Source organism: Aphis gossypii, chromosome 2, assembly GCF_020184175.1.
Source record: "Aphis gossypii isolate Hap1 chromosome 2, ASM2018417v2, whole genome shotgun sequence".
In the NCBI taxonomy this organism is placed as follows: domain Eukaryota; kingdom Metazoa; phylum Arthropoda; class Insecta; order Hemiptera; family Aphididae; genus Aphis; species Aphis gossypii.
Window position 1 is genome coordinate 39,599,612 of NC_065531.1, and position 72,089 is coordinate 39,671,700.

General features: G+C 30.7%; 2 protein-coding genes and 1 long non-coding RNA gene across 3 annotated transcripts; 2 read left to right on the top strand and 1 right to left on the bottom strand.

Annotated features, from left to right (window-relative positions):
- Window positions 1–690: 690 nt before the first annotated feature.
- LOC114131120 (innexin inx1) lies at window positions 691–9,105 on the bottom strand. The gene is made up of 3 exons (XM_027996264.2): window positions 8,253–9,105; window positions 3,672–4,024; window positions 691–1,875 (listed from the first exon to the last, which is right to left on the bottom strand). Exons 1-3 carry the CDS (start codon window positions 8,757–8,759, stop codon window positions 1,668–1,670), a joined length of 1,068 nt encoding a protein of 355 aa, XP_027852065.1. The 5' UTR covers window positions 8,760–9,105; the 3' UTR covers window positions 691–1,667.
- Window positions 9,106–14,237: 5,132 nt separating this feature from the next.
- On the top strand, window positions 14,238–19,405 carry LOC114131121 (uncharacterized). Its single transcript, XR_003592965.2, has 5 exons — window positions 14,238–14,698; window positions 15,227–15,520; window positions 16,926–17,071; window positions 18,125–18,280; window positions 18,358–19,405. It is a non-coding gene; the product is annotated as an uncharacterized LOC114131121 (long non-coding RNA).
- Window positions 19,406–34,439: 15,034 nt separating this feature from the next.
- LOC114122747 (innexin inx7) lies at window positions 34,440–36,648 on the top strand. Its single transcript, XM_027985503.2, has one exon. It carries the CDS (start codon window positions 34,609–34,611, stop codon window positions 35,779–35,781), a length of 1,173 nt encoding a protein of 390 aa, XP_027841304.1. The 5' UTR covers window positions 34,440–34,608; the 3' UTR covers window positions 35,782–36,648.
- The last annotated feature ends 35,441 nt before the right edge of the window (window positions 36,649–72,089 follow it).

Here is a 72,089-nt window from a genome sequence, read left to right on the forward strand (position 1 = left end):
GCACTGATTGAGCTTACGGTCATTATTTTTACTGTACTAAAACAGCTTCGAATTCGATTGACTTTATGTTTTGAAGTATGTACGTATTCGATTCGATTTAATTCAGGATTCACGTGGTTTGTATATGTTATTATAATAGTAGTATTAAAAAATCATCCGACGCGTTAGAACAAAACTATACTATTTTTTTTTAAAAACAAGAAACCGTTTGGTAAATAAATTACCGGACTTATTCGTGGCCCGCGGCTAGGACTAGGATTAGACGTATACATAGGTATTTACAATGTTTTATAATATACGATATGGTTCAACGTCCAACTGAAATAATAATAACGTACATACCCGTAGGCGTAGTAAACACACCATTGCTCGTATAAAAAAATCTAATTTTACGACCGCGGAACAACATCTGAAAACACAATTACCTATACACTAAAATCATCAAGTATTTGGATGCATTCCTTTACAAAAGGCAATTTATATTCTTAAAAATAAAACTGACTTAGGTGTATATCGTGACATTAAATTATACATTTGAAATCGACTCACCTAAAATACATAGGTAATAATATTATCATGATAGTACTAAAATTTTGTATGTACGTTCAACATTTTTTCTTAATCAGATGGAAAACACCTTTGTTGGTGTTAATATATTATTAATTCTAATAAAAAAATCCCACATCAAAATTTGAAGTACGAAATTCCTGAAGTTTATTACACGTGAGTATAAATGTATAATTAATATACAATGTACCCAAAGGTGATAGTATATATAAGTATATCTATCCGCCTATTTTACATAGGTAGGTATTACATTATATTAAAATATGATTATATTATTTTATTATTATAGAATATAAAATAAATAGTGAACTTTATTAAACGTACAAAAATATAAATAAAAATTGTAAAACTAACAAAAATGAAAAAAAAATACAAATTTATTATTTATATTTTATATAATAATAATATATATTATATTATACTATACGTAGGTAGTTGTCATACTTTAGTATTTTATGATAATTTTGATCTTTCTGTGGTATTATTTTGCTGGTTCACGCTTAGATACATTATGTCGTCCGAATAAGCAAAAAAAAAAAAAAATATCACAAAAAAGTGTTGAATAGGAATAGGATACAGTTATATAATAATAAATAATAGTATACAGTCGTGTAAAAGTATAGAAAAAATCTAAACAAAACGTTTTACATTGTAATAAATAATTTATGTTTTTACGTATTATTGTAATATTATAATAGTCTTGTCCCCGTGTTGTTAGTATACAACTTTTTGTACTTCAATACCGTTTGTCATTATAATGTATATACGAGTGTTTGGGGGATACCCGATTTTATTTAATGAACGATGAAAAAATTCTTAATAATAAATTAAAATTAAAACCACCTAATACGTAGGTACGCGTAATGAAAAAAAAAATATTAAAGTGAAAATAGTTTCGGATTTCAACCGAAACTAGCTAGATTTTAAAACGAAAAAATAAATAAATAAGTCGTCCCGACAATGTAATATTATAATAATACGAAAATATTATAAAGACATAATATAAATTTGAACACCGATCGCGAAAGTACCTATAATGACGATTATGACGATATGTACCGGATCGTTCGGTAATATCGAATCGGCAGACGTCTCGTCCGTCATATTTTGTCGGCTTTTTTCGCGATTTCGCGCACCACTTCCCTGTAAATGATCGGATCGAGGTTCTTGCCCAGCATGTACAGCACCCACCAGTCACCCAACGATATTTTGTTCGTCACGGCTTTGGCGACGTCGTCGGTTATCAACCTGTAGTGACGGTACCGCAACAAGTTCTTCCTTGCGGTCGCGTTGTACATGATCATCACCCTGTGTAGAGAAGAAAAAAAAACAAGAACGAACCAATAAATAAATTATACGTATAACCATCGGCCGATCGTTGTTTATTGACTGCAGGTCGGGTTGTCGCGGGTATAGGCGTATATTATATGCATCGTATATTATACGATTTTATATACTCTATTATATAGGTATAAAGACCGCGACGTCTGAGGTGTTTTCTACATTATCCTCACTCCGTTTCGGCCGTCGAACCCCGCGGGACGGGTTTTAACACTCGTGTGTGAGAAGAAACCGTCGAGTCTAAACGAAAAAAAATATTCCGAAGCGCTCATACGAACCGCTTTTATATACATCGTGATATTATATTATTATCATTATTATTATTATATAGTCTTAGCGCGTCGACCGAGCTGGTTATTCTCTATATTCCATTATGCGCGGCGGTAATCGATCGCGTACCAATTTAATATATAATATTATGATTATTATTACGCGATGTGTAATGTACAGTATACCGCGATCCTTATGCACCAATATCCGAGCTGGTTTAGAAATCGAATTGTGAATATCGAAAAGAAGATTTAAAATGGATTTCGTAAGAGTTGTGCACTGAATATGACTTTTTTTTTAAAAAAATTATAGAAATAGGAAAGACCATAAACAAATTTCAAAATGGTTAAAGTATACGGTTCATACGTACAATAACGTTGTAGGTATACTTATATAGTTTAATTACGTAAATTACGACTACAGCAGTCCGTATTGTTGGTATTTTTTATTTGTTTACGGATAGTGACTAGTGTTAATACATTAGACGCATATTAAAAGATATCGTTACTTTATGATAAGTTAAAAAACCATTATAAGAAATGGATGGTGTTTTAAAGTTATTACTCATGATAATGTATGTAATTATAATATTAATATAATACATATTTTATTCTCGAGCAGATTAGAAACAATCGCATAATACGCAATGCCAATATTGGTATTTTTAAATAATAATTTTTAAACAACCTAACTTGGTACCATCGATTAAAAATGTAAACAATTATTGTATATACATTTTATGTACAATTATTGTACATAAAAGTAAATACTATTAAATATTAAAACGTTACAATGTAATGGTGTTAAACTAACTTCAGAAGTACAGCTCATATCTGCGTAACGTTATCGAGTACACTTGCGAACTAAGAAGTGTGAAAAATAAATAAATATAATAACAACGTATATTAATTTTACAATACTTAAATAGGTATACTACCAGTCAAATTCACTACAACAATTTATCTGGTATTACCATTTATAGTCATGTCAACGATACGATACTTAAGCATATCGAAGTTCATATTGCTGTTATATGTACAGTTAATAACGTTAAGCTGGTACATTTTATTAATTCTCAAGTCAAATAACCTTATTTTTTCTTTAACTTTGTAACAAACCTTTTATATCAAATCAATGAACAATGGTATGATCATATACGATTGATATTTATACTATTAATAAGGAGATTTGAATGTTTTGACTTACTTGAAGTACTTTATTGTTTATAAAAACTACGTTTAAGAAAAATAAAAAACTTTTTTTATCTCTTTATAGTTATACCTACTACACAATAAATATATACCTACTTAAGAAAGAAATGTAGAATATTCAAAATATTTTAACGTTGCTTAGCTGATTTTTATGAGTTATTTCAAATTACACCATTACATTATAAATATTATGATATTATAATATCGGTATGAATTTCAATTCGATATTTATTTAATCGCGATACGCACTAAATAATAATATAAGATTATGACTGTAGGTACCTGTGACAGATCATTAGGATCAACGCTCCCAACAACAGTAGATACCAAAACCATATGAATATGTAAGTCTTTTCGTTTACGATGTTCAGTGGTAACACGCATAGCGAATCATGCTTTTGCACGGTTCCCGAGGGTCCAAACTTGTGAAACGTGCACTTGGTCACCCGAGGAAAAATGAAAACCATCGGGTCCACCCGTTTTTCCTGATGTTCGGTGGACATGCCAATGACGCGCAACCCGTACGTATAGAACTCTCCACCAAAAAATCTATTCATCCAGTATATCTGCAGCACAATGTTGGCCAGGCACATGAACTCGCACATCCAATACTTGGCTGCATACCAGGTGTGTTTCTGAAAAAATATACATATTCGTACATTTTCCAATTTTTTTAAAACATATAATTTTTATTTAAATTTCTTTATTTGTTATCTGAACAGATTTTATTATGAAATATACTAGGTAGATACTAAATTACATTAATATTTTAATACTATTTGTATATTTTCGTTCTGTAATTAAATCGAAATTTATGTGAAAAGCGGATATTATTTTTTACTCATAATTATGAATTGGATAAACAATGTTTTATGGTCGTACTGAAAATGCACAGTTATTAATTTCTTGTTAATTTATGCACAATGTCAATAATGTCATAATAATACTTAATTAAAAAAATATAATATGTGCAATATATTATAATACATATGTTTCAGTAGAGCCACATACCAACGACTTAAATGAACAGACATAACAGTGACGACCTAAATGCAATTTAATACCAGTAAGTAGTTATTGAATATTACTTGTTATCCGTTAAGTCATACATATTATAATTTAAAGTCATCTATCTTCTGTAGTTGAAATATAATATGTATACACTATACATGTGATTAATAGCATAATAATTATTATTACCTAATATTATCTACGTCGTATAAATTAGTCATTTACAAGGCTATATCTATAAATTTTTTGCTTGAGTGGGAGTCCAAAATGAGTATTTTAGTCAATGTTGAAAATTTTGAAATTTCGTTATTATGAAGAAAAAATATTTGTTATGACTGAAAATATTTACGAGTATAATATTTATGTAGGTAGTAAATGTTAAAAACTATTTTAAACATTTGCAGGATGCTTAGAAATGTTGAGGAGTCTGAACTCCATTTAGCATCAGATAAGCGTTGGTCATATCATTATATTGTTAGGTATACAGTGAATTTTTAGTGAATTAGAATTCGCATTGCATTTGTTAAGTGTTATTTCTTAATAATAATAATTACCTATTTTTTAGTTGTATGTAGAATTTTGTTTATTTGAACACGGTATTGGTGTACTCTAAAAAGTTAATTTATCAACTTTATCATCATTTTCTTAAAGTCCAAGAAAACCCCACAGAAAATATATTGCCGAAGAGATTAAAACAATTTCTACGTGGAATTGTATGTCAAAAACGATGTTAAATGCAACATAGTTTATGATTTTTTCAAAAATATTATTGGGACATTGTTCTGTATCAACACAAGCCACCACACAAAAATGAATCGAGTATGTACTTAATATAATATTGAAATTTGAAACCAAAACCGTGTTATAGTGTCCAAAGGTTGTAAAGGAAACATTCGTACAGTAGTTACTGAACGCTGAAAACAAAAGAGTTACGTCATGCACTGTTGTCTTTCAATCGTACAGCGTCGACCGTTCGAGAAACAACGATAACAACCTAGTATTAGTATTATTTCGTACAAAAAAATCAAAGCTAATTGTTTTAAACGTTTTTATGTCAAAATGGTAAAGCTAAAATATATACACACACGTCCAACCATTTTAACTTATAATGACTACATACAGTTTAAATTTTTTTGAAACGTGTAATATTATATTTATTATATTAACAGTGCTCGCAGAATGTAAATTCGCGCAGAAAATGAACAATTGGTCGATAAATAGCAATGTCGAAAATTCCACACGTTAACCGACCGAACAATGTGTACGAAAATTATAATTTTTTCTCATAATTCACTGTTACGAATAAACCTCCTAATATACAAATGTATGTGACTTGTCCGGTATGTATATTATATTGTTTTATAGGCTCTCTCGACGCGTCATCGTATATATTATTTACATCTCCCATTTTATACGCCGTGTAATATGCTCGAGACTAGGACGAGATACATATTTTTTTATGATAGCCTCTTAAATTTCAACATGAATACCTGCTACAATGCCTATAGGGGATCATATTATTAGTGAGTGAAATTATAGTGCTTAGAAACTTGAATACGCGACACACTGTTGTACATAAGCTCTTATCAACGTCTAAACCATACTTATGGGCATATATTATAAACACAATATGTAATATGTGTCGTACGCGTTTGTGATTTCTGTATAATTATCGTGTTGATGTACTGTTGCCAGTAATTGCTAGTACATAGGTATACCACGTTATGTATCATAATTATTATGTTAAACGTTACGTAGGCGCTCATACAAAATACATATTATCACTACATATAGGCACCTATATTATACAATGTTTCTTTACAGTTTCGTCGGTTTGAATATTTGAATAACTTCTATGCAACAGTTCATATAATATTATAATATGTACGGAAATGTATTTGTTTTCTTACGCTCAGTATTACTATAATACGACGTATAGTATACCAAACAAAGAAAGTAATAAATCGACGGTGCGGTGTATGTTTTTATAATGTTCTACAAATTAAGATGATTATTGAATTGGTAATATAACATTGGAGAGGTTAAAGTTCGGGTATATCACCTCTTTATTAATTAAACATTAATAATGGAATATTCAAACGATAACAATAAACTAGGAGCATGTTATTATTATTTTTCATAATAACCTGCTGGTCTTATATGTTTGAAGAATACAATATTAGTATCAATGGTAAATGGTAATAATGATATACATTTCTTATGACGCATACATTAAATTTAAAGCACTTAGAAAAAGTAATTTCGATGTCACATAATATGAACGTTAAAAATCAATTTCTTATATAAATGCTTGTACATGTATTATAATGTTTCGATGAAAAATCTAATTGACGTAATTAAAAAAAACAAATCCCTAATACTGCCAAATGAAAACGACAAACGATGTGGTCTACGTGCATACAGCTACTTATCGCGTTAAATCGAATGAGTCACTGCATATAATATGATAATAATTTTGTTTACACAATATGTATAGTACATTAATTATATATTAGATATCATTATCGAAGTCTTTTTTACCATATTTTTGGACGTAAAAATGCATACTATAGCTGTTTTTTTGTGTCTTTTATTATATAAAAAAAAATATAATTTCGTGATTTATACTAATTCACAGAACATTTGAATATGATACTTATATTTATTTATTTTTATTACTTTTTAAATTTATTAGTTTTTATATTTTTTTGATAATCTACAATAAAAAGTTTATGTTTCGTAGTCTTAAAAATTTTATTTTTTTGTGAAGATTATTTTTTTATTTTTAGTTCATGTATCTAAATATTAAAATTTCATAGTTACCAATTCTAAATAGACAATTCTTTCTTTTTAATATTTTAAAAATTATTTGTAGTTATTATTGTTTATTTAATTGAACCACATATTGAAAAGATACATTGCGGAATTGTTGAATATAAATTTTTAGTGTTGTGCACATGCAAATTACATACAATTATATTTTAAGATTAAAATTAAAAATGAATTAAGACGAACTATTCGGGCCACAATTATTTACAACACATCAGAGTTATAGTATATCGATTTCTTCTGATTGAAAAATATAAAAATAATAATTTTGACCGAGGTGAATTATATGAAATTTCTATACAACGAAACAGTTTCCTTTCGTTGTTAATGTTTGCCAACCGCCAACCGCACAAATATATATAGTCTATATATATTATGTAATATATATATATATACTCGTATTTAGGTGTAATTTTTTGTATCGTTTTTCGACCGGACGAGAAACGTCTTGACCCGTGACGTTTTCCAAAATTACTGCAGCGCAGCTTGTCGAATCATCTGTAAAACATTTACTACTACGATGATTCGGAAAAATACACCGTTACCTTTATAATTATATATCTTATAATATATTGTGTACAATTGACACAATACGCTCTATTATTCTGATAAAACAAATATATTTTATATTTTGTTGGAAGACAAACATCGTAAATAAACACGATAAGTCTGTTATACTAGCGTGGCAGTACGTATTTATAGTTTATGCAACAATATTTATTATAAAACTTAGGCAATAATTTAGCATTTAATAATTTTGTAACAATTTGTACTATATTCTTTTTCGTAGATTTTACAAATGTTACAATCGCCGACACAACTCTTTTCGACACACAGAAAACGGTCACAACTATGCAATATATATATACACAGAAAATCCATCCGTCTGACCGCCGCCAATAAAAAAAACGGTCTCGGGGGTGGTAAAATGTGTACGTACGGTGACGTCCGCAAAGGTCGGCCTAAAACGGAGCTGCCACGTGTAGCTATACACGCATGCGCGTTCAAATGGCGGGTACTCACTCTGATGTGGGTGAGCATGTAGTTGACGAGTATCTTCTTCTGCTTTTCGCGCTCCTTCTCGGCGCCCAGCCCGATCTGCAGGCCCATGACCAGCGTGGACATCAACGAGCCCTCCTGCATGTCCCACACCCACTTGGGGAAGTAGCACAACATGGCCTGGAAGAACAGGGCGAAGCACACCCACTGGTAGTACGTGTAATACTTGGGTGGTTCACCGTTTTCGGGCCCGACGCCCGGGTGCGCGGCGCCCACGCCCTGTTCCCTGAGGAACGCGTCCGGCATGGTGAACGTGGACGTGATCCAGCAGTACGTGTTTACCGGCCTGGTGGGCAGCCCGTCCACGATGCACTGGATCGGATTGCCCACGTACTGCGTGGCCGTCACCATTATGGAGCACGCGAGTAACACGACGGTGGTGAACGTGACGTGTACCCGGAAAACCGTACCGTCGATGGTCACCGGCTGACGTTTGACGAACTCCCTGAGTCCGCCCAACAGCTTCAACATGTTGCGGACGGTTGCGAATACTATACGACGAAGACTATACAAACGGAAACGAAACGCGACTGCAGTTACGGTGGTGGCGGTGCACCGGCCGCTGTTGTCATGGCACGTCGAGAGGACGCACCGCGAGCGGACTTCCGGCGGTAAACGATGGAGACGACGGAAACAAACAATTATTAATGTACGACGACGTTAACGATAACACGACCGGTGCGACGGCGGGCGAACGATTTTCAAAATATTTTACGGCGCGAGTGATGTAAACGCGAAGGAAACGACACCGACTGCACGACGCGAACACCACAGCTGTCTGCTACTATAATACTGCTACTACTACTGCCGCCGCCGTCGCCTCCAACTACCGTACGCGTAGCCATCCTCCCCCTTTCGCGGTCGCAGGACGCGACAGGGCCACCGTGTTATACGCGCGCACGTCCAGTACTACCAACAACAACAACAACAACAACAACAATCACAACAATCACTTCGGCGGCGTTACGCGCAATTACTATTTTCAAACGGTCAATTTTTCCTTCCGGTCAATATATATACATTTTTCGACGGTCTTATTCAATATGTTTTTTGTGTACGTGAATGGGGGGGAGCTAAATGGATGTGATTCGATTCCTTAAAATTCGTCTTTAGTTTTCGTGATGACGACTTAGCTTCCTTAGGTGTTTATTGCCTACCTCAGATATATGGTGGTTTAATCTCTCTACCAAAAAAAAAGGCATTCAAAGATCGCCCCCTTCCCCATAATTTAAATGATGATTATTTTTTTTTAATGTTAATTCATATTTTAATAATAATAATTGATCGCCTCGTTTTGTGTCAAGAGATCTCATCATTCCCGCCAATGATCCAATATCTGTTCTCCATACATAATATCAGTCGCGAATAAAATATTCATCGAGTATATCGCTGTAGATCTTTTTTATCCGCGTACGCGATGTCGACGTGCGCGTTTACGCACCACGTCTGCGATGAGAACCCCTGGTCCGGCGTCAGCGTTAAACTAAAAGGGGTCGGTCCCGCCGTCGCGACGGGAAACGCGCGCGCCAGTCCTACCGACCCTAAACAAAGTGGTGCCGAACGGGTCGGTTATGTACGCCCACACGTATAAAATAACATGCCCACTACCTAGGTATAGGTATGAGTAATATATTTATTAATTTATTATACAACTATTCTACGCGATCGGCCGTATACGTGAAAATCGTTGGTCTCGATTTCGTTTCCTAACCCACATTCAGCTATTGCGGTAGGAAAACCTCACGACATTCGACGCCCGTGTACCAATAATGTAGGTACAACGTAAAATAGTACAGTGACTTTCACTCGATCACCGCCGCCGACGACGCAGAGACGGAAAAATAGTTACTTAATGATGATGATAATAATAATAACACGTATTTGTACACAAACGTTGCGCCCAAAATGTGGCGGTATTAGAAGCGAATAGTTTCTACGGGCTGGCCGTACGATATAATTATTATATACAATAGTATTATATTATACGAGTATAATATTGTAGGCCGAGAGACGACCCCGAATGATATATTTAATCATAGGTTTTGTCAGACGGCGGCGGGAGAACGTAGAGAACGTTATACGCTACACGCACACACCCACACCCACGCGCTCACACACACACGCATATATATATTATCATTTCGTCAGTATTTTTTGTTTTTACTTTTTTGGTAGATATACAGTGATTTTTTTTAGTCGCATTTGCAGGTATACTGGAGTAACTCGCCGTCATGTATAAATTTGATATTATATTTTAGCTGGGCTTCCTGCGTGATGTCAAAGCTGTTATACCTAATTTACCTATTACATATTATTACATCATTATTTTCACAGTCCCTGCGAGAAATTCACGATGTGAACGACGAAGTCAATTATTCCCTATGAAAAGCGATATCTACAGAAATTCAATCGATTTTGATTACGATACAATATCATGTACGAGTCGTCGCACGTATTTAAACACGGGCTACCTAAATGTAAAACGTTCACTTGAAATTTTCAAATAGAATTAATAACGATGATCTGAATCGATACCCTTTTAAGTAATTGGTCAAGTACGGATCACGGGCATCATCGAATAGAAAGCACATCAAGATCACAACGCGACATGCCACTACAATTAATACACACATACAGCTGCATAGCCAGGGAGGTTATTAATTGTCAATTGTCATAACCTTCCCCCTCTTCAAATGTCTACGACTATTTTCGTCATTTAGTGACTTTTCTTTATAACCTTCTATCTTTTAAAGTTTTTCAAACTATTAAAATCAATTTTTTTTTAATTATTATTATCAAACTTTAACACATTTTTATAACTCTATCTGTTATCGTCACTGTCTCAAAAGATCATTATTTTTTATTTTTATTATGTCCGCTAAAAACATACTTCAGAAACTTCACTGGACGTAATAATATCATTAATGGTTCGTCATCATGACATTATACATCGTGACCTTTGTTATTAAAATTGACGATGTATTAAACAAGCTTTCTAAGTGTCCGTGAAGTTTAGAAATACATTTTAAAATACGCGTATGACGCCAATAAAAAAATATTGTATATAGGTACCTATAGGTATTTAATTAAATTTTTTTAAAGATGTTGTTTGTTTAACAAATAAAAATACTATCTTATACTATAAAGAATCTAAAATTCAACCCCCTCCTCGACCGAAATACTTTCCTGATGGTTACGCCACTAAGACACACACATAATATTTATGCTCTTGGTACGCTGTGTAGATAATATTATCCAGGAGACGCGTTAACACAATATATCTACCCTGGCGCGCGACGATGGATGTATTTACCCGCATATTATCATCGTAATCATCATCGTTGGTGTGGCGATGAGTAGTTTACATTAAATATATTATATTGAACACGACCCGCGGTCACACGTGATAGGTGTGTTGTTTTTATTATTATTATTCTTTTTAAATTTTATTTCACTACGGTTTTTTTTTTATTTAATTTTTATTAGCCCGTCATTATACCTACATATATCATATGTGCGCGTGTGTGTGCATGTGTGCGGGTGTACAGTACGCGTACACGAATATAGTGTCAGTAGTGTGCACACTTATATATATAAATATACGTCTAATGTAGAATGTGCCTATATCTGGTATATACGTCTGTCCGATGCCGCGTGCGTGGTTACGACCGTGAACTCGGGACCGCGTGCTTTTTGTTCCGTGTGGTCGTCGAATACACTTTGGACGGATTCTCGTTAAGTGCTCCCCCTCACGTATACGCGTACGAACCCCTTCCACCCCGAAAACCGGTTTTCCGGCAATCATATCGTTCCGTGTGCGTCGTGTAAACGCATATTGCGTCGTCTATATATATTATTATTATATTAACTATTAATGTGCACCAGAAATTCGAATTATTCGGTTTGTATATGTTTGTATTCAGGCCAGTCACACGCGATACATAGGTATATGTACACACAGACAGCGGAATCCGAATTAAAATATAAGACACAGTCCGAGGTCCAGATGTACGTATTGAAATGTCCTTCGGAACGATCATCTCCTTCGTCCTAGTGCGTAGAGTGGTATCACGAGGTCGAGGTCTGCCGCAATCGTGCGCTTAGAATTATCGGCGATGTATCACAATAATGTCTATCCGTTTGATATATTAATATTATGACGATCGCGTGTTTGGACTAGACCGTTTCATTATCCCTTAACGTCAGGAAAACTTTTTTTTATACTCACAGCACAAATAATTGTATACCTTTTCACACAAAAATAAAAAAAACAACACTATATTGACACGGGCTTCACAGCCGAATTGGTTTTTATGTTTGGCGATTCGAACAATAAAGTTTCTTAAGGTCGAACGATGGACGTATTTTAGATGAGGTGGTGTGCGTACGTTATTGTCACGCGCTGTCCTAAGAATAATATGATGGCGTTCGACTTTGAGAAAGCGACCTTTATAGAAGAGTTGACGAATTGTGTTCTAAAGATCTAGTTTTTTATCGGTTTTTATTATCAACAAAAATGAGGTTAAACATTATATTGTGTACAGGAGTTATACTAATGTTTGACGTCCGGAACGAAACTTCCTGTAAAAATAAACACCGTGTCGTTGATAATATGCGGTAATATAATATATTATAATAAAATATAATTTAACAAAGTATAAAAAAAAATCTATATTCGTCTTTCTATAGCAGATACGTATGTCGTCAAAACAAATTTTTAAAAATCCAATTCACATAAAAATATAGTTAATCATAAGCAAATCAAAAAGTAAACGACGAGTACATTATTGAATAAAAGGGTATCTACCTAAAACGAATGTTTGTTATCGTTGAACCAGTAATGCATGGCGACTGGCGGGAAGTACACTTTATAAGTAGTATAAGATATAAACAAATATAAGTCGTAACAGTAAATCTTTTTATCCCATCTGAAGTGTATTTGGGAATTTATTGAAGGTTCTTTCATTAATGACTTGACATTTTCGAGTAGGTAAACGAAGAACGCGGTTATAAATATATGGGTAGAAATGAAAACGAAAAACCAACAGGAATTCGGTCTAATCTTGAGACAACATCAAGAACACATTTTTAATTTTATAGACATGTCACATTTTATACGTATATAAGTGCTTGCGGTGTTGCAACTGAGTTTTCTACATCAGACACGGTTTATAACAATAATAACTAACTATGCCGTGGCTATTGTGTTATTTTTGTTTTTTTTTTTTATTATACATATATCAGTCGGTTTTTACAGTTTTTCCACTGTCATTTGGCTTCCTTCTAATGATAATTATTCTGCTCCACAGCTGACTCCTTCCTACGTATTGATAATGAACGTTTCGTATAATGATACAAAGTAAATTATTGAATTTAAGGCTCACAACAAGTTTAACCGAGATTAAACTATGTGATTTGGATTTATAACGAAATTGGAATAATAATAATAATTAATACTCAAACGCTTCAAACCGATATTGTAGTTTGTGATCTATTTTAACCGTTGAATTGACAACGAGATTTTCACAAGTATTTCGACAACTAGTTTTTATTACCCTTAGATAACTGCGTCCGGTTTAAATTTAATTTACGAATATGTTCACGGCGTGTTTGTTGAACACCATGTCAAACCTATTGTCAAAGATTTTTATTGAAACGTCCTGAATATTTATTAGCATAATAATAATCATTAATGATCCTACAAATAGTCTCATCAGTCATCATAGTTGACACGGACGCAAGATTTCATTGGAAGGAGAACTGACACGGATTTGTTACACAATATTTAAATGTTTAAAAGTATTTATTTTGGAATAAATTAAAATACTTGCGACGTTTTTATAAGTACAATATTTTACTTTTATTTTTTTAAATAGATTGTAAAATAACATTTTAAATTATCATCAATGGTAATAATCATCTGATTATATCTATTGAAATAAATCTTAATAGATACTAGATTATCGTTTATAAGATATTTTTTTAGTACGGATTTTGATTATTAAAATTTTCAAATTTCTTTAAATCATTTTCAACATATTTAGTCCTTATATTATAAAAGAGGAGGTAATGTGAAAGCGGTCACCTCCCGGTCGTCAGTTCAAAAACGAAAAAAAGTCCTTACGTTAACCTAATATTTTGAAAACTTATAAATATTTTAGAACATTAACATAAGTAAATTTTTGTTGTTTATAAGTTTTAACTATTTAAATACAAAATTTAAAACTTTTAAATTTCTTAATAATTAAAAAAAAATGGAGGGTTTAGGGGTTCATCCCCCCACCCCTGAAATATTTTACAACTAATAAATTTAATTTATATAAGTAACTTAATTATAATAATTCACCATGTGGCCATTTGGGCACCTAATAATATAAAGACTATGTTTGATGGCGATTTCTTTAATACAGGTAATATAATATTATTATATTATACATAGATAAGTCATAGTCGTACAAGATTAAAGACGTTTTGTCAATCGTATTGTTGATAATTCGTATTACACAGTGTAGGTGTAAAAACATAATTTGTTTATGAGACACTCTATAATATATAAATAATAAAAAAAACTCCCTTTGTTGCGTTCCAAGAAATGGAGTGAAAACTTTAGAAATTATCATATACTTTCAGTGTTCAACCTTACAACTTCGTGAGAGTGAATATTTAAAATCGCAATAGAACAAATTATATTAATTTAGTCATTTGGAGTGTCATATGCAAATAAATGTACCTATCTACCTATAAGCTACGACTTACCAATATGAAAACGGGAACGTCAGAAGATATGAAATATCAAAGTCAATCGGTATTATATAAGACTAACCTCTGACTTTTATATAACAGTGCTGTATCTGAAGTGTCTCGTATACTAAACTTTGAGCACCCGGAGAATACGTTTTTTTTGTTTGTCAATCGTTAAATTTGGTTTTCTTTTCCAGATGCTGTGAATTTTTATTTTCACTCTCACTGTTTCTTTTACGGCCACTCATATTTAATCTCGATTTCTATCATTTGCAACTATGTAACTATGTACATAATAACAACATCGTAACAACTGATTGCTAAAAACAATCACTATACTCTATATTGACATTTTCCCTCTGAAATGAAAATTCCTCTCAAAATGTCTGATTCACATTCATCATTGAACTGGAAATATTTTACAATAAGTGTTCCAGTTATTGCGGTGTGCTTAGGACTAACGTACTATTTTTTTCCTAAAAAAAGTTTGGGTAAGTATGTTATAAAATTTTAAGCATATTGTCGTAGATGACTTAAAAGTTAAAACTAAATTTTAGGTTTATTTTGTTTGTAAGATATACTTGCTATTTTTAAGAGATAATTATTTATGACTATTCTTGTTTCTTCTTTCAATATTAAATAATCATAATCAATTGTATCCGTGTTGCAGCAAACGTAAGTGACTTATTAAAAACCAATATAGTGTACTCTTAATTATCCTTAATCTTTCGCGGAATCATCTATACACAATTGTATACAAAAATAAAATTATGAAAAAATGTATTAAATTTTAAATATTTTTGTAATATTATATGAATGTTCAAATAACAATAAAACATGCTCTAATAAAATTTTCCTAAAATACTATTTTAAATTACATAATTTAATTTTTTTTAATAATACATACAAGCATAATATGTAATTATTACCTTTTTTGTTTGAATTTTAATTTTGCAAATTATCCGTAGATGCCAATCCCACTATTCCGAGGATAATCGAGAGAACCTAAACTGTACTTAATTTTTATTCAAATAGTTAACCAAAAATAAATTCTATTTTTTGATGTTTACACAATATTAACAATGCTTTTGTGTTAGTTCATCAAACAAAAAAACATGTTGTAATGGCTATATAGACTCAGAATAAAATCACATTAATACTTATCATATAAGATAAATCAATTACAAACTTAAGAATTATTGTTTATACATCTTATCTTAATTATTGAAGCAAATTATAAAGCCATTATTTTCTCCTAATAATTTAATTAAGAAATTAATCCCTAAATGAGCTTGGAAATTAATGGTTAGATAGGCGAGGCGAGTGTATTTGTAGAACAAAACCAGAGTTGCAGCTAAATATGTCGTTAGTGACTCCACATGTGGCTATGTACACCACAATATCTGAGTAATCTATAAACGCGAATATCGTGAACATGTTTGCTTTAATTTTATCGTTAAATTAATAAAAATGATATCAAGTATTTTAATAATAAAAAGTCTTATGTTAATTAAAATTATTTGTTTTTAAATGATACACCAATAATTGTTGTTAGTATGAAATTGCTTTGCGATATGTGAAGTCACCAACTATACATGTTTGTTTGGCTGCTGCAATTATAGCCACCACTGCTATAATCTAAGACTCTTAGATTTAATACTCAAATCTATAGGGTTGATTATAGTGTGATAAGATAATTGTGTATTTACAGTTGAGTAAAATAATTCAATATTTTAAAAATCATTTAATACGCTTTATTTTATTTTTAAATTTTTAATGTATAATTTGCTATTTGCACACAAATTTGTAAATATACTTGTTGTATGTCAGACAATTATCATGATTTTATCTAATTTTAATACTTAGTAATAAACTATTATTTATTTTATTTTAAAGGTAGCAATAGTGATTGTAACCAGAATAATATCGGAAAATTTGAAACTTTCAAACTACAACCTCGGCCCACACAACCACTACTACCACCACCACAGCTACAATAGAAGCTAACACTGCCTCTTGTGGCAAATTGCGTAAAAACTCCAGTAAGCTTATTATTTTTTAAATTATTTTCAATTGTATCGTAAATATTTGTTACTTAATATTTAGTATATATACTTATTGATTTAGATACATATATTATAAAACATTAGTCTTGTTAATATGTACTATTTTAAATTTAAATACGTCTGCTTTTAATTATCTAATTTTGTTTTTAAATAAGTTAATTGTCAAATATTAAATGTATGGCGGGGGTTATTGTTTATACTGACATATTGCTGGTATTTTATAAATTCATTGAGTGATTTTTTTGCAATTTCATAAAAAATGGTTACTACAGTAAGTTTGAATCTCTAAAGCCGTGAGTACCAATTACTTGAAAAATATAACTAGTTAATAATATATTTACCTTTTAAATAGATATAGGTATATAAAAAAAAAAAATGCACAAATCACTAATTGTAGTAATTATTGAAATAAATATAGGATCAGTAATTAAACCCAATGAAGAATATTCATATCAGTAAACCAAATTTTACTCTCTAATAGAAATGTTATAATATAATTCTAAACTTAAAGTACATCTATTTCAAAGCGGTTTCAGTCATAGTGCAGATTTGATCAATCCATATCATTTTCGGATTAAAGATTGCAAATATAACAGCTAAACCTAAAATTTGTTTTCTATAGCAAAGATTAGTGATATACGTGATATACGCGTATATACACGCTACTGATTTCCCAGAATCTTAGCCGTAGTTTATCTTTAATTACCCAATCCGCTGCTAATGATGTGTACATATTGCCTATAACAATATTGTTAAAAAAAAATGTAAATTTTGCCACGTCTTAAATTATTATTTATGTAAACCTTAAATTTTGTGGGTATTAAAAAAAACCTTTAACATCATTTTTAATGACGAAAATTTAATAACAAATATGCAGTATCTATATATTGTAATCTTATACTCTTTATTATCCTTTTAAATAAAAATTTTAATATAAATTAAATATCATGTTTTGTTACCTGTGATTTTTAAATTCATACAGGCAACACATTACATTATAATTTTTTAACCTAATCTCTTTTATTTTAGACTGGTGAAAAAACTAACAATATAGCAAAGAACGCTTGAATGAGCAGTTTAGTTTGTCCCAAAAGCTCTTTGGTGGTATTTTATGAGTTGTTCAATGATGTATCAATTCACTTACAAGAGCATCGACTTCATAATGTTAGGAATTATACTCTCGAAGTAAGATATAATTTTATTTTATGCTTTGTGAAATAATATACCTAATGATTAATAATTATTCTTTAAAAAAAATATAGATTGATGGTCAAATCTATTTTGGAAATCATATTTCCAAGATTCAAGCAAAACAGAAAGCATGTGAAAACTTCTTGCGCAGTATGTTGGACTAATATTGCATATATGTACCCAAATCAATAAGTATACATACTTCATATTACGTAACAAATATTTACGATACAATTGAAAATAATTTAAAAAATAATAAGCTTACTAGAGTTTTTACACAATTATCTACAAGAGGCAGTGTTAGCTTCAGTTGTAGCTGTGGTGGTGGTAGTGGTGATTGTGGGGGCGGAGGTTGTTGTTTGAAAGTTTCAAATTTTTCGATATTATTCAGGTTACAATCACTATTGCTACCTTTAAAATAAAATAATTAATAATAGTTTATTACTAAGTATCAAAATAAGATTAAATCATCATTATTGTCTGGAATATAACAAGTATATTTACCAATTTGTGTGCAAATTATACATTAAAAATTTAAAAATAAAATAAAGTGTATTAAACGATTTTTAAAATTTTGAATTATTTTACTCAACTGTAAATACACAGTTATTACACTATAATCAACCCTATAGATTTGAGTATTAGATCTTAGAGTCTTAGACTATAGCAGTGGTGGCTATAATTGCAGCCAAACAAACATGTATAGTTAGTGACTTCACATATCGCAAAGCGATTTCACACTAACAACAGTTATTGGTGTATCATTTAAAAACAAATAATTTTACTTGACATAAGACATTTTATTATTAAAATACTTATCATTTTTAGTAATTTAACGATAAAATTAAAGCAAACATGTTCACGCTATTTGCGTTTATTGATTACTAAGATATTTTGGTGTATATATTAGCCACATACGGAGTCACTAACGACATGTTTAGCTGCAACTTTGGTTTTTTTCTACAAATACACTCGCCTTGCCTATCTAACCATTAATTTCCAAGCTCATTTAGGGATCAATTTCTTAATTAAATTATTAGGAGAAAATAATCGCTTCATAATTTGCATTTACACCTATAGAAACCTATTTGTATAATAATTCACCTGGGCTCACGCCCGTTTACTCAATAAATAAATAAATAAATAAATAAATAAATTCTTGGTCAAGTAAGTGTCGATCAAGTTTTAGTCGATTAAAACAAAGATCGATTTCAAGCATGTGTTGCATAATAAAATTATGGCACAATATTTTAGCTTAAAACCCCTCCCGAAATTAATTTCCAGTTACGGCCTTGATTAAATCTATAGGTATATTATTTTAAAACAATAACTAAAATATACAATTTTTTATTTATTTATCGTTTGATATATTTTATTAACAAAATCATTACAAACACATGCTTGAAATCGATTTTTATTTTAATCCACTAAAACTTAATCGACACTTACTTTACCAAGAATTATTATATAAATAGGTTTCTATAGGTGTATAGGTGTAATATTAATACAAATCACCCAACTGGTAAATGAAAAATATGCGTCTACATTTTTGATGGTATATTACTTAGACATCGATCATATTATTTAATATATTGTCACATATTTAAGTGTTAAATGAATGTGTATGTGTTCAAGTACCAGGCCTACGGTATTATAGGACTAACCAAATACAATAATCGTATCCATTATTCATAGCGTTGTTGAACCGGATATCCGAATAAAACCATATACTTGTCTTGTTCACCTATCGTATATTCGTATTGAACACTTGTTATTGTTATAAATGTTATAATACTGACGCATTCGTTGAACGTGATTCTGCATTCGAATAGGAGATTATTGTATTGTTGAACAAATTTTACAGGCTATAAGAATAAATTCAGAAATAATATAACTATATAAGAACCGTCTTTTATAAAGATGACGACACGTACACATATGGCTTCAAGATTATAATCTAGGAAGGGTTCAATATAGTTTTGTACGATTTTCGAACATTGCAGTTTATACTACGAAAATGTCTTATACTTACTATGTTTGCTATAAATATTAAAACTTTTGAGTTGTATAATACTAAAATACTTAACTTAACTTTGAACACTAAAATATGTATAACCGTTTAACACAACAAAAATAAAACAATATTTGTTCTAGTGATGTCTTATCTTACGTCTCGGTTCGGTCTACTCATATCAAAATAATTTACCACTCTGCTCCAAAAGGTAATGTTAATGTACGTCAATCGTATTAATTTAAGATGATCGTTTAGAAATATTTTTACAATTATACGTGTTCACCGTGTTTTTAGAAAAAAAAAGTATTATCCAACTCTAAGTCTCTAAATGCTACAATAAAGTCTTGCGTGTACAAATAAATAATAAAATTTAAAATAAATAATATATTTTAAATTACGATGTTTTATTCAATAAAATAACCATTTAAATACTATCATATTATTATACATGAATTATTTCATGTTTTAACATATTCGTGGGCAATTCATGAGCGAGCTAGTTATTTAACGGAATTCTACACTTTAACTGTGACATATAATATACCTATCTATTTATGTCGTAGGCATATAGTTAAAGAATTTACTTTGTATGCAATTTAACTAAATTCCTTTTTCAAGTCAGGAAAATAATAAAAATGAAATATGTTGTATTATTTTAAAAATGTAACTATATTTTCTATTAATTATTTATTTCTATTTTATATATATGTATATATAAAAAAAAAATTGTATTATTTATATTACGTTTTATTCGATATACGTGAGAACAATAATAAAGCAATATGTTAAAAACAGAATTTTATTTGATCTCCGATGAACTAAAATTTACATCACCATAATTTTATAAATTCTCTATTTTTATACGTTTTATTAATGTGAAATTTAACTATCATTACACGGCGTATTGCTTAGGCAATTTAGGTTCATTACTGTTGGGAGGAAGCAATGCGAAAGCGGTCCCCTCCCGGTCGTCGATTTAACCAAAAAAAAAAAGGTTCATTACTGTTGTGGATATTATAATATTATAATTTATTATTATGTGTCAATAATTCATTTTTCTTATACGTTTTATTAGTTATTAGAATAATAATTTAAATTTAAATTTGTGATAAATTGTCGATAAAATAATGCAATTTTTAACTTTGAAGGTGGTTTTGGATTGCAAATTAGATCAAATTTGTATTTTATAGAAGTCATTAGGTTATATTTATCTTAATATAACAATATAACTAATTAAAATTACTAATGTTGCTTGGTTACAACCAAATACGAGACTATAACCACATACCAGGTTATAACCCAATATATGGTGTCAACCACATACTTGGTAAAAAAAGTCGGTAACAACCAGACACCAGGTTACAAACAAACAGTATGTATCAACTATGGTTATATACTTGGTATAACCAACTTGATTATAAAATATAACTAGTAACAATCACAAAGTAGAAATCAACCACATACCAGGTTAAAACCAAATAAATAGTATGTATAAAACTACATACTCGGTATAAAAACTTGGTTACAACCGGATACCAGATTACAAAAATATATCAGGTAACAAACACAAATTAGGTATCAACCACATACTTGGTGTAAATAACTTGGTCACAACCAATTACATGGATATAACCAAATACCAGGTTTGATCAAATAAATAGTATAAAATCACATACTAGGTTATAACAAAAAAAATGGTATCAACTACATACCAGGTTATAACCAAATAAATGGTACCAAACCATATACTTTTTATAAATATGTAAAGGCGGGTTTCCACTACATAAGTGTACGTGTACGTGCATAAAAAATTCTTTTCTGTGATTGGTTGGTACATGGTAAGCTTTTGGTATACCAGAAAGTTTATACATCCCAACCAATCACAGAAAAGTATTTTTATGCAGATACACGTACACGTATGTTGTGAAAACCCCCCTTAAAGATACCCGAGTACAAGAATATACCTGGTAACAACCACACATACTTGGTATGCTAGGTAACGAGAACTCTGCCTTTTTAGTGCTTCTTGATTTTATGATAATGATTTTTTATGTTCTTTTTTTAATTATTTATTTTCTTTTTTTACTTTTATGTAATTGTCTGTTTAAATTTGTAAAATTTAAACTTCTTCGTATGTAGGTATAGTTTTATTCATTTTATTTTATACTACTATTTATTATCATAATCACTTATAGGTAATTATACCAAACTACAACTCATAAAAAGTTAGATACTTAAACTTTGAACTACAACAATAATTAATAAATATGAATTAAAAATTTAGTTAAAATCACTTTTTTTTTCATTAATTAAGTGGGCGGTAGTAAACTCTCCCGATTTTATGGTAAACTATCCCGATTTTTAAAAATAGTAAACTCTCCCGAATGTAAACTCTCCCGGGTCAAAATTATGCGGTGATATTGAATTGAGTCCGTGGTACTTTTATGTGTTTGAATTGAGTCCCGCTTATTATCTTAATATCTTTGAATTGAGTCCGTGTAGATAAAATGTTATAACTACCTACCAATGGCGACCTTGAACTTTGCACATCATATTATAGCGGAGTATCGGATATGCAACAATAACGGATATTCGTCAATCAGTCGTGTCGAATAATTCGTGAACGCACAATATTTACTTTTAAATCAATAACTTAATAGTTTAAAATAATTTAACGTTAAATTATTACGAAAAATGGAGTGTATGCTTAGTGAAAAACAAAAGGAAATAAGGATTATTGAAGGTTTTAAGTTTCGTTTTCATAAAATGTTGCAAGGCGAGGTTCAACGGTGGACATGTTGTAAAAACTCGTGTAAGTGTTTTTTTAAATTAACCTCTAATAATGTTATGTCAGATATCTACAATGAACATAATCATGATAAATGTGACGAACAAGTAATTACTAGACAGAAAGTCAGTAATGCTGTTAAAAGAAAAGCTGTAGAAGATATTTCTGCCCGGCCATCTAAAATTTTACATAATGAGTTTAAAAATGGTGACATTTTATGGTGCATTTTATGGTTTTATGGTGCAAATTATGTTTACCTGAAGTAAATGTGTAAACTCTCCTGGGTCAACTTTATAGTTACCTGTAGGAAGTATGTAAGCTCTCCCGAGTTGTTTTAAATGTTATTGCTACACTACGAGTTGGAAATTTTTAAGTATATTTTGTATTTGTAACTTATATTATTATTATTGAATATTTTTAAAAGAAACTTAAATGTATATTGGATTTTTTGAAATTTTATTTTTTATTGTATTTTGACTATAATATCATGTTCATAGCAGCTAAAGACATTAATTTATATTGTAATTATTATTATATATGATTGACTATTTTTAAACGCAACTTAAATATATATTAAATTTATTTTATGAATTTTACTAGACCCGGGAGAGTTTACATATTTCCGTTAGGTAGTACTGGAGTAGACCCGGGAGAGTGTACCATCGGGAGAGTTTACCATCGGGAGAGTTTACAATCGCCCAATTAAGTAACAAATCACTTTCAGGTTACAGTTACAAACCAAACCACTAACATAACCTTTGTATTGAAAAATTTTCAATTTGAGTGCAGAATGGGAAAGGCTAAACTCTGGGCTTATACATATTTACACTGATATGCTTAAATTATTGAAAAATATGGTTAGGTAATAATAATAATCTAGCTGCGTGACGCAGAATTGTAGAAGAAAAATATAATAAATTGATTATTACCCAAATGATGATTCGAGAATTTTTTCTGCTCAATTTTAATCTGAAAAGTATATTTCCAAATAATTAAAACTCATACATAGGTATTAGGTATTTAATTAGGTAATATTCTGGAATATAAACATGTTTAAATTCCTATATTCCACGTGTGTTAGACAAAAACAGAAATCACATTTTCCAATCCTTTTAAACACTTCTGGTCCATCTGTCAAAATATGTTATTCATTGTTCTACGACTGTTGTTAAGAATTTATGTCCCTTATGCTTATATTTTGTTGATTTTTAAAACCTAATAATTATAGCGTTGGTCATAGGTATATAGCATAATGATTTTATATATTAAATGGGGGGGGGGTTGATATACTATATAATGATTCAGGTACACAAGTGATTGCACACGGACGTATAAAATAATACATTTTTACACAGAGAAGCTGATCAGAATTTCGAGGGGGATATAGCTCCCTTAGCTCCCTCCCCAACCATAAATCTTTGACATTGGTATAAAATAGTCGCTGTATCTAGAGGTCATATCTATATTTGCTGGTTCCGTGTTACAAACATATATAACATAAATTCAATGTACTGTTCAACTGTTGTACATTTGTAAGACAAAGTTCTACTTTACCAACAGATGTGTTCGTGCGCGTGTTTCTTGAAAGCTAAGTCCGAAAGTTAAACACAGAGGAATGTTGTAAGTTTGGCAAAATCGGGTTATTAGAATAATTGTTTAGATAAATTGTTCGCCTTTGTATAATTTTTAAATACGTCACATGTATACTAATAATTACATTCATATTGATGAAACTACTAAAAATAAAATTCATTTAGTTTCTAATACCAAGCAAATCTGTTAAAATATTTCTTCAAAATATTATTTTTGCATTTGAGATAATTGTTATTTGTTCTTATGTATTGATCTATGTTTAAAATTTAAATAACTTCAAAACATGTTCAATGAAAACATGTAAATTTGTGTAATTATACAATATAAACTAAAAAATATGATACCTATGTAAATATCAGAAAAATAGATTTGTTTCATTAACATAAATATGATAATAATAGTATTATAATTAAAAGCAATAAATTTATTAGTTACTATATTATAATCGTTTTTACCATCTACTTGACGTTATCTCAACTTATTTGGAACAACATAATTATATATTATACTATCTACATTCTACAAGGTAGTAATAAATATAATATTATGAATCCTTAACGTAGCATAATATTATATAACAAATAGAAAATATGATAAAATATTTATGTGAACTGCGGTAGTTCAGTATAATTTACCATGATGAAAACTATTGATAAATTTTCAACATAAACAATTTTTACATTGAGTTATACAAATACATACAAACTAATATTAGCTTATTAAAAGAACATAGAGGTAACAGGATTATTTCTAAATTTGTTAGTAATTAAGCCCAAAAACAAATTTGTTTTATTTATAATTACAAAATAGTTTGAACCCACTTTTAAAATTATAAGAAAATTAAATCAAAATTAATATGAGTTTAGATGTAAATATAGAAGTACCAATATAGATGTTATTTAAGTAATACAGTAGATTATAAATATTAAGAAGTTTAATTTTTAGTTTTTACTGTCATAGAACGTCTCTGATAGCTATTTTTAATCATTATTTTTTTTTCATTTATAAAGAATTATATATATTAGGTACGTTCTCTAGCGAACTCTTTAATCCTGGTCCTTGAGTTTATTTGAACTCGTATAGATGGCTCTGTATATTCATTCTTGCCTGACGATTGCTTATGGTCATTTATAAAATCTTGATCATTCAAAATTTAAATATTCAAGAGAATACAAAGAATTCTTAAAACTTAATTTTTTTATTAAATTATATATTAAGTATTTTTTTCTATCAGAGAAATACATTTTTGATGACAGTTATTTTAAATAGGTAATATAAGTTCATGATTTTTAAAACGAATTATTTGCTTTGTAAAGATTTCACAACTCAAGAGGCTATGTTCACTAAGAAAAGTCTATGGTTTCAAATCTTCCTAAATGAAATATTATTCTCAAATAAATATTGACAGTATTATTGTATGTATAATATTATAGTTCTAATTTTTGAAATGTCTTTTTTACATTGATTGTTAGGTAGGTAGTGTATGTTAAATTATAGTTTATATGTTTGTAAAAATTTAAAATTGTCTACAAATTGTAAACTTTGTATGAATATGATTTGATTGATATAGGGTGATGGAAAATAGATAGTGTGGCGAAACAGCTAATATCCAATCAAAAGCTATTAAAATATTTTTGTCTTTTATGAAAAAACGTTCGTGAAAAATAAAACAATTAAAATTTAGAAATGTAAAATTTGTAGCCGAAAAGTTATGATTAAACTAACAAAGTTTATTAAAATCACGATATTTAAAAATAAATAAAGAATATTAATATTATATAGACCACAGCTTTTATAGAAAAAAAATCATTTTTCCTTATTTTAAACAATACTAATAACTAGTAACTGGCTAGTTACTAGCTTCATAATGATCAAATATTTCATGGTTTTTAATGTTTGAAATATTTTATCCATAGGAACATCGTGAAATTAAGTGTTTTTCCATATGCTGTTGTAATAAATTCGAAATCCTAAATTAATAATTTTTGGAATTTTACCACTTTTAATTCGGATTTATCTACCACCTTTAGTCCCTTCCGTTGTATTGTTGAAAATTGCAGCTGCCCCTATGTGAGTGTTATGCTTAATAGGCAGGAATAGTCATTAAATAGAGTAAAGTTAAGGTTTTAGAATTACAATTGTATTCATTCGTTTCCCGTAAAATTAAATACATGTAATATAATAAAATAATATTATGTTTTATAATTTAAAATTTTACGAAAAATATCTAATATTCTAAAATATTTATCATTCATATTATCAAGTCGGACTATATTTGACTGACGTTTATCAGTTATACCTATATACACATTACACAATACCTTCAATAATCGATTTACATAGTATTATATTTATATAGAATGAATGGCTATATTCTACATGTATGTATGTGGGATTTCCTAAACCAATAAACAATAACAATTACCTATAATAAGAATATTATTTTGTAAACTTTTTGAATTTAAATCATGGCTATTTTATTATTAATACTCAAGGCATTGTTAGATGTATTTTAATAGAATTTGTATAGTCAGCCGTTTAAGATACAAGTATGAGTGCGTATTAGCTTAAATTCATAAGTCATAACTCATAACAGTCATAAACCTTTAAAAATAATATATTATAGAGTGGTAAGTGGTATCATATTTAATACTGTAAACGTACAATTCATTTTTGACAATCTTACATACGTCATACACCAAACACTTTAAAGATATACAATTACAAAATTATTATGATTTACATTCAAACAAAAGACGATTATAGTTAAGTTCAAATTGTTAACCCACGTTTAATACTTATAACTCATATAAGTATAAGTTGTATAACAATAAAAAGTAGCCATTTACTTCACATTCGGAGAATGATCTATTTTGATTTTTCGTAGGTAGGTATGTACAAAAAAAAAAAATTATTATATTATATTATTATTAATAATAATGATAAAATATCCGTTAGTTATATATTACTTATATGCGAACGACTCAAAACTTGAAATTACCAACAAGTCAATAATAATAATATGTTAATACGTTTTATTTCTTAGACGTATAAATGTATAATTTATATTCACCTACTTAATGCTATCTTTGAACGTTTGAAAAATACAAAAATACTGTCACATATTATACAGCCACGTGATCAAATTTGCTTTGAAAATTAGAATACTATACATATTTAGTAGGAAAATATAGCATTTTATGTGTACATATACTAAATAGGTGTTTAAACTTATTTCCCAACCAAATGTTTTAATCAAACAACTGCAAGTATTGAACTATAATAGCACAATTGAACGTGCTGGTTATTTTATGTACACATATATATGACTATTACATTATACCACGGGCACCAATGTTACGTGTTAAAGTTTAAAAAAATATTACTGCAAAAATTACTCAAAACTTGTTTTTAGTTAATTATCTATCTATTTACTTGTATAATAGAATTAGGTATCTATATAAAATTATAGTAAATAAAGCAAAACGACTTATAATTAAATCTTATATTTATAATATTATTTGTTATTAAATAATTGTAGATTTTCGAAATGACTATACCTATTCAATAACTTATGCATTCATAAATTCATAATACAATTTATATTCTTAATTTAATAATAACAGTTGAATAACAAAATAGGTTTTTGTATAATAATTTATTGTATATCATAAATTTAAACGTACGAGTATAGCATTTTAATCCAATATTATTTCCAGGATACATTATATAATACATAATTTACATACTTAAATGTAAAAATATGAAGTTAAATTTAAATTGTATTTATACTTATGGATAATTAAAAAATAATTTTATAAGTTATAATATAATTATTTTTGTATTGGTATTTCATTGAACATTTATAAAAAGAATGATTCTGAATGTGTATAATTATATATCATAACATTCATAACAGTATTAGATAATAGAAATATATGAAAATTATGAAAATTATTACTGACTATCAAGTTCATTTACAATATTTAGTAAAATGAATCATGATAGTTGGTAGTGAATCAAAAACAGGCAATCACTTTCGCCTATCGTTATATAATATATTAGTACATTACCTATCTATAAAAGTATAATAAACCAAAATAGAACATAAAACACGAAATTTAGTTTCAGTAGATTTTAAATTTGTTAAAAGTATTTTTATTTAAAAACTTCAAATTTCTCTCGATAAATCTTTTATTCCATAAATTACTCAAGCATTTCATTAAAACGCCCGGACAATAAGAATAAAAGAATTTTAAATAATTATTCATACAATTGTACTGCCCAAAAATGTCTAGGCAGCGTGTAGAATTCCCAGATTTTTCACACTGACCAAAACGTATGCAGCAAAAATAACAAAATTCAAACATGACGTTCATTAAATCACGAACTCTCATCACACTCCAAACATATGGTGGTGCTGCTAGACCATATAAGTACACCATATGTTTTTTTGCCCATCCATGTGCACGAGAGCTGTGACTTCGTTCATTTCAATTATCGGTCGTCTAACGTCTACATTATTGTATATCATTTATTATAGTATACATGTATAATGTTTATTTTTTCAAGCACTTCACTTCTTTTAGACACAGAACTCGAATCGTTTGGTTTATATAAATCAGTACACACAATCAAAATGATACGTGTAAAATTATGACAAAAAAAAAAATAAATATTAAGTATAGTCAATCGGGCAAAAATCAAAATCGAGCAAAATACTGAAAGTTTAAAACATATTATATCCATCATACATTCTAACAAAATATGTAATATTTATATGTGATTGAAAAATCAATTTTCATGTAATCACTAAAATATGTTTTTATTTTTGTACGATTTATTTATTGATTAATTTACCCATAACTCATATAAGGACTGCCAAGAAAGAAATTACCTGAAACGTTTTTACTTTGTACACACTTATTACATTTCATTACTAAACGTCACACAACAATGGGACAACCGAGTCAGTACAATTTAAAAAAAAATCGTTTAGCTTCCAAAGTCGTTATTGAATTTTATGCTCGGTCGAGTACGTTTACGACTGGCGTCAAGCAAAACGCACGGAGCGACGAATGCTATTTTCGCTAAATGAACGAGGTAAAAATATATATTATTATATTATTATAATCAACACAATTTGTTTTTGAAAAACCACCTTATTGCAAGTCGGTGAAATTGGTCAAGTCCGGATTTAACGACGTGCTGTTAAACATGTACGCCGCAAATTATGGTACGTATGTTATAGGTACTATGTGCACGCAATCTCATAGTCAGAAATTTTTTTCTTACACCGTTTGTAATAATAATAAAGATCACTTGTCGCTCACTCAGTCACTCGCTCATCTGTGGCAAAGGAGTGGTCGTAAAAAGTCGTGTGAACGAAATCGTAAAAACAATTTTTCTTCCGTTATAAAAAAAAAATTATATAAGATTCGATTAAACTGTATATGAGATTCAACCGTTTCAACCGTTGTAATTATATACCCGAGACCATAATATCATATTATTTTACAGATGTATCCGGCGCGGTTTAATAAGATCGCTAGGTACTTTCACGACGATTGCAGATAATTAACTGCAACGATATTATTGTGTGGCTTACAAAAAATGTAAAATATTAACTCGCCCGTCGATCAAACCTTTTTCAATTCAAAGATGTAAAATTTGAACTGACGAAGTGTCAACAGGACAATCAAAAATAAAAATTCTATGCGAATAACATAGATAATATACTTATATACATCTACTATAATCTATGGCAAATAAACCTTCTTTTTTCCCCGACCACATCGTCACTAAATTATAGTACCTATAATTTATTATAAATTTATAAAACTGATTAAATTTTTGTCAAAATAACAATTTCATATTATCACTGAAAAAATGTATGACTTAATCATTATAAGTTAAAAATATTTCCGGGAGGAAGTAATGCGAAAGCGGTCCTCTCGCGGTTGTCGGTTCCAATCTGAAAAAAAAAAGTTAAAAATATTAATATATAACCCGTTGTACTTAAATTATTGATGGTAATTCGTAATAATATTGTTGCATTATTTGACCACTTAATTGACTGAGCAAAACATCATCGATCGGATGATACGATCATTATTAGTTATTACAAACGATTCGATAATAATATAACATCGGAATTAAGATTAGACTAAATTTTTAATTTAGATAGGTACCCAATATAATAATACTGCCGAACTATTATCAATTTTATCGTAGTGATATTAATAATAGGCATGTGCTGATGTCCTTTTGTGTGGACACAATTTGGCCAAATGGCATATTGTTAGATATAATAATATTATAACCGTGATAATAATATTATTATGTGCTTATTGACTATTGTCCGTAATAATTTCGTTCTGTTGGCCTGGTTCGTTTGATTAGGAATAATATCGTTCACGCTGTCCAAAAACCGTTTATAATTTCAAAGGTCACTACAGTTAAAGGTCAAATGGTTTTGTCGCGTACGAAATTAATGGCGATAAGATTTATTTCTTGCGCAGTCTGCATAATATAATCTTTGTATGTATGTAGTCATGACGAACGGCCATTATCAATTTCATATTTTAAATCCAATTTCTACAACCGTGCCACTGTCGCGTTGTGCAGACATTATAATATTATTATTGTTGTGTGCTCGAACGCGCTATAATGCTACGACTGACGGATTACAGGAATAAAAAATAATATGATTGTCCCGACACGCGTCTGCGTTCGGAATACAAAAGTTAATAACAATTATTATCGAGAGAGAGAGAGATAGAGAAAAATAAAAAGGGTAGACCGGTTTAAACACGAAGTGAGGGGATGTCGTGATACTGCACCTGGCCTTATAACACATAACCTAGCTATATATATGTATTTTATAATATATTCATCGTACGTAATATTTTGTATCGGAGCGGAGTTTGTGTGAGGGGAAACACAGCTGAGGACGGTAGTGCGTATCTCTATTGTGAACGCACCGAACGAAACTCTGCCGTACCTACGTACGTTTCATAAGTCGTAAGTAAGTAGGTAGGTAGACGAAGTAAAAAATGTAATGTAAAACGTTTAAAAAATATTCCAAACCGAAATCGAACAGTGTTAGGCCGCGCGCGACATTCCGAAGACGCGTTATAATTGATAATCGATAACGACTCCTAAGTCTTACGCACACGAGTAGACGGAGATCAAGTCAAGTCGCGTCTCCGTCATATAATACTTCGTGGCTGGTACGTCCCGTCGTATATAAGTAGGTACACAGAAACTGTATAGGTGCATTGCGCCTGTTTACTGAAATGGTGAAACGATACTTGAAAAAACGTCTCTGACGTGAGGGAAGATAAAAATTAACGAACCTTAATACTGTTAAAATTGTTTTTTTTTTTTTTGTAAGAAGCCTGTATAATATTTTAACATATTATATTAACACTATGATACGTATACTTAATTGTTTTTTAATTTTTTGTATTTCACCTATAGTGGCTATTGCCTAATAAATATTATGTTTAGAAAATATTTCGTATGGGGAAGAGAGTGCGTATATACAACTTTAGTCCTCGGCCAAGCCTGTGGACACTAATCGTTTCTAAACGAAAAACCAAATAGTATACTGTAGTAACACTATCACTATGGTATATAAGACGCGGTTATTCCTGACGATTCGGAATGCACTACGAAGTTCTGTTATTTACGAACGTATTATGTTGTTTTTAATAATATATAATAGTATTATGTGTAGCTGCTGAATGCAACGATTCAAATTAAATAGTTTAATTATACCACAAACCGGTTTATCGAGTAAGTTTATTAGTTATTATACCGTTGTTTACGATTAAACAATTTATTATAATTTCTAGATTCTGTAAAGGTGCCATTTTTTTCTTTCGTTTTCTATTAAATATTACATTTTTTATATCGTTTAATAAGTTGTACTACAAGTATGGCAATAGCCAAATTTAGTTTAACAATTGAGTTTATACGTTGTACAGTTAAGCACAAGTACAGTACAAACTACACACCCGTGGCCTTCGACGAATTAACGTACGACTAAAACGATATTGACCAAAATTAATAACGGTTTGAAACGATATTAAATGCTTACAATTAGGTGGTTTGTTGAAATAAAACATTACGGTGTCTATGGTCAAAGTATTTGCTTTAAAAACTTTCGACGAGTAATCGAATAGAAGTTTGACTTCGGCATCAGAAAGCGCCCGTTCAATGATGAATACGTCACGTATGGTGTAATGTTTTTTTAAAAACAATTTTATCGACGAAGAATTTTGATAAGTTATCATAATAAAGACATGATTACGTAGTTCTCTGTTCGTCCGACCACCGCTATCTCGGTCAAGTATTATCGACACTCGACGAGTGAACCAAATGCGATACAGTTGAATTTTATAAGAATCCCCTTAACAAATATTAAATATTACCACGTTTTTTGATGATATTATTACAAGTACCTATAGATAGTGATAGTGTGTATATATAGACAAGCCGGGTGGCTCGTTGCATTACTGCAGGTAAAACGTAACACGAAAACCTGCAAAGCGTCGTCGGCGCGACAGGCCTACACCGTCGACAAAAATAATGGCTCGTCTTAATATTTTTATTTATCTATATATCGACGACGACGACGATTATTACGAGTCGACGAACCGCACACGTGTAATGGGTTCTTTTATTATAATATTCTTAACACTTTGTGTTCGCGTACACACTCATCGTATGTCAGCTATATCCCACGCGAGTTATTCAATATATAACAACAACACCACAACAACAACCACAACACTATAACTAAATTATATCGCGACACATTGCAAACGATGCGTATCGTAATTCGCTCGGCGCTCGCAAATATCCGGCGGGGGAGGTCCGGCGACTTACTGTGTTTTAATAACGACGACGATGATAATGATATTATAACGTGATTATTACTCGACAATGCGACGTCGTCTCTCATCATTGGCGGGCGGTCGTCCAGAGTGAAACGAAATAAAGAACACGAAATAATACGATAATTTGTTACGGCCAACGTATGCGTGCCGACAAACCGACGGCCCCGACACCCCATCGTCACGGTGTACGGGACACCCCCTAAAAACGACGACCCACAGAGGGTTAGATCGAGGGGACGCGCTTATTTACACGTAGTTTTCCCGATTCGACGATATCCCTCCACAACGTTCGTCCCCCCAAACACGCGCGCCGTACACATGTATGATATTATATAGTAATAACATAATATATACAGTCTTATTAAAACGATAGAATATTGTCAGATAATACGTTTTACGAATGAAAAAACAAAGTATTTACATAAACGCGGATGAATTAATACATAATAATACGTTTTATCGAGAGTAGAACGAATAGTGTCTTGAGAGGGGGGTAAATGAGCACAATATCCATTCTGTAACGAGATGCAAAATCACGTTTCCACACGAGTGCAGCATTTTCGGTAAATAATATTATTTTAAATATTAAAAGACGCGTCGTGGACCACCGAATCACGACGCAACCACCAGCTGCCGCCCGCAACCACCACCACCACCGCCGCCGTCGCCGCCGAAGGGCGGGCGGACCACGTGCGCCACACGACCGGACGAGACGAGTGGTGCGCGCGGCCGCTCGAAAAACGGATCGCCGCCGCAGCCACAGCCGCGCCGCCATCCTCGCCGGGGCTGAGCGCGGTGGGGGTCGCCGCCGCCGTTGCAACCGGTGCGGTGTGCGTCGTCGGTTCGCGCGCGCCAGTCGTAGTGTTACGCGCGCGACAGCGTCTACGCGTGTTTTGTGCATTGTCGTTGTTTTTTGTTTTGTTTTTCTCGCGGCGGTGCGTTTCGTGTCGAACGTTTCACGTTTGTTCGCGTTCTCTGTACTCGGCGGGCGGACGGTACCAGTTCGTAGCCCAATCTCGCCATGATCGGCGTGTTCAGCACGGTCGTCAGCCAGTCCCGGCTCACCCGGATCCGGCTGGTGACCATCGACAACCCGGCTTTCCGCGTCCACTACAGGCTGACGTTCGCCATACTGTTGGCTTGCACCACGCTGGTGTGCAGCCGTCAGTACATCGGAGAGCACATCCGGTGCATCGCCACCGGCGTGCCCAACAACGTCGTCAACACGTTCTGCTTCTTCACCGCCACGTACACCGTGCCGGACACCAACCACTCGGCGCACCCGGGCGTCGGCCCCGTGCACTGGGACTCGCGCACCGTCCGCCACTCGTACTACCAGTGGGTGCCGTTCGTGCTGTTCGGCCAGGCCCTGTTGTTCTACCTTCCCCATCTCATGTGGCGTTCGTACGAGGCGGGCACCATCAAGCTGCTCGTCAACGGGCTGCAGCGACTGTACCTGAAGGTGGACGGCGACCAGGACGTGACCGTGCCCGGCGTCAGGAGCATACCGTCCGAGGCGACCAGGTGGGCCAAACTGCGGGAGGTCATGAACCACTTGGACACGGTCAACCGGTTCCGGTTGAACCGCAACTGGGCGGCGGTGCTCATCGGGTGCGAGGTGCTCAACCTGGTCAACGTCGTGTTCCAGATGAAGCTCATGGACAAGTTCCTGGGCGGCCAGTTCTACGGGTACGGTCTGCACGCGTTCGACGACGACAACGGCGACAGGATGTTCGACCAGGTGTTCCCCAAGATGACCAAGTGCGACTTCCACAAGTTCGGTCCTTCCGGCACCATGCAGACGCACGACGCCATGTGCGTGATGGCGCTCAACATCATCAACGAGAAGATCTACGCGGTCCTGTGGTTCTGGTTCGTGCTCGTCCTGCTGCCCGTCAGCGTGGCCGCTCTCGTGTGGCGCGGCGTCCAGTACGTCCTCCACTCGCGCGAGTCGTTCAACCGGCTGCTGCTGCGCGAGGCGTCTCCTGGCGCCCGTCTCGACCCCGTCGACCTGGCCATCATCGCCAGGCAGACGACGTACTCCGACTGGCTGTTCATGTACTACTTGTCCGGCAACATGGACGGCGCCGTCTTCCGGGACCTGTTGCACAGCTACGCCACCGGACTCCGGAAGGAACCGGGTTCGCAGGACAGCGACGACGACGACACGGCGCCGCTGGGCAAGGCCATCTGATCGCGGACGCCACTGCCATATATAATATCGACGCCGCGCCCCTCCGCCACGCGCACCACGACCATATTTCATAATTTAATTCAACACTATTTATATATTATTTTACATATTTTATTAAAATACACTAAGACGTAGACCTGCAAAGGTCGAGTCGAGTTTAGTGTTTGTAGGGTTGTTGGGTCAAATCCCTCATCTCTTTTTCTCAAAAAAACGATCGTGTGCGCGTGCGCGGCCCCGCGTACGTTTTTTCCTTTCCACCCCATCCCCCTCATCACCACCATCCGTGGTTGCCTATATTTTTCACCGTCATTCTGCGCCCACAACCCCAAAACCCATCCCCCCGCCCCCAACAACTCTTGATGTAATCTTTTGGGGACAAATTTTATTACGTACTTAATAGAATATATTACTACTATTATTTTTATTTGTAATGTCACGATGTTCGCCTGACGATCGTTCTGACCCGCCAATTTTTGATATTTTTTTTTTTTGTACGTTTGTAACTTCTTCCGAATACGTGCGTTCGAGTCCAAAATTAAACCGATAAAAATTCAATGTCGCGTGCGCATGTGTACGATACAACAATAGTCGGAGAAAAAATATAATAAAATAATAATGGCAATTAAATTTTATCATTCGTGTACTAAATTTATGTAATAGACGACCGATTGGAGGTACCAGGTACACGCTTCGAAGGTCGTCGTTACACATATTATAATATATTTATAGTTTATTAAATATACGCGTGTAGTTTATGCATAAATATTATTATTATTATTATATTTGTACGATTATAATATAAAATGGACTTTATACTCATGATGATGACTTGTATATAATATATGTAAAACTCTGTACGTCTCACTATTATTATTATTTTTTTTTCTAATATTTTTAAGTACATAAAATTTATTATAATATATTTTAGTTAAACAAAATTAAAGAAAAATTATATCATTAAAAAAAAAATATGACAATTTTTAAATTTTTAACGAAATATATTATACATTATTACATTATATTATGTATATTATATGCGTCATACACTTTTTAATGATAATTAATATAATAATATAAATCAGTTTTGTTCTCTATATAAATATGATGTATATTATATATATATATATAAATTATAATAATTGCTGACATGGTTACACACATCACGTTTCGTGATAAGCCATTCTAATGATTATTGTTTCGATATCGTTGTTGTACAGACTTGCACAATATTTTAATAATATCAATATATACGCAGTATTTTTGAGTACACATGGCGTATACACAACTGCGTATAATATTCACGTATTGGAAAGACTGGGATACAATTCGAGTGGTAATAAATATATTAGAACACTGTTCGTGTATACGCGTAATAATTATAATACATTAATATCTGTATTTTGTATACGATATTATTGTAATTAGTGATATTTTATAAGTCACTATACTAAAACCACGTGGACGAATAATTATTATCTCCTACATTTTCAACTCGTAATAATAATCGCGTAACGTTATCGTACGATGTTTATTATAATGATGACGATCGAATACAAATATTGAGTCAATTGTTCCATGTGTGTTTTATTTTATCAAGGCACGACCGTACAGAAACTATAGCATCCCCTAAAGTTCAAACTCAAGAGTATTTTAATAGCATATTTTGGACTATAAACGTTATTCTACAATCAGCTGTGGTGTTGACTTGTCGTTTTGAGATTTTGAACACGGATAGCTTCTTACTGTTTAACAATATCATTTTTATGTCGTGTTTGGAATGTATCTTCATAATGTCTCGGCGTATATCAAAATGTATTGACCACGAAATTTGGCTCTAACTGCGCCTACGTCGAGCGGGCTCGATTTAAATCTAGTTTTAAATAATAAAAATATTATCTACAAATGTGTCTGCCACGCGGATGATGATTATTGGGTACGACTATCGCCGAGCTGCAGCAGTAATGTAAACAAACACGCACGCCACCATGAATGTTGCAACGATCGCATTTTAATAAATATTATTATAATATAATATTATTATATTTTTTGTGTCTAGTCACGACGATCGTTTCTTATAAACGAAATTGCTGGTATTATAATATATACAGTACGATATTATATTGTATTAGTGGGCTATATTATTATACGGGTACGTCAACCGATTCCGTCACAACTTAACGACGATAATAATTGTACTCCGGAGGAGAACCGCACGACGATGACATTTGAAAACCCACAAAAGTAGTTGACTAATGGTCCGGACTTCGATGTGACATGTTTCAGTCGTATTATTTTTTTCTATGCTCAATTCCTCCTTCGAAAACAAAATAAACGTCGTTTTTGGTGGACGGATATTAATAAGAATGGAGGTCTACTTCTAAATATAGAATGTTTAGGTTTTTCGATGAGATACGTGATGGTTCTATTTATGTAACTATCTATGATTTTGCTATAACATAACATGTATGATGTGCATTGTGCATAATATTATAATTAATAATACGATCGTACAGTAAGTAGTAGACTAAATAGGAGCTTAAACTTAAATTTAATCAAGTTCGAGAGTAAGTACAAGAAGAATGTACGCCCTATTCAATTTAAAAAATAACATACAAGGTATAATTATTACGTATTAAATTTTGGTGAGTATGATAAATCAAATTTTTCAAATTTTTGTCTACCCACTGCAAATATAATTTTACAAGCAAATCAAATATGTTTTTCATTTTTCCCTAGTATCACTTGAAATTTAATATTATACTATTACTACAACGTTTAAATACGAAACATGAAAAAATATTTGTTTACTTTTTACTTTATAAAATAAGGTCGTCGATCCGAAATGTATATGTAAGTGGATCGTCGGTGCGCATTATATCGAATAATAGGTATCATCATAATACTATTATTATAATATACCTATTAACATTATTATATAATATACTGCACATAACAAGTATTTAGTATATTCGCTGTATAGCGACTACCGTAAAAAGTAAATTGATTCGCGGTGAACGGTGCAGGCAATTAAGACGTAATTATAATATTATTATTTTATAATTTACTCGACCGACGTAAAAAGCTGCAGTGTATTTAAATATATAATAATAATATACTGCTTATAATAGTAATATAGTATAATTTATAGTCTATAGACTATAGTATATTCACACATTACTATAGAATCCTTATTGAATATTGTAATTACAATAAACCTTAAGGTTCTGACTGCGTGAGATCCGAAGATGAAATTAAGATATTCGATTTTGACAACCTAACCTATTTTTTATTATAATAATATAATGTTATTAATATACCATTCGTTTTCTACTTTTCTTTCTTCATGGCACACATCGATACTACTATAGTAATATATTTTTAAAGATTTACCGTCGTCATCACTATTTCCTTCCATTTTTCTTGGTCTACATAAGTACATAACAATATATTCATACTATCTTTCCCCGAATGACATCCGGTGCCATAGTCGCAATTTGATCAGGGGTTTTACTCGGGAGTCTTTAGCGTTTAGCATCCTCATTTTTTTTAATATTTTTATTAAATTAATATAGTATAAATCCATTATTATGTATATAATTTGTTGTGAGTTTTGGGATAGTGGAAGAGATAGCGAACTTATTCATTGTGTAATCCATAATTAAAGACTAACTATAGAGGTAGCTTCATTTTTTTTTTTACTAAAATTGTGTTCGTGTACAATGCACATATTGTCACTGTATGTGCTTATGTAATATGTGATGCTTATGGTCACAAAATATACACGATAACTTACTATACGGCGCAGGATCGTGTGGCGTAAACAGTTTTCACAACATATACAACGACTAGTATAAATAATTATATATTGCAGTCAAAACAAAATTCTGATACAGTTTTGTTTTTTATTTTTTTTTTTGCTTATTCGGAGCATGGAAAATATGCAAATTCGACATTGTATTATAATATGTATACACGTTACAGCTACGATACTGTGTACAAATTATTATCTATATATCATAATAGCATTACTTATATTATTATAATATTTTTAAAATGGGTGCCATAGCCGTGAAAAACGTTACCTAATAATTTTTAGATAGAATGAAATAACATTATAACATATTAACTCGAGTGCTCGGCAGTTTTCGGAATACGGTGTAATAATAATTAAGAATTGATACTTCAACAATAATATACAATTAAAAAGAACAGCATAGGTATTTTTATATGCAGTGTGCTCAGAATTACACCCGCAAGCGTCCTTCTGGTGTTGTTCGTCCTACGACCCGTGATGAGGTCAATAATATTGAAGCTAGCAGATAGACGGACAAAGGATTTAAGGGAAAATAATGTTCAAACATACCCATATAATATAAAATGTTTACTATATATATACATACCTATACCCATCATTATTATGTGTATACCATATAAGTTTCGACTGCGCTATACTGTTGTTTTGTGTAATTTCGTGCTGACACTTCATTCATCTCCGGAGCTATATACATCGAAACGGGGAAAAATAACTATTCATAACGATATAAGCCTTGTTAATGAAAAAAAAAAAAATTCCCGCCATGTGTTCTAGTCTCGAATAGCACATTCTTTTATAAAAACAATACGATACACATAACATCTTTTTTATTAGTATTATTATTTTATTTTTTTTATTTGATTCGACCGGTTCGTTACTCGTAAATTCACGTGTCCGAGTCTAGTATATAATAATGTAGATATTAACTGTACCATTAAAGCATTATATTATAACACGTAATATAGTAAAACATCGTGTTTCTAACCTAGTTGGTATAACATACGAACATCAACATGATAAGACAATGTCAGATTATTATAAGTATTCGAATATAATATTATACCTACTGTACAAAAATATTTAAATACTTTCTGAAGCGCAAAAACAAAATACGCAATGTCACTTAAGTAAATAACGCTGAGCTCGATAACGTACGTATTATTATCACGGACGACTGAGAAAGTCACTAGTGTGTTTAGTATTATATACTACTCAGTATTTTCGTCCAACACCTGGAAACGCCATACGAAGGATTCCGGCATAGTCGTTTCCGGTTGTGAAAGCCTTAAAGTCTTAGGTGGACAGTGTCGGTATAGATATATCATATGCACGTAGTATTATAATATAATATCAGTGAGTTTTAAAAAAAGGTTTCGTCAAAACATTAAGGTTTTCAGTATGATTTTCAAAATAGTTCTAAATTTGGTGTAAAAACATATAACACTATAAAACGAACATTTTGTGATTTTATGATAATAAAGGATTAAGGTTGACTTTATTATAGCATTTACCAAAAAAGTTTTGAATCGTAAACTGAAGATAATACTTGTAGGTATGTTAATATATTACATATCTCGGAATTTTATACAATACATACTTTTTAAATAAGGCCTTAGTAAGTCGATATTGCTGTGGCACTATTTGTTTTGGTTTGACGTGTTTATGAATCTATAAGTATTGAATGCCATCCTTGCCGTAACACCTTGTAAAAGTTTCAATATTTGCGTTTTGATAAGCTGCACTTTTCATAGTTTTATATAAAAGCTTAAAACATCCAAAAATACCTATAAATATTGTTAAAAAGCCTTATTAGATTAGAAATGTTGCTCGATCTAATCGATTGATGTACTTTTGGACGATTGTTTTATAAATGAATAAATGTAAAATTCTACGTATAGACCTTACGAGTATATATTTTGTTTTTTAAAACAAAATGCTGATTGGTGTAAAAATAATAATTAACTTAACATTTGTTCATAAAATATTATGGCTTTAAGTGAATTGTAATCACGCTCGACATTTAGAGCACCGTTATTTTAATATACGTGAGTCAGATACTAGTCGAATTCCAATAAGTCGTACATCGATAACGCAAAAATTGCATCTCCCAGTGTCATGGAGTATAATATGAGTACATGTTATAATAATATTATTGATCTCGAGACTTATCGATAATCGATTCGAGGGAGACTCACGTACGTGAACGACGATAATATAAAATATTCGACTCGATTGGGTAATTTGCTGACCACACAATGATTGTGTTATAAACTTATAACTAATTAATTCTCGTGAATTTGGTTATTTTGTAGTTAAATTTAACATAAAGTTAAAAACGAGGAAAATATAGGAATGAGGTTTTCATGAGTCCGATTTTAAATTGTATTCATAAGACATTATACGATGTACGTTATACCTATATCACAGCCCTGCTACAGGATTTGGTTTAGATAAAGTCGCTCGGCGAAACATGAAAGCCTTTTGAATCCTTGATCTTGGAACGACTGTTTGCGAAAACCACCGTGAGAAATTCTATAACCGTTTGCTGAAAACGCAAAATTCACAGCATAAATGCAAACGACTCAAGTATATAAAAAGTGTTGAGTTGTATGAACATTATTTATAGAATTTATTTATTTTGAGAATATATCAAATTTAAAAGAATAATATTTTTCAAAAACACATTTTCATGAATTCCTGGCATAAAATATGTGTTGTATCTAGATACGACAAAATAAAGCAACTTAGTATAATAGGAAATTGATCGAAAAGTTTTCGACAAAATCAACGATGTGAGATAATTGTAGACATTTAAAAATATATTACAAATCACGCGAATAACTCAATAATGATAAGTTAAAACTCGATAGTTCGATACTTCGATTAATTTTTTACGTAAAACAAAAACAAATTACATAATCTTAAATTCATAAAATGAAAAATAATATGAGTAAAATAGATAAAAACAAATTTAATTTTGTCACGTTTTATTCCACTTATTTTTGTCACAAAACAAATTCTAAAGATCATTATTTATTAGCCTGACTGAAAATCTTAAAATATTCTTTGACAATATTGTCTTACGCCTGAACCCTATCGGACCCGACTGTATAATATAATATGCGATTATGATAAATTATTATAATATTATATACGTTCTCCGGGCGAAAATATCATTCACGAAATGCTGAAATTATACATTAACGTATACGGTACATGAATAAAATTATTTAAAAACATAACACAACAGAAAGGATATAAAAATAACAATAATAATAATAATAATATAAAAATAATATCCATGGATTTATTGAATTATATTATATTTTAAACGGCGGGATGCACTCGGTGGGTGGTTATCTATTGTAGAAGTATAATATAATATAGTAATATATTAAGAGTTTTAAATCGTCGTGGACGTTGTGTCGGTACATACCACCCACTTGGTTCGAGGGTTGTGCGTTTTTCACAAGACCTCTGCGACGACTGTACAATAACTAATAAGGGTTTGACGTTTTTTCGACCACCATAAAGAGTTCGGTCGAACAACACACATGGAATTTCGATCGGATCCGATCTTGTATCCGTAATGAACCGAAGCGATGTGTCTACAGGTCGGTTTACGATCCCTATAGTCGGCATATACGCGACCATATAATAAGATACACTGCAGCAATAATAATAATAATAATAGGGTCGGCTGACGTTTTTATGTATTATCCTCCACGACGAAGGCGTGTATCACTATGATATATATATATATATATATATATATATATATAGCGCGTGGTTACTTTTAAAATGTGCGTTTAAAAATATACGAATACCGGTCGATGTGTGCTGCAGCAACCATATGACGGTTAATCGGGTGTGTTCCCGGATCCGGAATTAATGGTCCGAAAGATCCGAGATGGCTTGTGCAGCTCTTGTCACGTCGATCCGTACCCCAGCGGTCGGGTTCCTATTTTTAACAGGAGTCCTAGGAGTGCATGTGTAACTGCAACATTATACACACATTGTATATACTGCACTTTAAACGAGATAATGCGCATAATAATATGCGCCTGCTTTGTGCGGCAACTATACATAATGATCGGTTTATTCAAATTTTAACAGCGCAACACACTCGCTATAGCTGTCTAATTATATTCCGAGCTGGGTAAAAATAAAATACAATTATAAAGTCTAAAATGCTGCGGCACGTGAACGCGTGCGGTTCACAATATCGAGGCGAATTATTTCGAATTATAAAAATAAGAAAAATAATATTTATAAAATTCATCAAAACATTGTGTTTTTTTTAAACATGACATTATTGCATAATATATAGTATTCGAATTCGGAACATAGATTATACTTGGCTAATTCTTCCTCTGCCACTGTATTATTGCAAATTACGAGATCGAGAACTTATAATATCACAAAAATATATAGGAAAAATATGAATATTATTGTATTTTATTTAAATAAAAATATAAATACTTGTATATAATAATGTATGTTTCGATTATGACGAAATCGTCATTATATAACGATATGAATAAGGGGTGCCCGACGCCCGTGCCCCCCACGAATTATTTATCCGATTGTCATATCGAAGTATTGTTTTTTGAAGTGGTACACATTCGTACTATATATTATACAGACACTTAATAATATTCAAATAAGTTTAGTTTGTATATCATCATAATGATTACGTGTATTGTTTGCTCAGATAATCGAGGTGAACACCGTTCCGGTGTACGGATTTTGAATGAATTAGAAAAATAAAAGAGTCGTCTAAACGCATAGGTATTGTTTCATTAGCCGACTACAGCAACAAGCACCGATTGCCGTTGTAATGCAGTACCTATCGTCTATGACTGAGTATAATGCTGCACAGTATAACAACACAATGCCCCACGCGCGCACGCCCGGGAAACGCAGTGACTTTAACGGTTGGACGACCATTATCGTAAATAATGATTGATATTCTCATTTTGTGGATCATTGTAGTATTATTCGTTATTATTATTTATTTTTTTAGGCAAGTATATTATGTATGTAAAAAACGATCGAGGAAATGCATGTTTTGTACACGATCCGACTTCCTGGTTTCTATGTATGTCATACGACTCACACGCACCTCCTAATAGCTGATCGAAGAGCATACTATTAAATAGTATTTTATATATTATGTTGTACAAAAGTACGTTTGGTCAAAAGTGTCGTTAAATAATATTTATTTATTTATTTTTTATCAACAATGACGATGAAAGTACTTAACGACGGTCACAGTGTACGTATAAGGTGTTGGCCGAACGGTATAGCGATACTTAAAACTACTTTGAATTTTTAATTGCCATTACACGTAGTCGTCGTTGTAAGTTCCTGCAAGGTCTAATACATTGACTATTGAAACTATAATTAGACAAAATTGTAGAAAAAAATATCATTTATTTATGGTATTTTTTATTTTCTTACGCTAACAGTTTATTTTGCGTATATTTTGCTTATTGCCTTAAATGATAAAATATTTAAATAAACTAGTGTATCACTATTATAGTCCACAGAAACTTTTATTATAGTTTATGTAAGAACTTCTCCGTGACACAATGTAGCAGTTTGAATATGCAGTTGCAGTACTTGGTATCTGTCGTGAAGCCACTGCAGTCTAACGTATACGTTATAATAGTTTTAAAAAAACTAAATAGTAATAATTATTATGACTATATTTTATTCTATATATCATTAATTTATTATTCAACTATGGCTCCTCGTAATATATTGTATTATCATTATGTTTGTTTTATTTTATTTAAATTAACTTGAAACGAGGGAAAGAAGACGACAAATAAATTCTTAAAATCTCCATATGGTCATCCGGTCCAACATCGTCCAATGCGTAAAGCATACATCTTCAACCATTCGACACAATATTAATTTAAGATGTTACATTTTAATATTATGTACAACTCGAAGAGAAGTTCGTCCGCTTCACTTCGTCAAAGACGTTTTAAAATATAGTGGAATCAAATCAATCGTTAGTAGCTCAGTAACCAAATATTATTTATGACTTATGTCAATACGAATGTACTTATTTTCGTTTGAGTATGTGAACGTATCTAAAAACTACTACCTATTGAATTTCAATGGAGATAATTTTATAACTCACAATCTGGGTTTTTTTAATATGATTGAAACGAGTACGTGACATATTGGATCATACAATATAATATGTATATACTATATATTATACTTGTAGATATATATTATTCGTTTAAGTAAGATTATCTCAGTACTGCACTGGCGTTAAAACCAAAACAATATCAATTGCACACAACGTATACGACGTGGGTACAAAAATGAAAAATATTTTTGTATTGTTTGACTATATTTGCATTTTGCATTGTCTTATAATATTCCTGGCAGGACTTATAAGGAACAACGAAATCGCGTCAAAAGTTATGCGCATTAGGTCATTCTCGAAATATTTACCATTTAGTTTGCTTTTATCATATGTTTCGTCGTATCAACATATTATTATTGTTTGGCATTTAAAAAAATTCTACGATAAAAATTATGTAGTTTTAACTACATAATTAAACTGATCAGAAAAATGCATGACTGTAATATAATCTATAATAACATTAAATGTAAAAAATTAAACAATTTAATAACATAACTCTGTTATAATAGTTAAAAAGTTCAAAAAAAAAAAAAAAGAATACTTTTAGAATCAGACCATTTATACGGGTATGATGTATCAATACATTATTTTGCTATCGGATTCTTTGAACTGAAACTGATGCGATATATATAGGCGTACCTATTATTCAAGTAGGTATATTTCCGTTCTTTGTTATACACACCGTTTAATAGATTTACTCAAGACGTGTACTATAATAGTAGCGCCTGTCAAAATTTCACCGTCTGACCTTACTACTAACTCCCGAGAAATCCTTGTTCACGATGTGAGAATCGATTTTTTTAAATTTTTTTTTGTTCTCGTGTACACGGCATGTATTTATATGTATGTATTATGGTCTATGTACGTCACTACTTAACTCGTCTCCCCCGGAGACGCGCGCGTCACGCAAAACGAGAAAAATTACGTTTTCCACAAAAAGTATAATATATATCTACGCATATGAATGCCAGTGGTTATGGAATACTTCTGTCGTCCATACTCCATCTCACGTAAATTATTAACACGCATCACGAGTTTTCCAGAAAATAGTTTGTGTCACGGTCTAAAATGTGTGACCGAAGGTCGTCACAAATCCTATATAAATATATATATAGGTACCTCCGTCCGATACGAATGGGTAATGAAAAAAAATGCCGTCTCAGACGAACCAACTTATTTTATATACACAGGCGTAGATTATTATTATCCTTGAGGACACCGAAATCGGCAGTCATCTGTATACGTCAAGGGGAAGTGAAAGTCTGCCTCTCCAAAAGCCGGTGTAGATCAAAAAGTCTGTAACACTAATATGATTACATGGAGGTACTATAGAATCGTCTACAACAGAGGTACCCATCTGCACGATTTTTGCAAAACAATCACTGCCGTCGCGATATAATACGTTTCGCGAATAACTATATCGTCACGTGTTGCAACAATTGCAGGACCCGTTAAGGGCAAAGAATTGCATTGCCAAAATGAGAACGTGCAATGATTTAATTACACTGCAAGTCTGTAACGTAGTCTAATAATAACATTGGGTACATGTTATATGATAATAATGTATACGTACCTATGTATTTATTTATTTTTCTTTAAATACACTTTTGATATTGTTCTGCAGTACTGTGAATTAAATCAGTTCTCTGAATTCTCTAAATCAAAACAAAAATTCATTATAATATTAAACTTTATGTATACTATAAACGTTTATAAACAAAAAGTATACATCATAAGACGTATATTAATATTTTATGTAGCCTATATTATTATAAGAATCTTAAAAATGAAATACCAATAGTCTGAAAATGTCATCGGTTGCGTATTATGATGAAAGTATAAAATTTCGGTTTATTAACAATTAACATTAGTATTTGAGTAAAAACTGGTTATTGCTTTTAATTTCTTCGCACCTGTGGCATTTCGATCGTTGATAAGGTTTTCTCGGAAATTTTAAAAATGTAAAAATAAAATTGTTTTTGTATTTTCAATTAATTTATAGTTTATTTTTACTGGATACGATTTATTTAACTCAAGGTTTTCCTATGAAATAGAAAATGTTACACATTCAAATTATAACTGTTTGGAACTATAGTTAAATCCGATTAAAATATTGTGTTTAATAAAAAAATAATATGTAAATGAATCGCTCATTTTTTTTCACACAGTTAAAATGAATATCCGACTGTGAGAGTATTGTAAATGTATGGATTTGTAAAGTTTTACACTTGTAACCACATAGTATACTTTATTTTTCTAACAATATTATAATATCGTATCTAAAAATAACAAGTCTAAATATGGTTAGTAATTATTAATTATTAATATTATTATGGTAATTACTAATGAATAATAGTCAACTAATCATTTAAACGAATTATAAATATGAATAAAAATACGTAATAATTCTAAAATTGAAAACCATACCAATAAATACAAGTGGGATTTAAAAAAAGTGATGAGTTTTCCTTTTAATATGTTAAATCTTGGGTCTTTTAAAAATCATCATAAACACTACAAATGATTCTTTGGTTTAAGTGTTTTATTCTGGAGTTTTTTTGTTATTATTGACTCATTATATTATTATATTATTTTGCATAAAATCATAATGTCAATCATCAAGATTACTGCCAGAAACGACCATGACTCGTAATTTAATATTACGTGGTTATACAATATTATAATATAAGATATAGGTACTCTTCGAATTTAATATACTTCTAGTGTGTTATTAAATAAAAGATGATAGACGTTCCGTAGAAAACGAAAAATGTCCATCTTATGAAACAAATGGTCGATGCGTTTTAGACGCTTATACAAAATCTGCACGACATTTTTTATGATGTATTATGAGCAATTGGTCGTATGAAGATCTCTTAAAGCATGATTCTGTATAGAATAACAATATACAAATTTATTTATTTAAATACTTGAATTGAAGTAAATATAATGGTAAGATACTAATGGTAAAAATAATGGTAAGGATGGAGGAAAATCCAAGCATGAAAAAATCGTACAAGGAAAATAATCGATTAAATAAAAATAATTATATTCCATTTTCTAGATTTCTCCTATCTTCACTATTCATATTTCATATTTAAGTTTAACTTAAGGTAATATTAGAATGAAACAATATGGTTTAAAAAAATATCTGTTTTTTTAAACAAGCATATTATACTGGCTATTTTATTTATATTTTATATGAACCTATTCGTACTGATGTATTATTGATTCGAATTGTCCAAACGGGTTAATAATAAAATATAACATATATATTCACCAATATATATATATTACAAAAACTGCGTTATAAAACTATATGATAAATTAAAAGAAATATTAATACTGAAAAAGTGTCTATATACACTTGATAGTTTAAGCGTAAAAAACAGTTGAGTAAAAAGAGAAAAATGAATGGACAATTGTTGTAGGCCGTATACGTGTAAACTAATTAAGTGCGAGAGAGAAAACCAAATAGAACACACGTGATCAAACACAAAGCACAAATCATAATATGGTGCAAAAAAAAAAACAAAATAAAAATAATTGTTTGTCAAAATATATGTACGATGAAACCACGATTCGTCCTATGTTTTTTCGTTGTTTATTTAAATTTTTCACCTGCAACGACGTGTTAAATAACTAATTTAGTCTAATTATATATACGACTTGTGTAACACAAGTTTTTTTTTCAAAAACACTGGATTTTCTATACTACCATAGTTTTTTATTTATTTGTTAATGTTTTGCAGTACATATATCAAATTATTTTTGATTTATGGACGGGTACGTTCACACGTTTTTTATTTTACTCTACAAATATAGGCGTGCAAATAAAGCAAACTGTAAATATGACTGTGTAATACATTGAATTACTTAGAAATGAGATTAGAATATCAAAAATAATATTTATCTCTTAGTATAAGACTTATATATCAATTGCATAATATAAATGATATAAAATTAGCAAATTATTAATTATAATTTGTTCGTTGATTTTTTAGAAATCGAACTTGTTGTTTACGTCCTACAGAAAGCGTTTGATTTTATACATATTTATTCAAATTATTTAAAGATGTTTCACTAACTGCTACGCTATGATTTTTAAGCACATAAATAGGTAGTTTAAAACTTTCACATTCGTCCTTCTTATTTGAAAAGCACAAGAATACGATTGATTTGCATAAATAATTATTATTTAAAGTGTTATGTAAACTAGAATGCACTTGAATGAGTTGAATGATATGGTTTGTTTAGTGTATTGAAATCAATACGAAAAGCCATTTTGATAAAAATTTAGGTAAAAAAAAATCAAATCAACTAACGTGTAAGTCAATAACAACGGAATTATGATTAAGAGGATGTCGCCACGCCCGCGTTTTAAGTTTTATATAGTATGTCAATTCAATGTAATATTAAAGCTAACGATAGAAAATTGCAATTGGTGATCCAAAACGAAAAGTTGCCATGTTTCAATGGTTGTAATGCCGAGAACAACTTGCAGCAGTGCGGGTGTGACGTCCTCTTATTATAATAATACAACGATCGCTGCTCAGATTATCGTTAAAAATCGTATGCGACTACGTTGCAGTCGGTCGTAAATCATATTTGCAAAGTATATAACATGTATAGCCGTTTATCCCGTGCACGTACATGTGTCGTTATTACTATTTTGGCACTGTGTCCGTATATTGCAGAGGTCGGCGACTGCTGCAGTCGCGGAGATACGGAAGAAAAAAAAACAAACCAAAAAACACCTCATAAAAAAAAAAACGCTACTACACAGAGCTGGTATATCTAAGAAGGTATATCGTGTATCTACCTCGAGGGCCTGCATGTATAACAGAATGAAGAAGTAATTATTGAAAAAAATACACACACAAACGCGTTACCTACGAAAACGAACAATAATTATGAGACCCGCGATGCAATGATACTTAGATATTATTCTATTCTATATTTCTGTGATATTATATTGTGAGTTATGTACTCATGTGATTATTTCGATAGAACGAAAAATAGGTACATCGACGAACGCATTAAAATAATTTTCATGACGATAAAAAAAAAAACATAATATTAGTATATACTATATAATATAATATATTGAACGATCCGAATCCGATGAAAAATCTCGTGCCGGGGTCAATTCCGATCCCCTAGTGGCTAGTGCTCAATCCTTCAATACGAAACCTATACCTTCTATGTGTATATAATGGCGTACTATGCCGGCGGGAAAGCGGACTGCGATTGGTAGTATGGGCAGCGAGCTGTTAATTATTATTTTAATTAATAATCAGAGGCATTCTTGCCTCGTGTCTGTAGAGAAGAACACGTTGAATAACACTTATGTTAAAGACATTATATCGACACTGTTAAAAATAAAAGTGATTCATTAGATTAAAAAAATTATGTTTTTTTTTTTTTTGAATTTAATATTATTTATTGTTTTTGTTTATCAAGTGTAAAATATTATGAGTTATCTTGCTTAGTATAATTACTTATTTCAGGGTAACGCGTTCTATATTATAGAATCTACAAGACTATATTAATCTGCAAAATAACCATAATAATTTACGTTTTCAAAATATCAGTAAATTTATTTAAGACGAACGAATTCCATGGCTTGTAAAATAATTTTCATAGTCCACTGCCTATTAGTCTATAATTTGCCTAATAATAATACAATATCCGTATTTCGGACTTAACATTGCGGTCGAATATCGATAATCTGCACATACTATATTTTACTGGTATACTCAGTATACCATACAGCGTGCACCTATAAGTACTTATATATAAAATGTTTTAATTCGTCGAAAGACCTTTCGTCGGGTACTTATATATATATTATACTTCCCGTTTCACCGATTTCTAGGTCACATGGTCATACAATAATTATAATATATAGGTAGGTGTTTTTAATATGCCATCCGCTCACGTTTTGCGTTGTCGCTGCAGTATTTTAACGCACGTGCAATACCGTATTGTGCTCGTTATTACCGCATATTATATTTACGTGCAGGCAAGTACACGAGTGTAGTTATGTTCATTAAACATTGCACGGGCGTATTAGGCGCGTTATAATTTATCTATTGATACCTTGCATACCTATAAATACCTATTATATCATTACCTCCTTTGACTTTGAAAACCGTTCGATACAGCCGTGTGCGGTTGTCCGTTGTCGAGTCCGAGTCAACGTTTATGCGCGCACGATAAAATAATATTATAATATATTATGATATTTGCCTGAAGGGTGCGAGTCATTCGCGCTCACGATCGAAAAAAAGCCCCATTATATGTGGGTATTGCCCCGGGGACACGTCTGTCATTGATCTCGCAATATCCAGCCTCGAGTATCGCATCGCATTATAGAGGTGTACCTACCTATATTTGTTATATTCCGCGACGCGATAATTATTTTGCCGACCGCAAAACGTATATATGACCTATCTCGTTATTGTAGCAGAAAAAATGAATCACGAGACCAGATCCGTCGTGGCAAGACCGTAAGCACTTTAAAACAAATTGCATTTAGCGAGTGATGAAAAATGTAAATTGAAACGTTTGTTTAAAATGTTAGTATAATACTATAATAGTTCTACAATAGATAACATTAAATAAAATGTCATGCACGATATTTATTGTAGATGTTTGTACGATCATTTTGACATAAGTCGTACAAGTTCAAAGTTATCATAATAAAATATACATTATAAATATACGATTAAACAGTAAACTTTACTGTAAAACAATGTACCAATACTTATACTTAATAAAAGTAATGAAAACCTACAGATATGACGAGTTATCATTAAAAATTATAGTAAATTCAAGCACGGGGCGTCTGCAGGATACTATAACCTAGGTTAGCTTAGACCTAGAACTGGCGATAGGAAGTAGGAACATAGGTATTACTCAGATATATCACATTTCCGTACTATTATTATTATTATTACCTATATTATAAAATATATAAGTCGACTTGGAACTATGAGTATCGTGCGTTCAGGAAATCGCCTTGAATATTATTGTACTTAGCTTAACAATAAATAATAATATTGTTATATATTATACGTACATCGCAATGATATTGTAATTGCGTATGACAATAATATAGATCGCGGCATTACTTACACCGAAGATGTAATATTATCGTTAATCAATATATCGTTTCGGCGAGCCTTGGATCTGTGATATCATTACACAGATTCGGCCCAAGTTCCCTAGGACTCACTTTATATAACACATCGGACACAAAGGTGTAATGATAGGAAAAATTGTGAAATACAATTATCTAGTATAATATGTACACGTATCACATGTTGTGTCTATAATATATCTATAGTAGGTATCTAATCTATAGTTGGTATCTAATCTATAGTAGGTATATAGTTGCTGTTGTACCTTATTGTACTTACGTCCTATATAAGCGTACAGAGTCATAATTACATATTATGACGTTGCGCTACTTATTTTCGATCGTTTTTGCTTCATATTTTTGTCAAACGATTGCTAATCACACATCAATTTGCCTCGTTAACTGGAAATAATAAAAGTTTTTTTTTTTTTTTTATTACCAATACCGATCCCATCCTATACGCACCTCACGTTCAAAGAAGAAAATATTCAAACCCACACACGCACGTTACAATAATAGTTGTTATAGCTGGTACATACAATACCATTTTTTCTTATCGAGTTGATCTAAGAAATCGTCTAATAACCGCGCGATGAACTGCTATAATATAATGTATGAAACCCATTTCACTGCATCCGCAGCGTCACTTAAAGAACTTTGTGCTGCGTTATATATCATATAATAGTGTTTCGTCAAACGCCATTCAAGTAGATGGCTTGGTGGGATCCATTTGACGTAACGGCGCAACAGCTATATGATTGTACTCTAAACTCGACACTATAATACGCATATACTTTCGCTTCGCACATTTCTTTGTCATCGAATCAATAGAAAACCACTAAGCTATATTATTATTATTTAGTCGAGAAAACAACAACGGGCGGACAGACGTCGCGGTAGCAATCGTCGGGCCGATCGACACGATAGCGTAAGAGAATAACAACAGAATCTCGCGTAGTCGTATAATAATACTATAGTATATACGTTTTGAAAGTCAAAATTACGAAATATGTTCGACAATAATGAGCGTAGACGAATCCGTACTCGTAGCGTTTGAATTATTAATCCGTTTTATACGACGGAAATACAAACGTTCGGGTTCGAGTTCAACAGACTTTGCGAATCAAACGGGCACGTTATTGTAATAATGATATAAAAGGCATAGATTGTCATTTATTGATATGATTTCGAACTGATTGGACCGCCTCGCTGCAAATCGACCGAATGTGTTAGAAAAAACTGCTATAGTGTTTACGTATTTACCCGCCAACAAGTGTTCAAACTTTTTTTTCAAAAGAAAAGTAAATTATAATACAATATACTTGAATATAGTATATTGAATATAAAATATTTTTAAGTCATTTATACTTTTTAGTGACACCATTCTCATAATTAATATAATTACCAAACACTCCAGGTTAGGTTAGGTGTTATAATATATTGTGTATATTATGAACTGTTAAACGAACCCATTAATATTTAATATTATTAAGTCGTGAGTGAACGCGACTCTTTCTAAATATAGATTTAGATACTTACATTAATCGATGTGACCTAAGAATGCCATAAACTATGAATTAATGATTATTTTATCACTCTATTGATTTCGAGAATGCGCATACGTCCATCTTATCAATTAAAGACGAAAAATTAAATTTTTTTCTTAATTGGTTTCTATGGTTGTTGTCGACTCGAAGTCGTCAAATAGTTACACCTATCCATCAATTTAAATCTCATATAATATCGTAATAAATACAATATGTATGTCAATATGCGTAATACAAATTATAATAAGAAATTACTCGACAAACATAACTACGAATTCCAGTGGTTTACCATAAAAACTCGCGTTCTATTCAAAATTATTTTAAAATGGATAATGTATGACTCTTGCCAAAATTGAACGTCATCTTAAGTGGTTACAATGTGTTATAATGAAGTTGTTGCATAACTATCACGTGTATTCGTCTTATAACACATAAAAAATTTTTTGTTTAAAAAATGCAATTTTTACTCTGTTGTTTTTAATGTATACAATTGAACTGTAACAAAATTAATGATAAAACGTTATTAAGGATCCCACGTAAGCTTTTTTCAATATTTTAATTTTTAAACGAGTTATGGGCATTTCAAAATTGTAAGTTTTTTTTGTAAATTATATGTTTTTAATTTATACGTACCGGCATAATTCAACTTATAAATAGACATTATTATCGTTTGTCTGGTTTGTCACCTAAGACTACAGGTATACTCGTGGGCGGTGGTGATTTTCAGCCATTGTGTTCATTACTAGATTAGTATATTGAACTAATTGCAAACCGATAAAATAGTACACACTACTACCTATAGGCAAAACGTGTTTTATGATACTGAACTTTCCCTCGACAAATAGGTATAATATGTAGTACATGTAGGTAGATATGACACTATGCACTATTTAGTTTGATTCAATAACATTAAGTACAGATTATTGTGACAGGCGTGTGTAATACATATGTATTCAATATATTATTTGCCTTATACAGAAAACGAAGGCATACACGTATTTTTAATTTATATATATGTGGCACAACATATGTGCATTCGTTTTTATGCATTCAAATCTACGACGAGCCACGTGACATATTTTTTGAAATCCCATTAAAAATATATTTCACACGGTGAATAAAAATTCATATTCACCGACTTGACGCTTTCCACGACAACCCGATGACCATGAATTGTTGAATTACCTACTATTTGTTTATACTCAAACAAAAATAGCCAACCAGCCCATCTTCAGTGTGTTGACTTGACTCTTAATTACGTATTATTATTAACATAATTATCTTTATAATTATATTAATTTATCGTATCTGATTATTCTAGTACAGTATCAAATTGTTCATTTAGAGTTTAGACTAAGACTTATTTAAAATATTCAAATGTAATTTTGAACATTTTAAAACGTGCATAGGTACTCGTCGTATTCTTCGATACACCTACTTACTCGATAATAATATAGCATAACGATAACTTAAAACAACTTAAACATCAAAATAATAAATCATCCATAAATATTATAAATTTAAAAATTATTGAATGACGTTCAATAACACAATATTATTTGTGATTTTTTTGAGAACGAATCGTTTATTTTTGAATAACAACTTAATATATTTTAATATATAATTAAACTGTTTTTAAATACCTAGGTACATAGTTAGTTATAAGCATGTACTATTGGTACCTTCTTAATGTTTATATCGAGTATCAGAGATAAAATATAGACATTCATAGATATTAAAAATTATAAAATTATAATAGCTGTAAGTAGATATAACAAGGGCAACCAATTTTTATTTTATTTTTTAAATTTTAAGTATAAATATAACACACATATATGAATATATATAATGTGCTAAATAGATTATATTTTTACTAGAATAAAAACAACAATAATATACATTTATATTTTTGTAAAATCCCGAATTTTATTAATGCATTTTTACAATAACCTAGAGGTCCAAAACCAAACAGGAAATGTAATTTTTTGTAACTGATTTAGGTAAAATCTAAGTTTTTATTATAAAATGTCAATAAAAATTGTTTTAAATTATTTTTTACTTAAAATTAATAAATATATAATTCACAACCTGTAAAATTAAAAACATAAAGTAAATGTGCTGATTCAAACGACACTACTTTAAGAAAACCGATAAAAAAATAAATAGTTTAAACTTTTTTCAAAAAATAAAATATTCTAAATAAAAAATTGTACATTTTTATTTCTAACTTCTAATAGTTTTAAATCATTCAGCGAAAAATGCATTCATTCCATTCGTGTTCATTAATCCTTATTATAAATATATTTTAGTTATAAAGTAATTGATTGTTTGCATATAATTTAGTACATACTAATTATATATACAATTTTTTATGATGGGTTTAGATTTATAATTATAACTTATAATAAACCGTCACTATAAAATATAGGTTTGAACACGATTAAATACATGATATGGCAATTGACAACATTAAAAAATAGTGGTACCTATTAACTACATATTATTATTTTCTTAATTGACACATTTCCCTATTAAATATTATATGATATTAATTTTATTGTTTTTCAAACTAATATATATATTATCTTTTATTTTATAATATATACTAATATATATAATGTAGAATATAGGTAATAATATATTAATATGTTATATATTATCTTTTTAAGTTATAAATTATAATTATACACTTTTATATATGAACAACAAATTGACCTCAAACCCGACCTATATAATATTGTAAGCAATCAAATAGAAGGGGATTCTAAATGGTGTTTATTATAATATAATACTGGCATGGACTTTCTTCGCTAACTCTACAATGAAATGATTAAAACGAATAACATGCGCTTGTTTGAAAAATATCTTTAGAAATGTCTACAATCGTGGTTCACTATACATATTATTTATGTCTGACGGTTTTGTTCAGAAATGCTGCTTATATGCAGTGTATTAACTTTTTAATTGGTAGCTGATCTAGGATAAGATAAATATTTAAAAAAAATGCACGTATTATAAAATAGAAACATGACTAATTATTATTATTAATACAGAATACTCATTGACAGATTCTATTCAGAGTGAACGACAATATAGCTAATAACCTAAGTAATAGTCTCGGGTGATTCTAAGGTCTACAGAATGTTACTAAATTTAGTAATGCTGAATTTTTTGAATGTTAATTAAGCATTATATTATAATATACTCGTAATATAAAAGAACAAAATTCTCAGTTGTATTATAATAATCGATATTTGTAACCAGACAACTTTGAAAATTTTTATTTATATTCATTTAATCAAAAGTAGGAAGTTGTTCGATCGGTTTATATTGTATATAATATATAAATATATGTATTATATAGTTACTAATTATAAATTTTAAAACAAACCTTCGAAATTTATTCATGTTATTTACAATGAATTAAATTTTTTATTAATTTCATGAAAACACGAAATTGTATATATGTATTATTATACTTCGGTCCAATATTTTTTTTTTTTTATTACAACTGTATGACTGTATATTATATATTAATCGTAAGCATTAGCTACTTTAATAAATATTTTATTGTTTAAAACATATAATGTAAAAATATTATTATTATTATTATTATTTATTTTTAATGGATTTATGTTTTGAAAGTAAGTAGCATGACAATAAAACTTTAAGCTTTTGCTAATACTATTGGTAATAAAAAAATTATACTGACTGATAAGCGTGAAATAGTTGCGTAAACTTGTTGCCTTGTGTAAGAAATGGGTGGTTAAAAATAAAACCCATTCCATTCTGACAGGAGAAATTTATACGGACACCTTGACGGGCTTGACGCATAATGTTTTCTATATATTTTTAAGAAGCAGACATTAAATATTTATTAAAATAAGTTTTTATGATATACCTAGCTAGTAGCTAGGTAATTATTAATTAGTAATACCACAGTGATTATAATTATTTACATAATATGTGCATGTTAATAGATATTTAATGTATGATGTATCGATATGATAAGTTTTTACATAATATCGTTCTTAACGACAACAGTTAATAAATATTTCAAAAATATAAAATAACACATTAATATCTACTGGCTACTCCTTGACTACTAAAAAAAGCAATAAATTATAAGGTGTGGCGACTGATACACCTTGGAAAGTAGGGGTGGGTGGATAATATATTAATATTTGTATATATAGATGATAATTAGCAATGTTTTAATAATTAATTTGAAAAACTTAATAGTGAATATTATTGTAGTGGGTAGTGAAAAGATTAAACCACATTTTTAAAACTAAAAATAATTAAAAATCATTTCGACCATATAAATGTTGTATTAAGTATTCTTACATGGGATAAAAATGTATAAGTTTTACATTTTATTGACTACAGTGTATATTAATAAAAATACGATTATTAATTAGACTTAAAGGGTTATTTAATGGTTAACGCGTAGGTAACGCAACACTAATAATTTTATGATAAAATCACAGTATTAATTATTATCAATTGTATAGATATCAAAATAATAATAAAATAATGTAAAATAATGCGTATCGGCTTGTCTCTGGCACAACTGGAGAGTCTCAAAATCAGAAATATTTACTATTAATAAATAATATTAATTCGATATCCAGCAATCCGTATAATATGAAATATATAGCTTATCATTTAGTAAGATGGATTAAATAATTGTTTTCAAATAACCGAATAAAAAAAAAATACTATTGCAAGCCGATATTGTATTTTGTAGTTGATACAGAAATATGTCATGATTTTGATTTATAAACGTCTTCGACGAACTTGAAAATAAAAACAATAACTATCGTGTTCTCGATTTCATGTATGTGCCCTTAATCATAATCAATAATTATGCATAACGACATGCGAACTGATAGGTACCTACATAATATACGACATACGTATACTATATGCGCTGTCATCGTCCAGTGATTTATTCCGACCAACATTTTATGGTTTATCTACAGCGTATCACTGAAAAAGATACCGCTCCACGAAGGAGGTGCACTCGACGATTGAAAAATATTAAAAAATCGCATGCTAGGGATTATAATGTGTTTGTGCCGAAACGAAAATAACTTTTCGCAACTATCGTATACGATTCTGATATTATAGTAGGTATAGAAGAATCAAAATATTATTGGGATAAATAAAAATGTCCCTGCTTTCTTCAGAAAGATTAGATTATTATTTCGTCGTTTAAATTCGTTAGATGTCCAAAAACGCAAAAAATGTAAGAAAAGAATAAAATATATAATGTGTAACAAAAAAGTCTGTGCTTTATATACCCAGTAAATTATATATAATATATAATATAACATATAATTATACTTAAATACAATACTATATGCTCGTCGTCATATTATAGACATTACACAGCTACACAATATTTTTTCGATTTATTTAAAAACATTCGGTTGTATGATTTCCTTGATTTTTCGTGTATGTCGTGAATCGGTTACATCACTCATGATTGATGATTTTCAAACAACAATAAATAACCATTAGTAAAACGTAGGAAAATCAGTGTCAAATTTTACGACGTGTGAGTTACTAAAACAATATTTGCGTTGAAACGACACAAAATGTAAACGATCAATGAACTTTGTCATCGCGTTCGCCCTGTATACACTGTACACGACACACCACGACGACGACGCTACACCGTCCACCACACAAAACATAGTATATAATGTAAGTATAAGTACGTGAGGTAAACGCGGGTTGTATACAACGCACAACTATACCACAAGTACCACCTATCTTATATCAATGTTGTAAGCGATTTTTTATACATTTTTTTACCCCGTGCACGACACACAGCCCCCTCTTGGCCGCGACGAAAACAATGCGACCGGTCCGGACGATGGTGCGGCGACGGAACGAGAAAACAAAAAGGCGTACGGCGGTCGGCTCGGTCGTAAATCAATCCTCCGAATGTGTATACCTATATAATATGTTGTATGCAGTTATACATGTATATATAATACACATGTATGCTTACATACAGAGTGCGTACACATATCATACATATAGACCAGAGTAAGACCATTATACGCGCTGGACGGGCTGCACAATGGAGGAGATAACGGCAGACCAGAGCGAGCTTAAAAGGACTCGAGACGCGAAACAGGTTGACGGCGGTGGAAAGGAGGTGAAAAAAAACCAGCCTAGACGGAGGGAAAAGAAACGCGACGCCGACGGAATTTTTTCTTCCTCTCGTGTATAGTTGTGTGTATATATAAATATAATGTACACTACAACGGTAGAGGTGGATATCACGGCGGAATAACATTACGCCGTACCCGCAGTCAATACACTATTATATTATTGTTAAGTCGGTACACAATAATCTCCTATATATGACTCATATGCATTTAAACTTCGGTCCATACCCTGCGAGGCCCGATAAAACGTGTGCCCGCGGAATGACGGGATTGGCTTCTGTGCAGGGGTGAACGCAAGGACTTATCGACTAAATATCCTGAGGACAGTCCCGGAGATGGGACGTTCCATCCGAATCTGGCACATTCGTCTTCTCGACGCAACTTGTTGGTATTGAGTATTTGAGTCAAAACTAATAAAAAAACTAACTGCTACTAACTATAATATAGGCCAACTCTTTTTTGTTATTTTCGTTTCCGGTAAGATTTAGTTAGTTTTTTTAAACACTTCGATACCCGAACTATCGGTTCATTGTCATTACTCTTGTGTTAAAATTTAGACAACCTGCATTCTAAAAATTAACGAAGTATATATATTTTTTTAATGTTAAAATAAACTACCAATTTTTTTATAATTATTTAAAAATTTGGTATTTCTCGCATTGAATGCTATTAAGTTTTTGCCTCGAAATCGCAGTTCTTGTCGGTTTGGTTTCACTCCTTACGTGGCTGCAACTAACGATATCAAATCCGTGCAGGTTTTACCGACTAAAAATTAAAGCAACATTTACTGGCTTTTCTGTAAGAGTTATTAAAAAGTAAAAGTAAAAGTATATTAAAGTATATTAAAGACTAAAAGACATCAAATTATTCATCAACTTTTGCACGACATGAATTCGTGATAAAATAGTACTCATGTATATGACAATAGATAACTATCGATCATTGAAACACAGTATTTATGTGTAATTATTGATTATATTTTTGTGTGGGAGTGTATAATAACTGTAAGATTTTATGATCCACCACGTACACATTAATAATACTATATAATCATTGGCGTCCTCTATATACACTCTAAGTATGTTTGCGCAGTGCTCATACAATATATAAGAATATATATATATATATATATATATATATATATATATACTTATATACATACCGCATATAATAAGAGTAAACAAGCTTCCGCGGGCTTGAAAAAAATTGTCTACGGATAACTATTATAATTATTAACCTTGTCGAGTACGAATAATACGAATGTAATTATTAGTATATGAGGTATATAGTATGCTAGGATTCGATTACAATAATTTTACAACTTATACTCTTATGATTGGCATATACATATTCAATACTTATATTGTACACGACAAGTATACACATAATTATTATTATTTTCTCAATGCTACGTGTGGCACATTGTAGCAAGTACATAGATACTTTACGGGATAATTCCAATGACCAATATTGATATATTTTCAATAATAACTCTAAACGAATTCGTATCAATATGAAATAGCATATTTGGTTTCGGTGCGATATGCGTATAGTACATGGCTATTGTACCTATGGCTAAAACACTTGGCTGTCCACTTCTCATATAGACGTACCGCAATATTAGATACATGCCTATAATTATATTGTGTGTTATCGTATTTTTTTTTTTTTTTTTTTAATGTATTTTTACCGTCGAATGTGTTAACAAAATATTGTAATTGAAGTGTTCTGAACTGAACGTATTTGCATCACTCGATTAAAGGTTATCAATATTGATTCTTATTTCATTGAGTTGGTAACTGGTACAATTGTACATGTTTAAATAACAATAAATCATAACATATTGTAATCGTAAATATTATATATGATATAATATGTATCCCAAAAATAAATTCTTAAATCTTAAAAAATAAATATTAGTCAATTGAAATATTAAAAAACTATATTTTATACTCTGTGTCTTTTATTGTTTTTACGTCTTATCACGTATGCATCTAAATCTAATATAAGAAATTTCTAATATATATATATATATATTAAAATATCCTTCTGGTTTTACTTATTTTCAAAAACCACTACTGAGTGCAAGCTGTCAGAAGGTACTATTACTACCTACTATAAATTTAACAGAACTGTCTAACACTTATATATATATACGATTATACGACGTACACCTATAAACTGTTGTGAATAATTTTATACAAAATTTCAATAAAAAAATACTTAAATATATTTATTAATTTACAATCTAAATACTAATTTCACTCCAACTATGTTAATATGCATACGCGTTTGTTAAATATTCAATATACATATAATGCATCGCATAACAAAATATGACAATTTATATGATATACGTGTTACAAAAAAATCTAAAAATAAGCAACTTGCTAACGATATATATGTTATTATTTATGAGATTCTGTCGACAGACAGATAAATATCTAACTGTGGACTGTGGTGAACACGATTTTTCCATTTGAAAGTGTCTCCCCGTGATTATTCTAATCCGGTTAGAAAAAATGTAGATTTTCAATCGATTACTGAAACCTATCATAAATCAGAATATTGTACGGCTCTAATCAGAATTCAGAATAGAGCTTTATAATTATGTATAATAAATACATATCAAATGAAATATGAAAAGGTACCTACATCCAACACTTAAAGGTAACCATTTATATTATTTAAATACCTGTGTTTGTACACTGCGTTAATGTTCGAATCGCTTATCAAAAATAAAATTGTTTTTGTACGAATATATACGCTTCAATAAACAGGTAAATGATAAAATACGGCGATTACATACATATTTATAGTACTCAATGACCTGAACATAACATAATTATTAATACATGCATTAATTGTACTATCACAATACTGTGTAATGGCGGTCTAAGGAAAGTACTTACTGCCTCATTACTATAATTAAAGTTAGGTGTGTGTTGTGTCAGAGAAGAGGCACAAGCATCACGAAGGATATAGGTACGTCGAAGGCATATAAAACGATCCTTATCCACTGGATAGTGGATGTGCAGATTTGTTTATCCCATGAGTCTGTCATTAGTGTTTGGGTTTGTAGGATAGAAGTCTTTAACAATTCTCAAAACATGTATTCGACTCGTGATTTATAAATGTCTGCACACTGATTAAGTGGAACTATAATAAAAGAGGAATCGCATTAGTTATTATATACCCTGCGAAAGCAGTTCCCGCGGCGTCGTAGTCGGTTCCAAAATGAAAAACAAAAAAAAAAGTTATATTATATATACCTTAGACAATTTTAAGAGACCCTCCAAAAGTACACGAGCTATGTAAGCTATATATGATATAGTAGATGTGCATACATTCTTATTAATTATTATACATTTTTTCTGCATGGTAATAACTAATAATATAATTTAAAATAACATAAAATCAGTTAAATGGATCTGAATTCCTACTGAGCATTATATTTTGTCTATTTTCACCATTATATCGGCTCTTCCGAATACATACTGTTACTGCTCGATCCTATAAATAAATACACTACTAGTAACACTTCGTAAAATTATATTGATAGCCACATTATATATTAAATGTATAATATTTATTGTCATTAATCGGCACCGTAAATATTATATTTATAACGTGAACGTACATGTAACGTCTGTGTACGATTTTCGATGGATGCTCGTGATCGAGATATACCGATAATGTAACGACCGTAAAAAAGTTGATTGACCAATTGTCTCGACTTACAAATTAAATTTAAAAAAATGCATAGGACTGAATCATGAAGTTATTATTATAATTTGTGAACTATATAAAAAATCAATTAGATACCTCGAGGTTAAAAAACTAATGAGAAAATCGAAATTTATTTGAATTTAATGCCATATTTATATATTTTTTTTAAATTTTGACCCGATAACATGTGCCCGTTAAACTCAATAAGCTATTAAATATAATTTATTTATAGTAAGTAATTAAAACTAAAAAAAAAAATCTATATTTTATACAGATTTTGTATACGTTGTTTAAAAAAAAATTCAAGCATTATACATTATAGTTTTGACAAATAGATTTTAAAATATGCATTATAATTTATAGTTATAAATAGGTTAGTGATTTTAATCGCTATATTGTGATTATTATTAATCTGTGAGTATAAGGTCAAATTTTTAATATTGAAATATTGATAGAATAAACGTGAAAATCGATGAAAAAATAATGATTGGTATTATTAAAATATGGCTGTTATGACATTTGGTTAATAATTGCGTTTTCTACATAATCAGATAACTCGTAAGCTATTCGATAGATTATTATTTGTCCACAGCAACAGTTCGTACTAAAATATTAAAATATACGATTTATTCGATGTAATATGTATAGGTTAGTTAAACAAATAAAAGTTAAACCTTCTGTACAAAAGTACTAAGGTGTGTGCGTCAAACATACGAAATGTAATTATACTGTAGATCATAAATCAAAAGACAATGCGAAGTAATAAGACATAAAACAAAAATTAATAATTGTTTGCAACAAATAATGACGATTAGGTTTTCGATTCATACAAAACTGTGCCCATGTTTTGCGGAATAAAGCAATAATATGTTTTTACAGTAATAACCACGTTTCATTAATTTTAGGACGGTAATAATAATATACGTTACAATTTTCGTAAATAACATTATTGCGCATTATGAAGCAATACATTGAAAATCGTGTTCAAATCATAAACAAATTGTTGTTTTGTAGAAATTTTTAAAAAACATTATTAAAAAAGGCTTAATAATAGGCAGAATTTCTGCGTCTAAAATGCACAAATCAAATGACTGTTTTTGAACTATAAACTAATTATAATAATATTGTCGTATAGTTATGTATCAAGTACATTTTTCAAATATTATTAAGTAACAAAATAAAGGCGATCCTTTTCCGACGACACATCCGTTTTTACTGCTTGAGACGCTTGAGTACACCCGAACATAAAATAACGAAATTTCTAATACAAATAATAATACAAATTAATTATACGATACAATATAGACTATAGACGATATTATATTGTACTCGCATAATATTGTAGTGTATTAGGTACATAATATGTTATTAAACATTATAGTATATTTTGTAGTCTGCAGGATGATCGCAGGAACGGAACGGCGTGATGGTTACCTAACTATAACTATAACCTAACTAATATATTATCATAAGTCATAACGCATTCACCTTGTCTGATGAAAAACAGTTTAATTAGTTATGACTTAAATACTAAAATACATATTAAATTGTATGTAAGTAGGTATATATACCTAATATATTACCCATATTATATATATATATATATATATATATACAAAGTCGGGTTATTTGATAAAACCATACATCTTATCAAATAATATATTAATATGTAATTAACAATCTTATCAAAGTATTGAAAGTATTATAATTATCATTCAGTTAAAATCATAAATGGAATATTTCGTTGCCATCGTATTCACAATAATATTATTTTAAAACAAGGTGAACAAATGCATGCAACTACTAAAATATTGCATTCGGAAATCGTTGGATGACGAAGAACAAATAAAAAATGGTATGTAAGTGGGTACAGCTCTGCTGTACATTAGGTATTGAATAGGTCACTATTATAGGTGTGTTAATTTTAAATTCAATGATTATATACCATTGAACACGAAAAACGATTTCAGAGGGAACGGTTCATCAACTTATACCGATATGTTTTTTTTTTTTATTTGGCTATTAAGTAATTTTTTTTTTTAGTACTACCTATATAGTATAGGACAAGGTTGATACATTTTTTCCCAAAAATGTTGCATTTATTTTATTATTAGCATTTATTATTATAATAACATACACAAAATTTAACATCTTTCTGTAAATACCGCAAAACAGTTAAGTAGATTCAAATCAAAAAGGCTATTGCATTCATAGTGAAATTCATAATAATGAAAAATATATAAAAGTTTAAGTTTCCAGTTTACACAAATTATGTTTTTAAGTTATAACAAAATATATAATACATCGTTAGGGAAGTAATTTTGTTCAAATTTTAACTTAAAATGTCTATAAAAATATTTCTTATGCAGTTATGCTTACAAAAAGCTCTAAAGTAATCAAAATATTTTAAAAAAATTATTGTAAATAGCAATTAACGATATTATAAATATTTAGTGAACATTTTGTAAAAGTCAATATATCAAAAATTGTATTTATGTAAAATCTCCTGTTTTTACAAATTTTATTATTAAAATAAGTACTGGACATTTTTAAGCTTAACCTGTATAAATTACAAATTAGATCATACTTGACATCCAAAACACCCCCGTTTTAGAAAATCAAAACATTTTATCGCTCTGTTCAGAATTTAAAATCCGTATTAAATTTTAGCTATACATTACAATGAACATACATTGGTACCTAGTTAATGTGCATAATAGTTTCATAATATATATATATAGTATATATTATTTTAATGTTGTACAGTGTAGGTACACGCGTAGTACATATAGCTTCGTATGAATAAGTTATTCAGTGTAACTCGTACCCATATATTATAATTTATAATTATATAGTTTGCGGTTTTAGTTGGTGAACAATACGATAAATTTATTCGAATGTGAAAGTTACCGCTTCGCGGTCGAGAAAAAGATTTAAAACATGGCACTGCTGCTCCCTATGATATGTTATAATACAAAAATGTATACCTAATATAGACTTACTCCGATACGATCACTATACTGCAGTACGCGTCTGCAGACTACTTTTTTATAATTAATCTTTATGATATAAATTGTATACTTTGGTTGCAAAATTTTTCGCCAATGTTTGACACCTGGTAATTTTTTCGGGACTCCAAAAAAACAACAAAGCCTTAATCTACATTTTCGACACAGGTAGTCGTCAAATGGGCAAATTTTGCATTACGTAATACAATATAATATAAAACAATCAACCTACATAAAATGTTTTATAGGTTGAATGATATATGTATTTAGTAAGTGTACACGTCATTCGCTTTGGACAGTCGTCTGCACGCAGATAAGTCACAGTGCACGCGTAATAAACAGGTAGGTGGACATATACTTGTATTATTATTTCGAGTATTTTGAGAAAAGTCGCTCTCTAACCCCGTGGACAACATCACCCGCAGCGGACAGTCGTCGATCACGACAGTCCGACTCGCATGCTAACGCCGCTTCGAACGTGATAGTGTGATACAGGATGTCCATCATCGCAACCGCCAATGAATTTTTAGTTTTTTTTTTCCATACTCATAGTTAATGTTTGGGTACATGATTTCGGATGATATCGTTTATTACAGTTATTCGTGCGACTACAGTTCACATAAGTTTTTACCATTTTTGTAGGTTTATACTTTATGTACTCAGTTGCTTATATATGTACCAGCAGCGTGTCTTGGAAATCTGCAGAGACGGATCAGTTTATGTATACGGCGTTGTTGTTCGTGTTAACGTTTTTTAAACGTCAAACTGCTGCCGATTTCTTCGATCAAATAGTTGGACGGATTTCAATGTTTATGTAACTGCAGTCTGGCCGTGGAAACGGATGTAGGTACATAGAAGAGACGCGTATAACGGTATACAGAATAAACCAATGATCGCGAATGTGTAGACGACGTGTCAAGACACCCTGTACGTGTCGCAATACATAAGTAGTGCATATAGTATAACAACCGAACGATGTTGTATATAATTAAAATACACGTATTTATGTATATATATATAGTTCGTCCGGCACAACCGGCCGGAGACGGACTCGTTTTCGAACGGTTTTCTGGACACGGCGACGGGCCCAAAGGCTATACTTACGTGCAACCCATTTATATGCACACGTATATATACGTATAAAATGTATTTATTGTATATTATTATTATTGGGTACGTCACGTCAAATCTCGATCGTATATCATGGCATCGTATTTATAATATGTTTATATTATATACTCTATACTACACGCGCGTGCACGAAAACCCGTACAGGCGGCCGACGGCGAATTATGTGCCATCGTCTGCATCACAACCTGTCCCGTAAATTATGTGTGCCTACGTAGTTATATTGTTACGGTACTGCCGGCGACGGCCGACGCTCCGATCCCTGGAACGGACGAGGCCGGGGGCGAGAGTTTTCGGTGAAACTGTGACGGTGTATTATCGTAATTTTTTGCTCTCCGCGGTACGAAAATAAATACCATATACCCGACGTGTACGTATATATAATCCGCCAAATATAATACATTAATAATATTTGTATAATAAATTAATTTTAATAAATTAAAACTCTTACGATCCAACAGTCAATGGACTATACGCGTACATACTGCGGGCGGATTTAGTCCTGGACCGTTTCGAGACCGCGTCCCGCGGCCTGAAACACGCCGTCGAGAATAATATTATAATATATTATTACTATCATTATTCGATTAATCCGGTCAAATAACCGTATTATTTTTTAACTGCGTTTTAAGGAAACCTTCGGACAATGTGTACTTATATAAAATTATAAACCTATATATACGCAGCACAAATTACGCGCATCCGCGTATCCGTCGCGGACGGACGAAGGAACTATCACGACTTGTGTGATCTCGTTTTTAGATACATCTAACACTTACTTTAAAGTGTTTGACGTTTCGTAGATAATTGTGTAATAATGACTTTAATAGACGTTTCTAAATTTCACATGTAAAAACACGTGTTTTTAAATAATAATATATGAATGTTAGGATAATAGTGATAAAGCCTTTATTAGAGGCGTGACGATAGAGTGACAGACATAAAGCCATTCACAAGTCCACAAGTGACTGCAGAGAGTATGAGGTCCAATCGGTCATCACCAAATGTTAAACATTGAATTTGATACTAACTTTATTAAAAACAATATATTTTATTATGGTCCACTATTGCGCTTTGTACATTATACGAGTATTATGGTGCACACTATTGTGCTTTATATATACGAAATTATATAATTTACTATATTATACTGTTAACTACAAGTAAATTAAAGTTATAATATTTTACGAACAATTAAGTATTAACATTGTTTGATTAATGATTATATTCGGTATAAAGGTTTTCCTAGTATTGTGATTTCATTGTATTTGGAATCGATGCTCTAAAACTTTGTCGAGATAGCGATGGCGCCACATAAGACAAACCGTAAACACTAGTCAATATTCGATTCTTATTATTATATTAGAACAATGTGTTGATAAAATAAACATTTGACAATTATTAGTTTTCTTGGTTTTTGTAAACGTTTATATAGTTACTTACGTATCAATGGTCTCTCGTCATAATATAAGCTTATTATTTTATTTTATTTTACTTAGCGTAGGCATAAATATATATATATATATATATTTCAGCTATCTAAAATATACCAGAATAAGACCACAACACGTCATATCAATTTATTATTTTATATTTTACTTGATAAATATTGTATAAATGTATTCTTATTCATGCTTTTAATATCTATTATTAATAAACCGTAATACAAATTATAAAACTCAAGATGATTATACACAATGTATTATATTACCGTTAATATAATATTATGTACATAATTGTCTTTGTCTATGTAAAATAAAATAAATTTGAAATACCTAGTCATCGTTTTTAAATTAACTGTTTTTATTAAATCTTTATCCTACATTCCCACGTGACTATACGAGTACACACATTGAATAACTTTATAATTCGTAATATCTCGACATTTCCATTATCCCTTGAAATTAACAAAATTACTACATTATATCGAAATATTTTTAAAATATATGTGTTGTTTAAAATATATTTTTACGTTGACTATATCCAAACGGTGATGGTTTCTCCCTTCAAAATATCCATCCCCATTCTAAACCAAATGGAAACTAGGAGGTCCCCTAATCGTGGTACCTATAATTTAAAAATAGGGGTCGTACCCTCATCCTACGAGCAGCTGCAGTGAATTTGTGTGAGTCAAATGAGTAGTAGGTACGCACATTTTAAATTATTTCCAAAACTATGCCAGCAGTATAACATAAATATATAACTACAAATTTGAGGACGATGCATGGTTTTTGAAAACTGGTAAGCGATTTGCTTACTTTTTACACGCGTAGCAAACTGCAGTACTCAAAGAATCCACATGATTCATCTATATTACTGCTGCGGCAAGTGTCGGATAAAAAATATAAATAAACCATTGCTGTGCTAAATATAATACCATTTTATGATGACGTATACGTAGTAAAAAAGGCATGATTTTTAAATGTTGATCCTATACATCACGTAAACAGTAGATCAAGCCCAAATAACCTACTATAGTGCTGGGTATAACAATAAATAATTACAATTTTTTTACTTTACCATACCTATAGTATTAATTATTCTAAGATATAATCGTATGTAAAAAATAAAAATTGTACTAATTTAATTTAACCTCCAAATTCTGTGCTGTACTATTGAATGACGTCTTTATTAAAGTAATCTCGTGTTATTGTTTTTTATTTTTACTCTTTACGTATATGCTTATTTTGTTATTCTATACAGTGTATATTTACCTTAATAAATAAATAGTATATGGAAAATATAATTTGAAACTATTGAGGAAAACAACAAATTATACATAAATAAAAAAATTAAAAACATTTGTATATTATGATGAAATATGTAAAAATGTATAAAATAAAATAGAATTTATACATGGTTTAATGAAGAAGTACCTACCTCAAAAATCCCCTTCTCACACGTATCTAACTTTACTACGTCACTGGTTCCCCTCCCCGAAAACTATTTCCTGTAATTTCAATGTGATTTCGACCTATATGCTAGTATGATACTGTGATGTACATACTACATAGTTGGTACATACATAGACACATAGTTTCATACTATTATGAAATAACCGATAACCGTTTCAACGATTTGATGACTAAAATCGTACAATAAAATATTAATTTATTGTTATAAACATTACTGCATTCAGTCAAATAATAATTTATATGCAATAAAAAGTTTGAATTACTATAATTATTTCCAATTACATTTTTTTTTCTTATGGAACTAGAGTACCTATACAATAATATAATATGTTGTCAGTTTATCACTTATCAGCATACAAAGAATATTATGTACTTTTATTTCGTATAAGCAATCATGCCACGACTTAACACAAATTAAATATTACACAATTTTATTTTTTAATCTGTAGTATAAATGTTTGGTTAGCTGATTCTAAACAATAATATTTTAATGAGTTATAATTTGTAATTTAAATACAATACGAAACGTAGGTAACATGCAAGTATATTATTTTATTAACAGTAAAATAGATTAGATATATTTATTTGGTAATATTGAATCGCGTGATTTCTTTCATTATATTACATTAAATTTATTTGAACGAAACGACTAAAGATTATATAATGTTT

Bases quoted from the DNA above. Each gene is read 5' to 3' on its own strand.
- LOC114131120 (XM_027996264.2), bottom strand. From the start codon at position 8,759: ATGTTGAAGCTGTTGGGCGGACTCAGGGAGTTCGTCAAACGTCAGCCG. The intron at 4,025-8,252 runs GTGAGTACCCGC...ATATTTTTTCAG, and splicing joins ACATGCTCACCCACATCAGA to AAACACACCTGGTATGCAGC. The intron at 1,876-3,671 runs GTACCTACAGTC...TTCTCTACACAG, and splicing joins ATCCTAATGATCTGTCACAG to GGTGATGATCATGTACAACG.
- LOC114122747 (XM_027985503.2), top strand. From the start codon at position 34,609: ATGATCGGCGTGTTCAGCACGGTCGTCAGCCAGTCCCGGCTCACCCGG.